The 72,089-nt window shown below is 40.1% G+C and overlaps 1 long non-coding RNA gene across 1 annotated transcript; it reads left to right on the forward strand.

The window, feature by feature from the left end:
• Window positions 1-10,104: 10,104 nt before the first annotated feature.
• Window positions 10,105-39,130, forward strand: LOC306830589. Its single transcript, XR_013779990.1, has 3 exons — window positions 10,105-10,208; window positions 28,796-28,906; window positions 38,449-39,130. It is a non-coding gene; the product is annotated as an uncharacterized lncRNA (long non-coding RNA).
• Window positions 39,131-72,089: the final 32,959 nt, after the last annotated feature.

Genomic DNA, 72,089 nt, shown 5'->3' on the forward strand with positions numbered 1-72,089 from the left:
GAAAAGTTTCTCCCGAAGAAAAGGGACAAAAAGAGATGATCCAGTTGTGCCAGACACTTCTTCCTGAAACAAATTGGAGGTGAAAAGACAATTTAAGATAAGATAAAAGCAGCCTGTTTTAAAAATGGATAAATACCCCGAAATGAATCAAATGATTCAATATATAGGGGTCATTGATGTTTGCAGAGAGCAGTCCGGGGTCTTAAAACAGGATTTGTTGAACTGTTTTTGTGGACAAACATGGTGGCCAGTTTAATCTTCGTGGACCACACTAAACCATCAACAGGGGGATCTGCAGGTTCAGCAGACTGAGGAGTCAACGGACAGCTCAGCAAAAACCCGCAGTCTTAAAAGGATCAACTGCACTGAATACTTCAACCTGTTCTGGGGACGCAGGCGTCTTATAGACGCAGATGGCCCACAGACAGATGGATCAGGAAGTATACTGATGGAGCACTTTTGGTTCAGATCACAAGACTGTCCCTCTGATGATACAGTCTGAATCACAGCAGCGTCCAGAAAATAGATAGAACAGACCAGTCCTTCAATTTCCTTTCTTTCAGTCGCCTGTGCCTCACCCCATGTGGGATTCAATGATAAGAGAGAAGTCCTGATTTATCCAATGAACCTACTGGTCATTGTAGAGACGAATAAGCAGCAGGATCTCATGTTTGCTAATGACTGAAATGAGGTCCTATAGGATTATTCCAAGGGAAAAGGTCCCTTCTCCAGAGCTGATTGGTCAAAAGCCCTTTCCATACATGCACTTCACTCTGCTCTCTGCACACTGCATGTCTTCAGTTTTACTACCAGCCTCAGAATAACAATCCTGAAAGAAAATGTGCCATTCTTTTCTGCTTCACAGCATTTTGTTGTATAATGGAAACACTGTCATTATAGCATCTGACTCTGCTGCTCTGCAAGCCATCTTGGATATGTTCTAAACATTTCACTTTGACTCCCACAGTGTCCTTTCGACATCATGTCCTGCCTCCTGAGACTCCCCCCCCCCCTGTCTGACAGGTAATATCTTCCACTGTAAGAGTCATGTGTGAAAGGGCGGCTCAGGAAAATGTCTGGGGCAGGCTGTCCTGCATGTGTGACAATGACTAATGACCTTCTCTCACTTCTGTAGCACCTTGTTAAACAACACAATTAAGACCTCCGATAATTCACGTGGATGAAGGTCTAACTTCCTTGTTGTCCATTTACACTAAAAGCACAGACTTTGTTGTCGGCGGAGGCGGCAGAGATGGAGCGAATTCAAACTTCTTTAATGTGTTTATTTGTTACCTCAGAAAACCTGCTGACACCATTCCTCAACACATTTCTAACCTTACTTCTGTCTGTTTCTGTCCTGATCAACGGATATCGAACATGCACATGTCCTCAAGGGTTTTTCAACTCCAAAGTTGGGGTGAATAGTCAAATACTTTTTGAGTGTTATTTATGTCTCTCTCTACAATGAAGCAGAAATGTTCTGTGATGATTTTCAAGCTAAACTATTATTCACAAACTGAGAAGACTGCAGCCCTTCAAGATGTTTCCTTGTGATCAGACTGTCAAAATAAGTATTTCTGTCAGCTCTTCTTTTTGAACCTGGCGAAGATAAACGCTGTTTGAGAAAAAAAAAACGGACCGGTTGAAAAACACTAATCAGACAGAAGGACAGTCCAAACTTTGCACTTCCAACTGTGCTGGAATGATGTGACAAAACTACTATCAGGAGACTGCAGCAATTTTATCATTATGTATTTTGATGTGGCTGAGACATGTGTGATTAAGGATGATAGCCGGTGATAAGCAGTAATAGGATGTCAGTGTATTATCTGGTGTCAAAAAAAAGGTGAAGCAGCAGGAGAAGGAGGAGCAGTACGGTGTGAGAGAGAGAGGACCATTTCATTGGCAAGAAAAGTGCAGCTGACAGTTCCATCTTTCCCTGAGGCAGATAATGTTATTAAGTTAAATAGATTTACAGCCACAAACCAGACAAAACAGAGAGCAGAAATCTTTTCCAAGAAACAAACTGATGCTTTACTGTACTGTAGAACAGCCGTTTCTCTTGCTCATTTACGGAGATAGAAAACACAAAGAGCATTTCCTCATAAAATGGAAACAACGAGCTAAATCATAAAGTGTGTTTCTCTTTGCTTCATCTTTACCTGAGCGTTTGTCTTACTGAGGAGTCCTTCAGTTGTTTACATGGATTAGAAATGAGTCCTAGGTTTCACTGCCTACATTTGTGAGATGGTTTCCAAGACAAAGCTCTTCCTTTTTACCAGTTTGTGAAGGGTCTGCAAACAATGAATGTGTTTACTGCAAGATGATTCACAAGCAGGAGTGCAATTATTGTCTCAGTGAAGCTGAACTGTTTATGTTATCTGGAGGGATGAATGTGATCTCCGTGTTTATTTCAGAAATAATCCCACACATAATTCAGCTACATGCTAATGGCACGACGTCACGTCATCTGAGACATTTAGTTTACAAAGATTTAAATATTTTACAGTGCTGTAATTCTAGTTATCACTACAAACAGTCTCACATCTTGGCTTCAAGTATGTTTCTTGATAAAAACATGATGTTTTGCTGTAAAGGACAGAGTCTGATTTATATGAAAGCTGTGTGACCTTTGAGCGTAGTTTCACCCGATAGTTCTGCTTTCCCCCCGCATAGTCTTAAAATGCTTCAGAGGGGTGACTCAGCAGTGACTGTAGGAGTTATGTGTCCTTGTGGATATCAAATAAAAATAATGTTGTTTCATTTAAGATAGAAGTGCTTTAAACTTGATAAAAACATCTAACTCAGTGAACATTTGTCCATATGTGTCGAGATGGCAGCAGTGCTGTATACAGGGAGGCTTACTGCCTATGTTTGATCCGATTTCATTCTGAATGTCTGAATGACTATTAAAGATGTACAAAATTGTTGAAAAAGAGAACACCAAAAGAGGTGGTGTGCAGCAAAAACCAACAGGATAATTGTGCCTCTTAAAAGGCAAATCCTCCAACATCTTGTGGAGGACAGAAAGGAGTTCCTGAGTGAGACAGTAAATCCTGAAGTGATCCTTTTGGTGTGTCCTTGGTTTTCCCCGAGGATCTTCTTCCAGTCAGGCTCCTCTGCAGGTTTTAGCGCAGCTTCTGTTTTTGTGGCTTCTTCTCAACCTAGGTGTGATCAAAGACACACTCAGAAGGGGCCTCAATTTCCACAGTTTCATTAAATACAGACTATCACATTCCTCTATCACACCCCCAGAGCTAAAGAGCTTTGGATTCAGTTCCCTCCTTCTAATGACAGTCTGGTATAAAAACTCCAAACACAAACTGAGAGTACTTAAAATGTGGCAGGGGAAGATGAACAAATAATCTTAAAACTCTGATGTTTTTCTTTTGTTTTGTACGAGACCAAGCAGAGCTATCACAGGTTAACTCCTCTGGATACTTTAAATCATTGCACATCCTAAAGCCCCCCCTGACATTTCAACATATGGCACATGGTGACATGAAACATATGGACTGAATGTACTCAGTTTGTTACACACTCACGCTCAAACCTTGCTGATCGACACAAGCTGTTATCCTGAAATTGCAGACGATGCTGCTCTGCAATTATCTGCATCTGTCCTCTGCAGAAAGAGCGGCGACACGCTGTTCAGCTGGGTACGAGGGACACTGGATTGTTGTTGTCATATTGAAAGCTGTGTTTGTGTTTTCCCTAGAGGTTTCACAAAATGTGGACCCATGTGGTGAGAGAGCCTGTGGAGGACCACAACATCAGAAGCACATGTGCAGGCGAGGAGGGCCCAACGTAACCTCAGTGTCTTTCACACATTCACTACTGAAAATGACATTGTCTGGGAGGGGTGCATGTTTGAATGCAAACATCTTTGCTGACTCTTTCCTGTGAAATGTGCCGGAGCACATGTTGGACAACGCTATTTTGTTTTGGTATCCGACTTCCTGTCCTGCTACTACTACTCTTTGTTCAATTAAAGCGCAGTGCTCCATCATCCAGCCACGATAGAAGCCTTGCATATGTGCTGCAGATCGAGGTCTCTGGACAGCCGGAGCTTGGACAGAGCTGAGACGCAGTGGAGCCAGTGGAAGCACACACACTGACAAAACTGACAAACTATCAGCACTGCTGCGTAACGGGGCAGGGACAGGAGCTGTAGGTATTACGCTGTGAGGCTCAACAGCTGAACAAGCACTAATCAGTCTGTTACTGACCAAGCGTTTACTTTACGTTGCAGACGAAAAACACCCAGAGGCATGCATCTGAAATCATACAATGATGGACAATGATTACCGATGGGTTCAGAGATCTGTATTGTGGAAATGTCATCATAAAGTTGTGGTGATATTAACCTGGAAACAGTCATCTTTAAAGGTGGCTCCTGCTCTTTGAGTGTGCTCTGCAAAGGCTCCCGTTACTGACTTGAATCATACTGAGTATTTTGAATTTTGAGTCAGTTGTGTCTCGTGTAGATAATCTCATGTAAAGTGTGTGTGAAAGGCAAGTTCCTGGAAATATGAGGACTTGAAATGATCCAGAAAGTGTCTGGAGTTCATGTGTTGAACTATCCCATTGAAAACCTTTCCAGCCTACAAGAAATAAACTTTCATAAGAGAGAGCCCAAACAAGAGAAATCCAAAAAGTTCGAAAGAGCCAAACTTAAAATGCATTTGTCTCAAACAGATTTTTTTTCTTCACAGTTTGTATACTGTCACCTTTCTAGTTCTTGTTTGTACCAATCTGAGGTTGTGCACCAAAGCTGAAATGTTGAATTAGGGCACCTATTACTCGTGACTGTAGCCCCAGACATCTAAGAGAAAAGATGAAAGAACCCTTCTGTCTTTGTATCTGAGCACTGCATGCTGTGTCTTAACACACACACACAGCGCTGACACACTATTGTGCAGATGTGGTCGATCACTCCGTGTTGGTTGTCACCTAATATGTGCAGCTTTTATTTGTCTGTTGTTCTCAGTATGCCCATCTGGTCTAACGTTACAATGATAATGACATTAAACCATAGGGCATAGGACCATAAATCTGACTGTCAGTGCAACCCATTCAAAGAGAATAAAACACACCACTTGAGGAGCAGACCAAGCCTTCTGGCTCTGAACATGACAGCGAGGCAGGGGGGTGTGAGGTTCAGGAGATGAAGAGACTTAGTCGAGGTCCAAATAAGGGAACATCTCAAATCCTCTGGCTTGTTAAAATAAGGTTAAATCACTGTTATGTGTTTTTTTTTGTACTTGAGGGCAGGCTGCGCTAACGCAGGTTAATTCCCTCTCTGTTTGATCAAAGTCAGTGAGATACAGGGAAGCATCCTGAATGGCTCAACGCCAAGGCTGTTTAAATGCAGGAATCCTAAAAGAGACACTTGATAACAACCACTGCTGCTTCTCTGAGAGGTTAGATGTCCGGTTTAATCTCATATCTTTTAATTACTTAACTTTATGTAATCTCTTGTACAGTTGGTACACATGATGTCTTCCTTGTTTGTTTGTTCATTTACTCTCTGTCAAATGTTTTCACTCATGCACACAATTCATGAACATTTCCCAACATTTTTAAGGTAAGCTGCCGGTGCGAATGCAAACACAGCATTTTCTTTCTTTCTTCTGACCTTACCTCGACTTTTTTTTCCTGCCAGCCCCCTTGGAAAAAATTTCCTCGAGGAGTCTTACAAAGCAGATGTGAGAATGCAGCTGGAAGATATTTGGGTAAATTCACTGTCAGTGAGCAGTCAGCATCAATATTAATGCAGATAATGAAGCTGCTTCATTCTCTTTTTTTTTTTGCTCACCAGTATGTTGTTCTGCACTTCTTAGTTGATATTGTGAATCCTTTAAATAACACAAGGCATTGATGTAAAGCCAAACACTATATTTATAACCCCCCAATGATCTACAGTCCAACAGGGAAAATGTCATGCTGTGAGGGAAATGTGTTGAAAATCAACTCTTGAAGATTTCAGATGCAGGCTGTCCTGATATTTACAGAAGCATGGAAACAGTTTCTGTATACTTACTTTACATTCAAATATGGCTTTACTTGTTATCCTGCATTTTGTCATCAGCTTCATGGTAATCTTTGTGAAACCCTCCTCAAACCCTGCAGGCTTCATACAGACGGTCTGTTAAAAGTTTGCAGTTTCCTCTTTAACAGAACAAATGAATCTGTTGTCAGCTTGCTTCTCAGATGTCCATCTGTAGGTTCAGTAGCTGCAGAGCGTCAGATTTGTCCAAATATGGCTGAATATGTCATATCTGGCCGAGCTTCTGAGCACTGATGAAAGCAGCAGCTTCTCACAGAAGAATCGTATTTAGTCAAAAGAAGTGCTTCTGGAGCGTACAGTGTCCAGATGGACAACAGAGGAGGGAATAATGAGTGGCTTTAGTTTTCAAGGGGAATTTTTTTAACATTTCTTTCTACCATAAAACTTTTTCACTGTTGAGATCCATTGTTACTGTCTGAATTTAATCCAACAGTGTAGCCGCTGCCTCTCCTCCGTTAGAAAGCTCTCTCTCATCCAGAAATATTCTTCCCACCTAATATGGTTTTTTTCCCTTCTTTTTTTTTGCAGATTAAATGCATCAGATTGTGTCATCTGTGTGAAAAGTATCATATGTTTGTGAGATGTCACGTAGACAGAAAGTGTCATGTCATGCAAAAGCTTGCACGATGTAATGATCACATGTCTGCAAATAGAAACCTGGAGAAGCCGGTTCTGTGTGTCTGCTTGGATAACTGGAGTCTTCCAACAGAAAGTAGAAGAGATGATGAAACATGATGGTCCTGCAACTAACTCATCTGTTTCGTTATCAATGCCAACAATTCAACTTTTATGTAGAATATTTGCTTATATGTATTTATGGATAAACTAGAAAAGGAAAAATCTGTTTTATTTAATTATTTTTCTATTGGCGTAACAATGAAGCGTGTCATCTGATGCCTACATTACAGTATTTTAGCCTTAGCCAATTTTCAATGCCCATCCCTCGATACAAGTTAATCAACATTAAATACACAGAGGGACAGTTCAAAACCAACTCAAAAATATTACAGGACAATAAAAGATCATGTCAATCATACAGTATGAACCAGGAGGCACTAAACCGTGCAGGACTACACGACTGAGCCATCTTTAGAACAAGGAGAAACTCGATGAAACAAGGACGCTCGGGAAGAAGAAACAGCAAGGGGAGCTTGGCAAATAAAAAAAGATTATTGTGCGTGAGCACAAAGAGAGGTGTGTGTTTAGGTAGTTGAAGAAAACTGTGAGTGAAAGATAAGAGAGCTGGTGTTCTGTCACATAGTGCTACCCAACAGGACGTGCTACCATGCGGCTCTGTGCTGCACAGGCCGCATAATTTGATAGTGGCTTTTTGTCAATCCAGAAATGCTAGCTCAAAAATCTTCAATAAAGTTTTTATTAAAGAATATTAAATTGTACTTGCCGTGTCCTTACGGTGCAAATGAAGCATGTAGCAGTGGATGAAATTCATTCTGCACTGCGAGCATCGTTTAAAATGGGATAATTGCTAATCCAGATGCCCTGAAATCTCGATAGATCATTGAAACTTGCTCCCCTTACTCTGACAATGCACATGGAGGGAGTAGTAAATTATTTTCATTGCCTCTGCTATCGTTATGCACTGTAGCAATTTTTAACAAGGCAGCACAACTTGACAGATCAGCAGGATCCTGACAGCCACTGTGACAAATCTGTCACTGTTTTAAAGTTAAATATTTCCTCCAATACATTACGTATCATGTGTCAATGCAAGATAACTGTCAGCAAGCTTTCAACAATACAAGCACACACACACACACACTACAAAACCCATTAATACATTACATGAAGAGGGAGCTGAAAACAAGCTGAGCGTGTGAGCACAGCGAGGAGTCAGCTGGTCGATCGTGTTCGACAAGATGGAAAGTAAAATAAAGCCACAGAGTGTCTGAATGAGCTTGTTCGACGTCCCTGCAGGCATTATGTAGGAATTACACACACACTAGTGTGTTATGTCTGCTGGACATCGTCTTCACTGAAGTCATTTGTGCTGTTTTCCAACAATTAGGTTTTCAAATCAGGCGACTCTGGAGGCAGTGAAACCTGATTGCATTAAAAATGGATGAAGTCTTGCTTGTTCTCTTGAAGACGTTTTAAAAAAAGAAAAGAAAAAAGAATACAGCCTGTGTTCCTTTTTACTACAAGAACACACAGTGTAGGAATCGATATTTGCTGAATCCGAAAAAATAGAAACAGACAGTTTGAGAAGGCTGTAAGAGTTGTTTGGTTTGAGTCGGAGATGCATCCCTCGCCCTTTTTAATCGATCTTCGTGGTCTGGGCCAGGTGCATACGAGAGAGGGAGAGAGAGAGAGATGAGCAGGATTGAAACCCTGAGGTGAGATCAGAGTAAACAATCCCCACTGAACCATCACCGCTCTGTTTTTCTGTGCATAATCCTACACAACAGTGTGCACAACAAAAAGACTCGAATCAAAAAACTACATTTTTCAACTCAGAACAAACAGATGATTTAAGTCTTCATTAAAATTTTAGTCCCAGAGTCAGCCTCCCCCTCCCCCACATCACTAATGTTCACCAGAGGGGGGTCTGTCATCAGCAGCAGAGACTCCGTAGATTAAAAATAGCTTTGGGTGAAGAGGAGCAATCAGTGGACTACATGTTGCGTGGAAAACAAGCAGGGGGGCTGATTACCTCCGGTGGTTTCGCCCTGGAAAACTGATGCCAAATCAATTCTTCAAGGTGCACCTCTGACAATCAATCGGAATAAATTCATGGTGCAAATCTAAAGCAGAAAGTGTTCTGGCTCCAAACGGGTTATCTATAACTCTGTGAGTGTTAAAGCTGCGTCTGAAGAAACAGGGGAATCTTGTGTTTTCATTCAGGGCTTGTGTGCTTGTTTGAAACAGATATATGGGGAACATGTAGCCTTAAAAGTATTAAGACATACGATCCAAATGCTGTGTTTTTCTATTAAAAATGCTGGTTTTATCTTTTTGGATGATAGGAAGTGTTTCGGCTGCACACTGAGTTTTATTGGCAGAAACACTGCAGGGACCGGCAGGGTTTTAGATTTCTATTCATGCATGTTTTAGATTTCGTTTTTTAAATAAAAAAAGATCAAGTCGTCTGACAGAGTGCAAAGATGTTGGTGGTGGTGATGCTTTAAAAAGGTACTTAACTCCATGATTGACAGCTCTGTTAAAGGATGCAGCTCCTGCAGCACTGTGTGGGTCAGATTATCAGAGTTGAGGAGAAACAGCAAGAAACGTGACGAACACCAGTACAAGAATTATTGAACTTTTTATAATCACAAGTGTCTGCTAGAAATCAATACAAGAATCCGTTCTACTGATCGAAGGGATCTTTGTCACTTTGTCAGCGAGTTAAATGTGTGTTTTAGTTGGTGGAAGCGGTGTGACTTCAATAACAACAGCTCTTCAAGTCCATCAAAACTGTGCACGCTCTGGTTCAAAATGCTCATTGTCACTGGGATCCTTTGGCTTCATCACTTTGCAACGGGAGGAGGTTGAGGCATGTTGTCCATGCCTCAACCTCCATGAGCTTTTTTTTTTTTTTTTTAATTATGAAAAATATTTTTGCACGATTTATAAATTCCATTTTCCCATTTCTTTATGAATGGGAAACGATTTTGACAGGCATAGGCTATCACATGTATTTCTTGATTTTGATTTAATTATTTTTAGGCCTAATCAACACAAGTTCACGGAAGTTACGTTGTCAACGTAAGGCTGGCCGGCTCGTGGTTACAGACGCCGAGTAAAGTGTAAAGGTTCCCCGCTCGCTCCATGCTCGGTCTACGAGTGGCACAGTTCAAGATGTAGCATCGTGTTGGACTAAGCTCCAGTAACAAACAAGAGCCACGTTTTCAGAGACAGAAAAACTGATTGAGTTACGTCTGTGCCTTCACGTCTCTGTGGCCTCATCTGAGCGCACTTTCTCAGCCTTACGTCTTTTGGAGACACGCAGCACCATGATGAAACAGAAAAGACTCACAAACCATTAATTGATGTATGCCAACACAGACGTCATGAACTCTCTGGACATTCGTCCCCTCATTAGAGACATTATTTCCACGACCCCAGAGCGCGCCTGGATATTTGGACACCTGTAACCAGGGCACCCTGTCTGCAGCTCAAAGTAAGATCATGGTGCCGCCGCGCACTTTCATATATGCAGTTTAATGTCACACTGTAGTATTTTTGCAAGGTGGTGGGGATTGAGAGTGTTACTTTGATCGTGTGTTCTGTGCGTAATGGATTTGGAGAATTGTTTAATAACGTATAAATGGTTTGGATTGTTTCCTTGTGGCGTGATTTTGTGCGTAATGACTGTGGAGAGCTATTCAATAATGTGCTTAGATTGTCTGAGATTATTTCTTTGCGCTGTGCGTAAAAGGATTTTGGAGCCTGTGTGTGGCCCTGGCTGTGTTCACTGAAGAGTATAAAACAATGACGAGGTGAATCTTCATCTTTTTAAAAAAACATTTAAATGTATATATTATAAATGTATTCTAAATAGGCCTATAGGCTCAGAGGTTTTTTGTCCAAAAAAGAACAGAAGATTTTTACAGCACCCCCTGTTCAAAATAACTTCCATCGGCCCTGTCTGCAGGTAATTTAGTAATTTATAAATAAAGGATTATAGGGAGGCACTGATTTATTTTATGTAGATTAAACACGGGTAAAAGCAAAGACCATGGATTAAACAAATCCACTGTTCATAAACAACAAACTTCAGCTGAGTCTGCTTCCCCAGCTTTCTGACAGGGCCGAACCTCATTTCCTTTTGAGCTGCAGAAAATCACATTTTGTTGTTTGGCAAAACACCAAACAAGCTGGAAACGGAACACTGACTGGTATAAAAACTATTTACGTTAACAGTTGCCCTCTTACTCATCTCCTTTTGCAGGTCCTACTCAGCCATTTTGTTGCTGTGAGCGGGATTAGGATTTAGTTTGGGTCAACTGTTTGGTGCAGAACACGCTCAGGGGGGAGCTTTCACGCCTGTATTAATAAAAACAGTAACGTCAGAGAGTCCTGACGAAGCAGGGGAGGTGTGAAAAGCCCTGACATGTCTCTCCCTTCTCACTCTTCGCAGAACGCCCAATCGGGTCGTTTGAGATTTTTCTTTTGTTGCACTCATCATAAACTGCAGCTCATTAAGGCAACAATCACAAACCTAAAATCCAATTTTGCCAAGAGTCCTGTTTTGTTGGAATGATGCATTATGACAGCCCCTCTGTGCACCGCACCACTGATCACAAAAAACATTTTCTCGTTGACTGCGTCTGAAAAGTGCTCGCTATAAAAGGACTGCGATTACTGATTGACAGAAACAACAATTTTCACTCCAAACCCTGATGGAAAACAGAGATTTCTAAAGTCCAAAGTTTGAGGCCTGTGTGCCCGCTTTACACTCCTGTGTATTTTTCAATTTTCTCTATAACGGCTAAATATCAGGGGTGTCAGAGAGTGGAAGCGTGAGGGTAACCTGGGGGCACTGTGGTCCTATCTGGCAGCACACCGAGCGCAGCAGGACTCTGTCAGTCCAGAGAAACTGAAGGCTGATTGATGGTGAGAGCTTCTCTCCCGTTCAGTGAGGGAGAAGCAGACCACAGAGCGGGGAGGAAAAAAAGAAAAGGACAGCTATTGAGCATGAAATGAGCATGGAAGTCTCATTAAAAATCTCCATGTGGCTCACCGATGTTTAACTTTATGACGGACATTAGATCCCTGCGGTGAGCGCCGGGTGGTTGCTGTTTCCAGAAGACGCACCTCCAGCTAAATCAATTGGACAGGTATGAGATTAGCAGAAGCGGTAGCTCTTCTGCGCGCAGAAAAGTTTCCCCATCAGCTGTCTGCGGAGATGAGATGAGCAGCATGTGGCTCTGTGTGATACAGGTGGAGGCTGTTGGAGGTCCAGAAGCAGGTGACCTCAGCCTCCCCCCCCTCTGCTGGGACTTGTTTATGTTCGGCTCCTCTTTTTATCACACCTCACCACAGGCCTAATTAACAGACTTTTCAGCTGAGTCCAGGACCCGTCCAACAAAGTGTGCAGGGCAAAAAAAACTTTACCATCAGTAAATGTAGTCCCTTTAGACCTCAGCCAATTAATCCTAATATAATTAGAAAGGGTGAGGTTCAGGGGAAAGATATTTATATCAAAATAAAAGGCTTTCCTCTCGGTCATCACTGCCTCACTGTTGTCTCCTGGAGGCTCAGTTTGATATGAAACTCACAGATTATTGTTTGGCACTGCTTCAAGGATGTGTCCTCCACTAATTGATAATGACCCATCATGGTTGAACTTTTTGTTTTTTTTTCTGGTGGAGGTAAATTAAAGGGGGCCAGGACAAGGCTGGAGGACAAATGCAGGAATAACAAACAGGCTGTGGATTATTAACTGTATGAATTTAATTCAGCTGCGCAGACACTGCGCAGACACACAGAGTTCTCTTTTCATCATAGTCTGTTTGTGAAAATGTTGAAGTGGCCAGTGTGACGCAACAGAAAGTATTCGGGATAATTGTTTTTGAGCCGAGGAGCTTAAAGCTTTACAGCTTGAACAGGCCATCTTGTTGCCTCTATTGTCAAAACATTACCATATTTTGACAATCGAGTGGAGCTAGATGAATAAAAGCAGGTAGAAACCTGCAGAAAAATGAAGCCAGTGTAAGAGCAAAAAGCTGAAGTGTGTCCACTTGGGGCTGGGGCCAAAAAGCCAAACCGTTCATGAGCCAGCTATTATTAAAATGCCCATTTTTTTACATCCTGGAACAAATGACTTTCTGTGTCTGAATGTTTAATTTCTTTTGTGGTTAAAACTGTACGAGGGTTTTTGTCCACGCAACAGTTTTGATGTTGGTAAGCCTTCAGTGAGAAAGAGAAAACTGTCAACAATGACCCTCTTCAAACGTTGTTTTACACAGGTCGCTCACTCCGGACACCATGCACCAGAGATGTGCATCAGTGGAAGCTTTGTTTTGCTTAAAAGGAAAATCTTTGATTAGAAAAATAGCTGGTTCCTTCAAAGAATGAAATACTGGCAGCTGAGGGACTAAATGAGGTGTTGTAGCTGATTAGAGCATCGTTGGCATGAGTGGTGTCTTCACTGACTTCTTGTGTGTGTTCAGAGTGTAAATGTGTGAAACTGGGATTTATTTAAACTATTGAACATCTAACATTGTATCCTCTGTCATCAGTGTGTACGTTTGCCATCTTTCATCTTCAAAATCAAAACATAGAAATAGAAAGAATGTCAGATTTAGTTTGAATATTTAAATGATGAATCTTAAGAAATAAAAACAAAGGAGGAGTTCAAGGTCAGTTCAGGTTTGGATTCAGGTTTCATTCATACAGTTGATGCCCAGCTTTACAGATAGTATCTCAGGGAATATTAATAATCCTGATTCTTTCTATTGACAGATTAATGAATGAATGATGGGTGTGACAAACCTCTGTATTGATTGCTGTTTCAGTGTTTAATTCAGTGTTTTCTTCAGCTGACAGCCTCTGAATCAAAATGTCGCTGCATCCCTCCCCAGAGCTACAACAGTCCCCTCCCATCCACTCTCCAGTTGGAAATTGTTTCACCCGTCTGGCCTTTTGTGCAATCAGCGACCTTTCATGTGAAGCACATGATGTCAGAGATCATGTCTGGTCGAGCGTAACAACACGTTTGTTGGAAGACGAAAAGTTTACTCCAACATACAGCTGAGAGAGAGAGAGAGAGAGAGAGAGAGAGAGAGAGAGAGAGAGAGAGAGAGAGAGAGAGAGAGAGAGAGAGAGAGAGAGAGAGAGAGAGAGATGAAGAGAGAGAGAGAGAGAGAGAGAGAGAGAGAGAGAGAGAGAGAGAGAGAGAGAGAGAGAGAGAGAAGAGAGAGAGAGAGAGAGAGAACACTTTGGACAGTTATTTCCATCAATGCTGTTAATCCTCAGAGTCTGTCTCTCTCTAAAGATTTCTCTGACATCAGCTACTTTATTAGCTGCATCTGAAGCCCTGAGCAAGAATTCAACACACAATACTTGTTTCTGTGTGATCAGTCTGCAGGTTGAAGTAGTCAGCTCAGTCTCTTCTCACAAAGATTCACCCTGATGATTTTAGCAACTCTTATAGTGATTTATTAGATTCACATTCCTACTGATTATTGATCTCCAGCTCCACTTAAGCAACAAATCCTCAGGAATTCGCACTAATACTAAAGTGGAAATGTAAATGAAAACAAAATCAATGCCACGTGTATTAAGCTGTGGCAGTGTCAACAGTGTTTCAGGCGTGGACCCTGGAGAGGCTGTCAACAGCAGGTTAATCGACCATTAAGCTAAATTGGCTAATTTTTTCAGAATTGGTAACGAACCCCACCTCATGTGTTTAAAGACTGGCTATCACAGTATTTTCTAGCTCAGAGGTCTCCAACCTTTCTCCATCTGAGAGCTACTTTGAAAAAACCCGAAAATGGCCAAGAGCTACTTGCATCACATCAGCTGAATTAAGCGACTGTGTGAAATTGCAATTAGCCGATGCTTCATTCACATCAAGGTCCAAGAAAAGAACATGAAAATGTGACACTTCTTTCTGGCCACACAGTTAGTTATGTTTCTGAAAATTCCCATCACAGTCCAACAAAACAGCAAAGGGGCATGAATGCGATGATCTCATTGAGATACTGTCCTGTCAAGTCAATCAGCGCAACAGAAAAAAAGAAAGGTTTTGAAAAATAAAAGAAAGAAATGAGTGACTGTAAACATTGAAACGAACACGCAGAGTTCAGTGTGAGCTGTTGAAATAAAAATAGGTGAAATATAGTATTTAATGTATTTGACATTTAACTTTTCACACTCTGCAGAACAATGCAATGACATGACGTCTGCGCCGAATCTGGATCAATACCCAGCGATATAAAGCTCAATAGAAGAACATTATTGTAATCATGGTATTGATTCCATCTGTGTTTCCAGCCTCACTAAGCACAGATACCGTCTTCACAAACACAGCGTGGAAACATATACATGAATAATATCGAATAAAAGCTTCCTCGTTCAGTCCTGCAGGTGGTTTGATGCCTGTGGGTGTTCACATGTTTATACCTGAGGTCAGTTTGCTGTCAGCCTGTTTCTTGTGTTGAACCTCACCCTGTCTCCTCGTCCCCCCGTTAATAATAACCTGCACAGCTCTGAGGTGCTGTTTTGCACTTCAGCTGCAATCTCCTGCTCGCTTCACCCCGTCGTTTCACCTCCTGCCACCACGAGAGCTGTCACCTACATTTCACTCCCGCCAACACTCGCTCCCCCTGTCTCTCCAAAGCCTCCTGTCCCACAAGTCATTTATCACCCTGTTTGTACATCCCCTCCTCCCTTCTCTTCACACCGTCCTGTAGCAAAAGCATGATTTCTAATTAAACCTTCTAACTGTGAGGTTAAGAGCCAATTTCATGCACCTTACTCTTGATAAATAGGTAATAACCCCTTCACTCCTGCCATCCCTTCCCTATCTGTTGTGCCCAGGCTGCTGTGGTGTTTCCAGAATTTAGCCTGCTCGTTCTCCATAATTTCTCCCCTGGTTCTCTGTAGCAACATCTATCATTCAGCTCTCTTCAGAAATGTCATTAATGGTGAATCAGTGAGGGAGCAATCAAGTGAGAAGACATGAGTAAAGTCCATTTATTGCAGAAATAGGGCTCATAAGCACAAAAGGGAGTATATTACTTCAAACATTTTTTTTTTGTTCTGCACTCCGGGCTAAAGTTTTAAACAGAACACTGCTCAGAAGAGTTCAGACTTTCTCTGCTCCGGCATTAATTATTTTCTTCTTATAGGAGTCATTGATTCTTCTAAGATGGAATGTAAAACACAGTCCTAAAGAAAAAATGGCAACTCATTTTCGGAGAGTGGGAGAATAGGAGGCGGCATTGATCAGGCTCTTTGACGAATGGTCATGCCTGAAGGCTCCGTCGGACGGAGGATTAATTACTATCTTTGCTCTGAAAAAGGAAACATTGATCTGCGTGAGAGGAGAAAAAGAGGATTAATGACGGCAGCTTTATGTTGATTAAGATGAAGTGAGACGGAGCAAAAATGTCAGATGTTCACGTCTGACATCTCGGAGGGAGATGATAAGCACTTTCACTTTGAAGACGGCACACCAGTTACAAGATGAACAAGTTGAGGACTTTTAAATCCGTTCTGTAGGTTTAAACTTCTGTGAGACAAAGGGATACTTCAGTGTTAACGGTGGTGACTCCGAAGAAGCGCAGTTTCTCAACATATTTGCATGTTGACATTTACATACATTAAAATATGAGATTAAAATGGTCCTCTCAATCGATAAAGTTATTAATCACGCAGGACAGCGTGATTAATCACAATTAGCCATAACTTTATCATATTCGTATCTACTTAAAAAAACACACAAATTAAATCAGGGGCGCCGGTGGATTGTTGACGACCAGGAGACCTGCGGACTCGAGCTTGTAAAGTGCTTTCCAAGTCTTCTGACTACTCAGAGCTCTTTTCACATCGAGTCATCCACACACTGATGGCAGAGGTTGATATGTAATGTGACCATCAGAAATAACTTTTCCAATTCATGCACATTCATACACCACCAACGACGCAGCGGCAGCAAAGACAACCGACCCTACCATTCAGCTGCCATTTTCTCTCTCTCTCTCTCTCTGATTCCCCAGTTTATATTTTTCACCAGTTTGAATGTATTAATAAACGTATTAGTGTCTTATCAGATGAAAAAAGGTTTCCTGCTTCTCGTAGGATGCAAATGAATAGTCCTCTGATTGCGGCTCTGCTGTGTGTGGAGCCAGAAATAACTTAATGTCTATCAAAAGTAAGGCTGAGAGAGGACATTTACTTGATGCACGTACAAGATAAATACACTCTTTAATCTGACTAAGAGTCTGAAGGGTTTACACCTGGCAGCTTGGAAATGTACACTATCTAGATCAATATGAGAGTGAAGCCCAAACGTAATTAAAATAAACTGAATTATTTTTCAAACTCATCAAAGAGAATTATTTCTATTCTATTCTTTTTTCACTTGATTTTTGTCTTTTAAATTCAGAATCAAAGTATCTGAATCTTTTTTTTTTTTCACTGCCAAAGTCTCATCAGGTTTGCCTTTCATTGGCCAGCTGCGTGTCCTGCAGAGATCAATAAGATTCAATCTGTCTCCAGCTTATTAAGATTTAATCTCACAGTCCACTTAGTGCACTGGGAGGTAATTAAGGAAAGTGTACACACATGACCCCGAGAGAAGACTAATTATGTGCAAACTAAGACTCACATTTAGTTAAAAGAAAAGAATGAAGTTGGTGTCATTTTGGAATATTTCGGAATTGAAACAGAACGTTGTCTGTTTGGGTTGGGTTGTGATGTCGCTGTCAGGTCAGGACTTACAGCTCATTGGTTAAAACCAAAATCAAATCAATACACAAAACTTACGATTTGAAAGCCGGCTGCTGAGGGTTAAATGGAGATTGAAGATCCTTTGTCTCATTATTAACCACAGCATGCAGACCATGCAAATACATGCGCTGATGACAGACCAGGTACTGTAAGATATGCAGCTTCTCTTCTGGGTCATTGGTTCCCAAAGATAAACTGTTTAACACATGGACACAGTCTCAGTGAATCACACAGTGGTTGTTTGCCATAATGAACTTGTTGTTTTTAACTGTGGTCAACCTGGGAACAGACAAAGAGCTGAACCTGAGACGGGCCATTAATCACCACAACACGTCTGCATTTCCATTTCCAGTCTATACATCTTTACTTTATCAATTCTATTCTATAAGGTCATGTAGTTCTCTTTTGTTGATTAGATAGACATATTTATTTACCATGGACATGATAATTACATTCGACGAACCAGGTATATTATCTGAGTGTTTGAGCACACGACCTTCAACACTACAGTAATTATAATGTCAATAATAACAGAAAATATAGAAATATTGCTTCAGCGTTGGCTTCATAATTCAACACTTGTTTATGCCGTTGACAGCGGCTTGTGGATGATGCATCTCAACAAGTTGAAATAATGTTCAGGGGGTTTTTATAAAACTTCTCTATAACTATTTATACAGCCACATTCCAGTATATTGCTCTTACTTCATAACAAAGTTGGAGCAGTTTGTGCAGTGACGCTATATTAAAGAAACTACATGTTTCTTTTTGGGATTTTGGGTAGAAATGTCAGGATTCTTCCTTTTTGTTTCATGGTTTTCTCTTGTTTCTTTTTCCTCAATGAATAAGTTGACTCGTCCCAACAGAGACCATCATGGCTCTAAAAGGTGAATGGATGTCAGTCTAAAAGTGCGTCTGGTTTTCCTCCCATCGTAAGTCATCATCTGAGCGCCCGGCTGGAAAAAAGGGAAATCCTTCCACAGCGTTCCATCATCAGGAAAGTGATGAGTCACAAGCAGCAGATAATGACCGAGCCCATTGGGGAAGGTCATTTCAAAATCTGTCATCGGAGAAAGAGAGGCTGGAATTCACACATTTATATTTATACTAAGATTCATGCTGCCGAATATGCATTTCCATTTTCTTATGTGTGCCTGCTGGTTTTTCACTTTGAAGGAAATGTAATTATTGATATGTTCTGTCGCTCTGTGTGCATAAATAGGACGACAAAATAAATAACAGGAATACATATTGGACTAAAATGTAATCGCAAAAGAAAAGCAGTTAATAACAATAAAGAAAAAAAAACGTGCATGTGCAAAAACAGCAGCAACAACAAAGCAGCTGGAAGAGTAGGGCACATGATTGAATATAGGACAGGTAATATGCATCAGCTAAACATTAGCTAAACATCAATCTCTTTGTGATTAAATAATTTAGCTCTCTACTCTCAGCATCACTCGCAGAGAAGCTCTTTTCTTTTATTGTTCTTGGAAATGTTTTTGTAATGTTTTTGATTTTTTTTGCTTAAAATGAGTCATGAGGTAAGACAGACCTGCAGCGTACGAAAGAGCGTTACGATACGAGTACACAGAACATTACAATGTGTCCCCCCCACTTCTCTCTTTACAGAGAAAGGTGATGAAAAAGCTTTTACAAAATATTACTTCAATCTGCCATCAAGATATTTCATTCAGTGTCCTGTGTGTGTGTCCTCAGGGTGCACAATGAAAGGAGAATCAAGAGACTAAATCTTCTTCTTTCCGCCCTGCACCTCAAATAAAGCTTCGAGGTTACGTGCTGTGTAACTAGCCAGTTGTAGTCAGAAACATCCTGTATCACTTTTGGCCTTGTGGCTTTATGACAATGTTTCATACTGCCAAGATAGGCAAGTAGAGCTCTTTCAAAACAGCGAGGAAGTCAGGATTCTTTATTCAGTTACTTAGATATGATATTTTAAAAGACAATGTTCATAACTATTATGGCCTCTGCAAAGTTGATTTTGCCTCTTTACATCTGGTCCAATGGTTGCAATAAACCTGTAAATAACACAAGATACAAAAGAATGAGCCTATTTACATTGCTGCGTAGCCCTCATCCAAGGAAAACAGATGTCTTAGCTTTTTCAAGTGTTTTTTTTTCTTTCTTATTGATACTGTTGCAAGGAGACAAAAAATGAGGCAACATGTGGTCTTGCCATGATGTTACCCAGCAGTCCTATTGACTTGAAGTGTTTGGATTTTACCAGGTGCGAGGCAAATCTCTTGGTTGAAATTATAACAGCCTATTTGCCATGTGGCCGACAGTGGCAGTTTGTACTTTCAATTGAATTTTATCTCAGCAGCCAGCTATTTGCAGATCATTACACAGGGAGTGCGAGCGCTAGATTGCCAGGAGAGCGGCGAACGGCCTTGTGCTAGTTTGTTTGCTCGTTCATTTATTTATGCTAGTCAAATCTGAACAACACTGCTGTTCATTTGGGATGCTAACAAACTGGTTCAAGGTTGTTGCAGTGGGACAGATCGAGAGAGGGAGAGAGAGAGAGTCGGGGCTAACGGTGCATTCAGTGGCAGCTTGCTTTATTTCTGTGCTGGCAAGCTTTATCACACACACCCACACTGTGTTGCCATCACATAAAATGTTAATTTGAGGAGTGTAACGCTATGGGACGAGGGCTGAATTGCTGCCAAAGAATGCAGGGCCAGGACTTAGGGGTTGCAAAGGCCAGCACCAATGAACTGGAGAGACAGACAGCTAGTTTAAGTGCCCATGGCCAGCTGGCCTCAACAAAACATGCTCTGAACACTGATGATGTTTTCACAGGTGCTCTGAAAGACAGCCATCAATTCTCATTTCTTCACTGAATTGAAATCTTCCCTGGATTCTGTCCACACGTGCCTGAATCTGCCTCCTGGCTGCCCACACTCTCCCAATAATCCCATCGCATCCTACCCGCTACTCACTGCAGACAGGATTTCACTCTCAGCTACACAGTTTTTGTTTGTTTGTTTATTATGGATCCTCATTAGCTGCCGCATAGCGAAAAGCTATGAGGACCTCATGCAAAACAGACAGTAAGAATATCTGACGTGTAAGTGTTGTTGAAATCTCAGGGAAACCGTTTCCCTTTCAGTCAGCACACCTCCACATGTGAGAGGCTGTCTCACTGCAGCGCTGGCGGCCCCGGGGGAACATCTGGCGCCACCCACGATCTGGATTCTTCTAAATGTGTTAGAGGAAACTGATTTAAAATTTATCAGGAGAGAAAACACAAAAACAGCCTTGTACTGTCATATAAAGGTCACATTGGTTGGTTGGTTTGAGGAAAATAAGTTAATTATTCGGTAACTCTCAAAATGCAATGCTTAGAATATATCCAGCTTTTAACACTGCATATATGTATGTATTGTCACGTGAAATCATTTCCCGCTTTAAATCACAATTGATTTAATTGTTATTTGTTACTTCGGCTGATAGGAGTCTGGTGGCTCAACATGATGATGATTACAGACGATGTTTATACAGAGAGTAAAATTAAAGTCCAGCTTGATGTTCCAGTCGGTCAATAAAGACTGCACACCCAGGACAATATAAACATCAAACTGCACTGTGGTTGTCACTGAAGTGTTGCCACATTAACATAAAAATGGCTAATGTAGATCAGCTGCATCCCTGCATGTCCCCCATCTGTGTGAAGATGATGGTCTCTTCGAGTCTGTTCCTCTCCCTCTTTTTTGCCATTCGTACAGCAGACATTTTGCCCGATGGTTTGGCACACACTTTTGGATGCAACAGGCTGCTGACACTGAATAAACCCCCGCTCTCTGAGTATTTAACTGCATGACAACAGATTTATGAATATATGAAGGAGAATTAGGCTATATAGACTGATAAACCTATTTATACGACACCATGATGATTGTGCTTTTGCACTCATGATGACATTTCAGTACGAATAAGAACAGATTCTTGTCCCCCTCTGGATTTATTTTAAAGTAGTTCTACTTTGTGTTTTGTGCTAATTTGCAGGCTTACTAGCTACTGTAGGGTAAAAAAGTCAACAGTGATGCTGATGTCATGGTTTAGCACACACCTCTGTCAGAGCTGCTAGCATGCCCGCAGACTCGAGTGTCTATTTTCATTTTGTTGTTTTCCTTTTGTTACCTCATCTGTCTTCCTCTTTTGATGCTTTGTCAGCATTAGAGTTTGTGACCTTATTATAAATGGAATGATACATCTCCAAAGGAGCTCAACAATAACTCCCCTCAAGATGCATTAAATATAAAAATAGATTTTGGGCTAGACGGAAAGGAAAACAGCATTGACAAAAGATAAACAGCACCACAGTTAAAACAACCAATATATGATTTATAACTGACTAATACATGACTAATTGACCTATTTCTCACAGATATGTAAAAGTAGAAAGCTGATTTGAGTTGCAGACAGATGGTGCACCTCCTCATTGGCTGAAGGAGAGGAAAGAGAGAGAGAGAGAAAAAAGAAAAACAAAACAGAGCTGGGATGTGGGTATGTGACAAAACAGCTCTTAACAACCTCCAAGCAGGAAAAGACAAATGGTGGGTCTGATCAAGTCAAGTCAAGTTTATTTCTAAATCAATTTCCAGGAAAAAAACAACAAAAAAACATCTGTGACAAAGAGCTTCACAGACAATAAACACAGATAAAAACAAGGACACAGTGTCAAGGATGTGACGCACACAGTGAGTGATGCTAGTTCTCTGTAGATGCACCAGATGCCCCTCTAATGGGCACTAGGGGGCAGAATGGCTGTGTGTGTGTGTCTGTGTGTGTGTGTGTGTGTGTGTGTCTGTGTGTGTGAGTAAGTAAGTGTGAATCAGTGAATAAATGAATAATTATGTGAGAGAATTACTTGTGGATCCAAAAGAGGCTCTGCAATAAAACACAAATGATCATAAAGGACGAACAAACGGGAACAAGAGCATCAGCAAGTCCGACAGATGGGGCCAGAGCTTGTGTTTGGTCGGAGAGAAGGGTTATGTTGCTTTGTCCAAGTGTACGTGTGTCTGTTAGGGGATGAAATCACATTGCAGCCCACTGGAGAAATAAGTAAATGACAGACTGCAGGCAAGCAGATAAAAGGAAAGGAAAGGCTAGCGGCTAATGCTGTGGAGGGAGGAGGTTTTGTGGTGGAGGGCAGTCAGACGGGCTCCTGAAGTGCTTCTTGGCACGCCTCAGTGGAAAGAGCCGCCGACTCAAAGAGCTCCATTGAATTGACATTTTGTCATCGAGAGGGAGAAGGACATTGTCCATAATAGCAGACTGCAAACATCGTTTTCTCCACCACTACCCAGACTGAGTGAGTCTGGGTAACACCCCCGCTCCCCCCACCGACACACACACACACACACCCCTGCCGGCAAGACTGACTTTTCTCAATTCTCACCGACTTCTTCACAAGTGTGGTGTCCCCTGAAATGATACAGCAGCCGCCAACAAACACCCTCAATCCTGTCGGGAAGGCTTAAAGCTCGACTCTGACAGGCACAGGATTAGTGCTGCAGCACACAGTCTAATAACTGATCAATGGAAAGTTAATCGACTTAAAAAGGAAATGAATTGATGCTTCCTCTTAGTAATCTGTCAAGCTACAAATTCAACACATTCTGCGGCCTCAGCAGCAGCTCCGTGCTTTATCACAGCTGTGATGTTGTCAGAGGGAAATGTTAATGGAACTATGCACGTAGTCATCTTCACAGATGTTTTAACCAAATAAGCCAGTGTGCTTCATGGAGACTGGGAAAAGTTTTTATTTTTATTTTCTGTATTTGATGACAAGTGTTGCACCAGACCAATATGAATTTGTATTTACCAGCCACAGAACTGATCTTTCATGCATATGACATGAAACTGTCAACAACAACAAAAAACACAGAGGCAATCAGCACGAGTAGAAGTGGCTAAAGGTCAGCCAATCAGCGCCTCAGGTGTCATTCTCAAGAAGTGTATCAAAATAAAGTAGGAATAATAACATTAGATAAACGAGCCTTTCCTTTTCTTCCTGCACCTCCCTCTTTCAGCTCTCCGAGATGAACACAGTCTCAGCAGGTTCAACACGAGTCTGGTTCTACTCGGGGTTTCTGCCTCTTAAAAGGACATTGTCGTCGATATTTGGTAGATGTTTCCAAGTGTTCATGGTGGATTAATGTTGGGTCTGTGTAAATTACATGACACAGAGTTTACTCTGCACCTGCTCTTTTCTTCTTAAAGATAACATCTGTGAATGGAATTGTTCCTCAAATAAAGATTTGGTTGGTTGATTTACTCTTTATTTATCACAGTTTCAATATTTTTCTAAACAAGTAAGAGGATTAGCTCTGTAGCTAATACAATTATCCATGAACTTTAGTTTGGCTGTAGTTTGACGATAGGACTTCATCGTTATACACTTTTCAGATCAGACATTAAACAAATGAATTACTTTGACAGCTCTGCAGAATGAGTTTTTTTTTAAATCAGCCGCAGTGCCATTTAATATGAATACAACAACTTTGGCACTTTTGGCACTACCCACTGAGGTTTGATTCAACCAAATTTAATGCTTAAAGTACAGCTCAGATTCTGTGGAGCCTGAGTCACCGTCAGAAGAAAAGTCTGCTCAGTCATCGTATGCTTTAAGTGTCAGTAATCCAGTTTTCTCTCACAGTGGCTCCAAAGTGCTCAGAGGATTGGACTTCCTCCACACGGTGCCTGGAATCAGGGGGCTGCTTGTCCCATCACGAATCTACCACCAAAGGTGAAAAAGACTGTGTTCTAGCTGGTTTGAGATTGCAAATGTATTCTTATGCCTGCAGGACACTTGTATCTGCATGGGTAAGCAGCTTCTATCTCACAAGGAGGGAAATGTCTCTGCTCCATCCGCTGAGTTATTACCACACAAACACACCAAGACAATCCCTTACACAAATACATTGAGTCCTAATCAATAGTTTATTATGAGCCACAACTTGAGACAAATACACTGCAGTCATAGCGATTAGAGCTTGTTTATTAGGAGGGAGGCTTCTATGCATGTTTTTTGCAGTATGAAGGTTTTAAGAGGTTTTAAGAGATGATGTTTTTTCATAGATGAATGTGCTGGCTGTACCTATTATTGTATTGATGATTCAGCCCATACAGCATCACAGGAAGAGAGAAGAGGGAGCGAAGAATAAGGACAAGTTCTCAGGGCGCACAGTTAAACCTTCAAATTGCTTATTTTATCTGATTAGCAGTGAAACACCCAGAATATATCCAATGTGTGATTAAATAACTCTGAGAAAGTCATGTCAGTTTATTTAGTGTATCATTAATATGCAACCTGAAAGAAACATTAACTGTGAACTACTGTTTTTTTCTGTTGAAAATCTAACAAAAACATGGAGATAGTCTTTCCCACATGTCCTTATTGTCATAGTTGTGCTGAAAGGAGCTTCGTTAGATTGTGTGTCAGACAAAAAAACATTATGTATATTGTGAGCTTTTTATACACAGGTTTTATAAATAAAACATGCATACAATTTGAATAATTTTCCTGAAATGTACCTGTCATACGTTCCGCCTCGCTGTAATCTCTCTGGTGTTTTTTCATCCTGTAAAAATGCCTGCAGCCATGTTCCTGTTTGCCACACAGTGTCACTGTTGCAGCACCATGCTGTTCTCTCTCTGTGCTCACCCCAGTGTTTGTCTGAGGAGGGGGAGGTTGGGAGATCGACAGACGGAGGGAGTGAGGGAGGCAGCTGCTGGGCAGATCATCGGTCTCTTACTGTAGTTGTCTTGCTCCTCTCTCGCCCCCTCTCCCTCTCTCTATCATGGCTCTGCATGCCCCAGAAACAAGGTAGTTCCATCTAATTGCTCTAATGGCGTCCCATCCTCATTAGACTCTTGACCTTGGTTGTGCGTGATAAGAGCGGGTCAGCGCGGATTAGAAGTGGCCCCCTAGGTCCGCTCTACTCCTCCAGTTACCAGTCAATACCTCCATCTCAATCCATTCTAACAAACCGTGAGTGCATCCCCCGTTCAAAACTGGGCAGAATTCAGGCACATTTTTCCCTCTGTTTTTTAGGCTGATCCCAGTGGGTGTGTTGAGTCTTGTCTTGCATGCAATGCTAGCTCACAGCAGTGACAGCAAGTGTTCAATAATGCATCATTTAGGTTTTATTTTTATCTTTTCAGGACCTGTCAGGGGTGTGCTTGAAACAAAAAAAAATGATGGATGAATCTATCCTATATACTTACCTTATACTTATATGAAATCAGAACAGCTCTATGGAGGTCTTTACGTTTGTTTAAGTTTTCATTGTGCATTAAAAAAACAATTCTACAACATGGAAACGCACAGACCAGCTATATATTCTCTGACAGAATCAGACAACAGTCTTCATCGTTTGCCCAGAGAATTATACTACTTTTAACAACTTGAAAATGTTGTGAGGTATCTTGATCATGAATTTAAAAAAAAAAAGGAAAATAAAGGGTATCACTTTTCTTTTTTTTCCAAGTTATTTATATTTGAACATCGAGCTCTGGAGCAGATTTTTGAGTTATAATTTGGAACAGTAGAGACATTGCAGCTTCTTTTTTTGTGATAGAAACCTAACAATCAAGACGTGATCTTTAATCTCCTGCGATAATTAGACGTTTCTGACAGTGAGCTCAAAGGTGGCTTTGTTAATTTTTCGCTAAAGGACTTGTCACGTAATCAAAGGAAGTAAAGGAAGGCACCAAACCTTGAAATTCTCACTGTAATGGTCCCTCGGCGTGGGATGTAATATTCACACCTTTTCCAACTCCTACCTCATCCCGGCACTAAACAGGCTGTGTATGTGTGTGTTCTCGTCTCAGGATGAGGAGGAGGGAGACAAACATTTTTGAGTTGTACCTCTTAAGATAGAAAGTAACGACTGCACTGGAGAATTTCTGCAGGCAAAACTGCAATCATTTGGTTCTATAAGAGCGTTATTAGACTACCATCCACCTATGCAATTACACTCAGCTCCTTTAAGCTCTCCAGGAGAAACCACTCCCTCATTCTGCTTCTTCCTCTTTGTACCCAGAGGCTGTGCGCGTGTGTACATGAGCCTGGATGTGTGCTCACTATATATTGCAGATCCCGGTGTCTGTGTTTATGTGGTTAAGTATGAATGTGAGAAACACAAAGGCGGCGACACAAAGACAGAGAGAGACAGTGAACCATTGAGGCCGAGGCGGATAGCATCAAAAGCAACAACAACACTTTGATCCCTTCAAATTCAGTCCCTCAGAAATCGAGCACCCTGCTATATCCCACCAGCACTTCCTGTTTGCACAAGACCTCTGCTGCTGAGAGCTTTGAGGCTTGTGGTAAACAAGTGTTAATATGCTACCTCTGCGAGAAACTGCAGTTTAATGAGGGATTTACTTCCCCTGACCAGCGCTGATCAGGGACCTGACGATTAAGTATTCTTCTGGCCTTTGGCTATCATTATGTGATTGAGCTGACCCCTTTATTCTTGCAGCTATGTTTTCAAACTCAGCATTAATTAGTAAGCTGCAAGCTGCATTCGTTCTGTGAAAGCAAAGACTTGTTGGAAAAAAAACCATTAAATACGCCGTCATTAAATAATGCGCTGATGAATTAGAGAAAAGATCATCTGTAACCTTGTGTTTTTTACTATAGGGCCGGGTGTTGGCAAGGACCTCACGATACGATGTGTAACACGCAACATGGAACCTGATGCAAGACATATCATGATACATGTCACGATATCATACATATAAGAATACAGATGTTATGATCAAATACGCAGAGGGATACTTTGCAATTCTCTGCATAATTGACTAAAAAACCTAAAGCAGAGCTGAGAAGGAGCGTGCTGTGTTAGTGAGTCAAAACTATGAATTTATTAGACCAGGATTTTATACTTCAAGATGAAACAATAGCAAGACCTTTTTCGCTACCATGGCAACAATAATATAAGCCCTGGGTAGCTAAACTTGTGATTTTTCTTGTTTTAATCGCCAACCTGCACACAATGCTGGTACAGACAAAAGTCCCTGAAAATATACCCATTCAAATACTGTCTACAGTAAAACAAGACATAATAAAAAAGGGGGATCTTTGCAAAAAAAATCGATAAAATATTCCACCTCTATGATCACTGATCATCCAAAGCCTGACCTGTTTGTGTATTTTCATGTTTCTGTACTGGACATTTCTGTTTGTCAGCCATTGTCATTGTCAAACAGTCTGCAGGTCGGGACTGAATGAAAACGTGGACAGTGACATCACTGTCCCTCTCACGTGTCGGTCTGTGAGAGACACTAACGAACCTGGTGCATCTCAATGAGAGACCAGAAGGTCTTTACCTCAGTGTTTGCTGACCTGCGAATGTCTTTAGGTTTGACAGTGCAAATGAAGAGCGCTGCACACAGTGGCCTTCTTGTACGTTTTTACAGAGCTGGAGACGTGTTTGTGAGTTTTGTGGAGTGTATCCACTGTGAAAGTAATTCATCAATCTGTCCATATTTGGGCTGGGAAGATCAATTTATCAGCATGAGAAGAAAAGAAAACTGTATCGTTTTTCGCCCACTCCTACTGAGGTCCATGCTTCTACTTGAGAGTGTCATAGCACTGCAGCATAGTTTATTCATCTGGCTCTCCTCTACTTCCATCTATTCATTCACTTCTTAATCTGAAATGTATGCAGACATTTTGTAGAAATGATATTCAGCTGAAAATGTCAACAGCACAAAGAGACAGGTCTGTTCTGTGCAGAAAGAGCTCATGATAATATTTTAATAAAACCTTTTTGAAATATTTATGATCAACGCTATTTTCAAATATGCTCAATGGAATACATGTGCTTAAATTGTGTTGTTCTCCTTTCCCATATAATATTTAATTTGCATCAGTGCTTTTATTGTTTATTTCTTCATTTTGTCAGACATCTGGAATAAAAGCAAAATGCTTGAACAAACAAGGAAAACACCGCCCAGTCTTATTATATCAAATCAACAGGGAACTAAACTGTCTGACTAAATTACGTCTCAGCCAAAATGGCATAAGAAAAGTCCCTAAACAAATACAAAGAATAAAAAAAAAAGAAAAAAAGATGACTGCCATCACACGGTATCAGAGGAGGAGTGAATCAGTTTGCACAACGGTTTATGGCAACAAACCATGAAGCAAGATGATGTCCTTGTTCAAAGAAAATCAATTTCTGAGGATGATGGAACTGAAGGATACTTTCAGTTTGGAGATTCTCCATCCCTCATTCTCTTCGTTTCATTCCCTCTCTGCCACAGTGAGACTCAGGGGCTGTGCTATCGTTTGGCCTTTGAGCTCTTCAAACCCTCCTTATTTGAAGATGTTCAACGACACAAGGAGGAGAATTAAAGAAGGAAAACAATTATTAGGTAAGAGTCATTTCATCATGTTTATAGAGGTGACTGCACAATCATTCAACAGACATTCAGTCCCACATCATGGTCTAGAATACAAAAAAAAACCCTCCATCCTCATCTGTTTCAGGATGGTGAACCTTTTGTTTCCTGGCAGAGAGGCGGAATATTATTAGTGTGGTAAACAAGTAAACAAGCCTTCAAAACAAGAGAGGAAAGAATAAACCCTCACAGGTTGATTGTATATACGTATTTGTTTGTGCATGTTTCCATGGGTGGCTGTGTGTGCATGTTTCCGCTGTGTGTGTGTGTGTGTGTGTGTGTATGTGTGTGTGTGTGTGTGTGTGTGTGTGTGTGTGTGTGGAGGGGAAGATGGACAAACCCAGGGGTCCGTTTATCTAAGCTGACAGAAACAATTTACAGCACTGCCAAATGGGGAGTAAGAGCCCCTCACACACACAAAGTGAAGTGGAGGGGAACGAGACGGTGAAAGGCAGAAACTGTGTGGCGTTAAGAAAGAGCCCAATAACAGCCTGCAGCCACTAATAACAGCAGACGGGGGACGAGATTTGGCCCTGGCAATCTTTAGCCATGACTGACCCACCCACCCATCCATCCATCCATCACTGCAGCATTTTATTCATTAACTCTACCTACAATGTCTTGTGCTTGTTTATAAGGATATCTAATGGAAATGTTTAGTGGTTTCAATTACGTTGAGGTGCAAAGACAAACCACCGTACAGGTAATCAGTTTCTGTTCTTTTCTGTTAAATAACTTCAGATTATGATATGTTCTCCAAGGTCAATTTATTTAGGGTTAGGTTGGTAGGGCTATTGTTATATGTGATCTAACAGAGAGATATTATATTCAAAAGTAATGTTCAATAAACGTCTACCAATTAAAATTAACATGTGCAACCACCTTAAGTTGATTCCAAATTTAACAGAGTTATTTTAGCAACTTAATGGCGTCATGTGAAATAAGTGTGGATGAATAAACTTTGATCAAACTCAGAGGTGCCAAAAACCTCTGCAAAGAACGTCAGTGGACTTTTTGGTCTTTCAGGCTCCATGCTCAACTCTGAAGCAAACAGAGGAGACCTTAAAGGTCAGTGTCATACTGACACTTCTCTCACTGTAAGATAAATAGTAATGATTTGTTGGCTTCCATTATTTGCCTTCAACTCGTTCCATCCAAATCAGTCTTTGGAAAGGAACAAATAATTTCCCTCTGATTAACAATCATGTAACATTCGGGGAACTGTTATCAGTAGAAAGATAATAACTTTCTAGAACATTGGATCCCACCCACGGATCCATGGTGTGGGTCCTGAGATCTCAATAGGGGTAGTAGCTGCTCTGAGATTATTAAAAAGAGATCCGTACATAGTAACTAAAATCATGATAGAAAGATTCTTAGATTCAAAGACTGTCTCAAATGCAATGGGATCTTTCCCTGTTTGTTCTATTTCCATAAATTCAAAGCAGTGTTGCTTGTAATATCAGTGTTTAATATGCACTTATGCAACCATTGATTAAAAAAACTCAAAGAGCAACTGACTTGTCTCTGAGTTTAGGAATATTTCTCAAGTTGTGTTACCAAAAGAGTCACTGTAGTTTATTCTATCTTACTCATCTGTCAGAAATTTTTTTTCCACCCGTGTCTTGTGGAGTCCCACAGGGTTCAGTCCTCGGACCTAATGTCTCTTTTCCTTTTAAAATGCTCACATAAGCGTCACTTAGATGACAGACACATTTACCTTTCACCCTGATAACCACTGTAGACATCAACGCTTGCATGGTGACAAATTTGCTTCAAGTTGAAAGAAACTAAAACTCATATGACTTTGACTGAAAAGAAAATTAAAAGCTTCACTTTTTGAATGAATATCTAACACAAAGTTGTCATGCCTTCGGTGAATGATGTAAGTGTTAATGAGCTAAAGCTTTATCAAACAGCCTCATTTTTGTAAGAGCTATACTTGAACAATTATTTATACTTTAACTCTACAACTGCTTTTATGTGGCTCCCATCAAACCAAACATTTTATCAAAAGGGGTATACTAAATAAACACCACGTTGATCTTACCAGATAATAACAGGAACATGTTTCAACAGTAGTCTTTGCCCCATCAAACAGCTTTGGATGAAACTACATCTTATCAGCAAATAAATGAGCTGTGCAGGATTCTGCATCCAAGCAATGGGTGCACTTACAGTTAAGGCCAGGACCAGCTTCACAGAATAATGAGCAAAATGAAGCATCACAGCAGATGCTGGCAAAATATGCATGATTAACAGTACGTCTGGTGGAAGCAACAGCCAAGTGTACAATGTCAACTCTTCTCATATCCTCTTCCCATGTCACTAACAAACACCCACATACAAATACAGCAATGCAAGTGAGCGCTGCAGCAGCCAATATAAGAGCCTGAATGAAATCTGACAACACAGCAGAGCAGAAGAAAGCTCATTAAAGGCTTTTTTTTTATCAAGGTTTTTTCTTTTAGTGTTTTACACAGTATCCTGTGCAGAAAGCACCGACAACAATTCTTGTTGTGGTTAACCATGGCATGTTCACATATGTTGAAAATGGGCACTGTCACTGATGAATAAGGTTAACTTAAGGTTGACTATCCATACAAGTCAAGGTTAAAACTGAACAACTATAAATAATAATAATAATAAAATGTGTCAGAAATACACGTATATGGACACTCAGTATGTACATGGACCGGTAAATTGAGATGTAGGATATTAATCAATCTTGGTAATTTTAAGGAATCACAATTTTAAGGGAAAGCTCAGGACCCCTCAGCCTAGGTTAGTAAGATGTAACTTCAAATCCCAATTTAAGCAAATGTGCTTAATATGTTTGGTCGACCATCACAGCCTGAGAATTAAACACAATGAACTGCTTACCTCTCGGAAGTAGCATTTTGTTTCTGGCTTGCCCAGTTGTTCACGATCTTCTGTGGTGACAGTTTTAAATTCAGATGGCCGTATTCAAATGTGTAAACTATACTCCACAGAGCTCCACATTCTGCGAGGTACTCCATCTGGAGATGTGACCTGTGAGGATAATGCAGCTCCGTGAGGGGATAGATATTTCACAACTTCGGTTCGCAACAACCCGCTAGGTCAGTGTGTGCTGCTCACTCTGTAATATAAGCATATCATGTTTCGTGAATACAGCTCCTGTGTAAATTTGCATATGATAAGGGAAAGTCATCAGTTGGAAGTGGCACCGTCCCTGTCGGCATGTAAACTGGTAAAAAGACTGTTCTTTCTGACAACAGACCTTACGTACATGCAAATTGCAGCTACAGACTTGTTGTGCATGAGTAGGCTCTTCACACATATGCATCACGCTACCACTTAATAGTTATGTATGAGTAGGTGTCTAACAACAATGGCAGACTCCCGAGTTGTATTTGTGCTGCTCGCCAGCTTTTTTACCTTACTAGTTGGTCACTTAACAATCCCACCTCATTGTCCGTCTACACAAACAGTAATTTCTGTATGTTTAGACCAGAACGCTCTGTTGAAGGAACACTATGTTTGAGGCATGTGTTGTTTCATTACAAAGGCACACAGTCTGGTCTGGCATCTACAGTATATACAACTTCACAATGGTTTTTGTGGACCCCTGTGCACGGCAGTTATCAAAACATTGTAATCTAAACACATACATTTTTTTCAATGCGCAAAAAAGACTCTGTTTTCAGAGGATCTTTGTTGTGTAAACGTGGCCATAGAACATTTTCAAAGTCTATGATAGAAATGACTCAACAAGAAAATAATATATTCCAGTGGGACTGTTCCTTCAAGTGACAACAGAGAAAGTTATCTTGTGTTTCCAGCTCTCTCTCTTACAGTTTTTCTGTGTGTAACAAAACGGCCCTTTCACAGTGTGAGCAGGGTCAAAGCAGCCTCTGGAAAACAAAATGCTGTCAGAGGAGGGTGAAATGGTCCTTAAGTGGCTTTGTCTTTGCCTACCAGTCTCCAAAGCATCAAATTAAAGTGTGCGATTACTCGTCGCTCGCTTTGGACAGTAAGGAAGAAGCACTCTCTGCCTGTCATGGCCAGTCCACCTTCTGTTGCATAAGAATTCACCTGAGGGGAAACCTGATGGTGGGAGGTAAAGAGCGGCATTTTAGCACACTCCAATTCATCCGAAGCAAACAGAGATGTACATTTTCACATGCATGTAAAGACTTTGATGTTAATGTGATTATGAAAATGGTGAGGTAGACTCACTGAACGCCACATGAACACGTTAATCTAATTATGCTATTTCAATTAAGACCATATTCTGAGCCTTGCAAGCAACATTAAGCCGTCGAGCTGCTGAACACTTTGTACGAATGTTGATCCTCTTTTCTGAGTCACACTGATCACACGTCGTTCCTCACAAGTTTTGACAGTTGCCAAACACGGGTGGTTAATTTTTACAGCTCTGATCTGTATTTATACCCTTCTCCTTCTGCCTTCAGCCTCAGCACTGAATAGTATCAGGTGAAGGAAATACTGTTTCTAAAGAGGGAAAAGATTCAAATGGTGAGCCAAATGGCTTCAATCACATGACAAATCTATTGAGTTAAAACCACAGAGTGGATGATTGAGGAAACATTAAGTTCTTCTGCAATGCATTTAAACGGCATACTAAAATTTTGCTCATAATTCACACAAAGTTTTTATGTAAACAAAGAGTGGAAGACAAAAACGCTCTTGATGACTTTGAGTAAATCAATAAGACTCATGCAAATAAACGAGAACGCCTCTGGAGGAGTCATTGCATCGTCTCCATTTCTACCACAGAGTTGGACTAGAACAAATATCACAGCATTAAACATATTTTTTTTTCCCTCTCTGGAAGCGGTTTCACCATGAATATATTTCACCATTCACATCATGAATATAGAGGGAATAATATGAAACTGCATCTACCAAAACACCCCGGGCAGAACATTGTTTGCTGGAAAGGCTTCAAGGACTGCAATCAGAGACGCATCCAAACATGTGCTGCATATTACATACTTGTTAGATATAAAGGCTTTTCAGAGCGCAAGAGGATCATTTGGAGAAAATATTTCAAATTATATATCATTATATGATATACTGAATTATATAATGAGGAACATTATTTGTACGCACATCTGAAAGCCTGTTATGAGGGAAACATACTCAACCAGCTTTCATGGAAATTGTTCATTTACTTGGCAAATGTGCGCACTTACATTTTTTTATTTACATGTTTATCAGTTATGGAGCAACATTATTAATCATTTAAAATCAAATTTGTCCACCTGGTGGATATAAATCATCTTCACAGTGTTCACAAGTGAACAATGTCTGACTGTAGTGTCTCAGCGTTTTATGAGCTTTCGGTCTGTTTTATAGTTGCAGCTTAAAGCAAAAGGCCATGAGAGCACGGAAAATGAAGAAAAACACAGTGATATGAGCTGACACTCACGATGAAGCTCTTGGAGCTGAAGGGGCCCCTGACATAAAGGTGATGAAGCTTTACGTTTAGAGGAAAAACACTAAGATAGGACACGGTGTGCACTGGAGTTACGAGGAGAGTGTACACGAGCAAAAACCAACAGTGAACAATGCCAAGTGACGGAAACAATAGTTGGTAAAGTAGCTTCTTCTACGGCACTGTGTTGGCCTGTGGGTCCACTATTGAGAAAAAAAGTATCGACTTTAGCTTCATTTTGACTGCTGCTGGCTTCAGCCTCTCGTATTTGAGCTCGGCAGAATTGCATTAAGACACATACTTAAAAATAGAAGAAAAAATGTAACATTTTGTATTTCATCAGCAAATAAAGTCTGAATTATTTTAAGACGAGATATGAGTTACTTAGTAAGGTCTGTTTTAAATTCAGGGATGCTGATTTGCACTGCATTCAAAAAAGCAGCTGTATACTGATAACCTCAACAAAATCCATAAGACACTGTATCATATATTCCTGTATCAATATTTCATCGATTTATTGCAACGGAAATATTCAAATCGCTGATCTCAGATGGAGGTTCTGTCGTTCAACAAACTGATATGAAATGAAAGAGAGGAAAATCAATAATCATGCTAATGTCACAATATACACTCTCATCTGCATTTGTGGCCGCAGCTGGCGAGCTTTAACACTCACTATTCATGTTATATGCTGAGAGATGTGAGATGAAACATGCAAATGAGTCCACCTCTCCCTTTAGCGAGATCCTCTGACCTTCATCCCGCAAAGCCGCTCACACTTTATTTTCATCTGGAAATGGTTTATTATAGAGCGCGTTTGAAAAGGAAATGTGAATGACAGTGTCTTAAAAATGAAACAGAAGGTTAAAAAAAGAGAAAAACATCATCATCCTAGGGAGTAGGAAGGATGAAATGTAGAATCACTGTTAATTCTCCCATTTAATTACAGCCCACTAAAACATCTTGACAGGAAGCTGGGGTGAGAAAATCCAGAGCTATTATTGTTTGCTTTGCTGTTACACAAGTGCCTCAAAGTTCCTGAATGAGCCTTTAGGTCCCACGCGCTACGCTGAGATTATCTTCATGCTAATCGTGTGGGTGCCATGTGGCCTGACAGGGGATGTATAGGAATGCAAGAATTTAATAAAAAGGGCTTCTCTCTGCTCTTCATTTCCATTTTTATAAAAAAAGTCGTCAGCTTTACCCCATGTAATCAGGGTATTTACTCTCTACAAAAGAAAGGGGAGATTAGAGCATCACAGGACAGGATTATAAAAACCTGAGGCCACAAAGACAGCCAATCACTTTTAGAAAATCCCTCAACATCGTCAAGCTTTCATCTGCTGTTCCCTGTTTACGCTGCGCAGTTCTTCATCCCCCTGCCTCCGTTTGCTCCATTTTTTTCTGCCCCCTTTGCACAAACACGTTCTCTATCTGTAAATACAAAAAAGGGACATTTGAAAGAGCCTGTGATTAATAAATACATAAAAACAATATCTTATCTAGTGGGAGAAGACGGTTGCACAAAACAAAACAAGGTTTTCCAGTTATCCAGCTCAGTATTGATGCCTTCTGACTTCCAATGACTAACCTGCTACAAACTGGCCGGAGAAGTCACTCGTGTACAAAAAATGTCAAGGACACTAAGAAACAAAAAGTTGCAGAAGCAGTGACAGCAAAATGAAAAATTGCCTACAAAAAAAAAATACCCAGGAGAAATTGGCACAGAGAAAACAAGTCCACTCCGTGCATAACCCTTTCACGGGCTCAGACAATATCAAGGCAATTTCAGTTTAAATTCATACTGCCCATTTGTCCCTTTTTCATGAAGCAGATAGAATCGCAGAGCACGGAGCCTTTGGAAAAGGTCACTCTGATGATACACAGAGGACGGCTGTGCAGCGGGGCTACCTCAGTTTTAAACCAGCTCTTTCTGAATCTCAGTGAAAGAGAAATAGCCAATCCTTTCTGTTAAACTTACTCACTTTGATACGAACAAATGATCGCCATGTAGCTTTTTCATTTCTGTCAAAAACAACAGAAGGGAAAAAATTCAAATATGCTCTTGATTTACTAGAGGAGCAAAGATTACGCTTTATCACTGACAACAACAAATGACAGACTTCCTGTCAATTGACACACAAAGCAGTCTGAAAATCAACAGCAGATACTGAAAGAGCTGATTGACACCAGAAAGGCGAAAGTAACAAGAGAATGTGCAGGTGAAAGACAGAGAGACAAACACAAGAACATTTACAAACACATCTTTTTGTGGTAATAATCAAGCCAATAAAAGTTATTGTAGTGAAAATGTTTGAAAGTCTGAAGTTGACATCATAATTTATTGCAAGTTTTGTGTTTTTTTTCCTGAAATTACTTGAAGAAAGCTCTATTAGTAGATTTTGGTGCAAATGTGTGGTGACTATGAAGCTCATTGTTTTATGAACAAACTGTGTGCAGTGCTGGGGTTAAGAGAAGGTTAAAGCTGTGGTTGTGCTGCAGCTGTTTTTGCTACAAAACTACACTTTAGCCTATGAGTATAACTTCACAGAGACTACCAATACATCATTAAGAAAACAAAGTGTTTGTGTGTTTGGCGTGGGCTGTGGAGGATTCTACCTGGAAGTTTAGGAATGTGGTATAGATTTTTGGGAGGGAAGACAATACAACGCATTGTTCAAAAGCTCATTCAATGTTTTTTTTTTCAATTGCTGACATTTGACAAACACTTCAGCTGCGGGGGTTGTGCTCTTTACTTGACCACTGTCTGTAGAGTAAAAGACTAAAAACACAGGGGTTCTGTGAAGCAGAGGAACTTGGCATTCGGTTGCTTAGCAATGACATAATGGAAAAGTAAAGGTTGCATTAAATGCCAAGTTCAACATCACCTCCAGTCTTGTCATGTACGATACATCCATCCAGCACTGGAGTGATAATTTCAATTTCAGGTGAAATTGCTGACGTGTAATCTTATAGGAATCCCGCCATAAACAAAGAAGTTTTAATGAAAGTATATCTTGACTGACTACGCCCCCGCTGGCCTGAGGGGGAGCAAGTGCTGGAGTAAATCAGATATTTGAGAGGACAGCCTGGTCACCAATCATACAGGCTGAAGATCATCTGATGCTGGTCACCACTTGGTTGATCGATGCCCCTCTGAAAATCATACATTGAATGTTTACAATATGACTCCTGGTAGTCTTTACATGGCTGGACATCTTTGAAATGCTGGAGAGAAGAGCACAGCAAGAAATGTTTAAACATTTGTCTCATGTTGGGGGGGGGGGGGTCCCAGCCTGTGGCCCAGGTTCAATCGGACCTGTGGCTCCTTTCCTGCATGTCATTACTTACTCTCTCTGTCCACTTTCCTTTCTCCACAATAAAGTCATAAAAAAAGTCTTAAAAAGAAATCCTAAAAAACAAATATTTGATACATGTTTACAAGTAAAGTCATTAAAGGATTTCAAGGTCCTATTTTAATCAATATCAGTTAATGGATCTTTATCAAAGCTATTCACTTGTCACAGTGCATGACTATAAAGTAAACGATTAACATTAAAGAGCAAATAGAAATGATACTATACGTGCATAAATAAATGTAGAAACATGTGCAGGTTTTTAAAACTCTTAATGTTAATGATGCTCATTGACAAACAATTCCACCAGCAGCCGTTCTGTATCTGACTCTAATAACAGATCAACAAGCTTTCCGCATGCACTAATCCACTTTGTGCACTCCAGACTTTTTAGCTTGAAGAGCACCGATTGGCTCTGTGTCAGACACAAAGCTTTGCCCATTCTTTGACTGACACCTTTGGGTGAGAAATCCTGTTATCGTGTGATTGCTGCAGCACAAAGGATGGGTGAGGATGAGGAGGACTAGACAAAGAGGGAGACGCTTCTGGGTGTGCCTCAGTCTGTGAGTCTCAGCAGGACATGTAGACAGCACACAAAACCAATCGCTTTGTAAATTAGATCAGTAGGAAGCTAATCACAGATCTGCTGCAGTGTCATTGTTTTAGACAGCCTTCGAGCACAGGCTTTAACAAACTTTACTGTCATCTACTTCCAGTTAACAACAGGAAAAATCCACTATTGGTTCTCCAAGGAGGGGCCGCTGGTTTGTTGCTCTGGTTTCTGGTTGTACGCTGACCGTGATGGATCGACAGCAGCACCACTATAGAAGCCCATCTTTTTATGTCCCCCCTGATAAAATCAGGTGAGAGCTGTGGATCTGCACTGGCCGCCTATCAGTCTGTCACTCACTCAAACACAAAATCTAGGACACCGCCGGTGAGAGTTTATTTTTCACTGATTGTCCAAAAAAAAGCGCGTCATCGCATTCTGTTGCCTGTGCTGGATAATTCCTCTCTTCTTCCCCTCGTGTGCAAGAAACACATTCTCCACTTCTTGCCCCATTACCCCTCTGCATCATTTAGGGCAAAAACATGTGTACTTGTTCGTTGTTGGTGTTTATTGCAGCACATGTTCACAGCCCATCTGCTTGTACGGCTTCTTCTCCTGCAGGTTTGTCTTTCCTGTAAGTCACTGCACTGCAGCCACTACATTACATACAGTACAAATGCTGCATCTGATGGATGTAATCCATCATTTGTACCTCCATCCAGGAGTTAATGTTATCAAGTCTGTTCTTTTGTCTCTTTGTGACGAACTTAAAAAAAAGAAACTTAACTAATTAGTTTATCCAGTAATATTGTTATGGTTGCCTAAATGTTGTTTCCAGAAAGGAAAGATTGTGTAGTTAATATAAGATGACACTCTAGGTAAAAAAAAAAAGATGTCTTTGCTGTGAATTTTTTGTTGTATTGTTTTCAGTATTTCAGCCATGACTTAGGCAGTACGATGTGCCTTACGAAATGTGTTTGTTGCTAATCGTTAGTCAGACTTTCTTTTTGTTATAAAGGTTAAAATGAATGTTCATTCTGTTGTTTCCTGATAAAGTATGTTACCATTCTCTACTCGCCTGTTTTATTTCAAAATAATATGTATGTGATTTTTTTCTCGTACAGTGAGAAAACAGACAAATCTACTGATGAATCATTTATCCGTACAGCCGTCACATCTCTGTCTCTCCTTTCTGTCAGGTTTTACATTAAGTGAGAATAAAGGGTTGGAAATGTGAGTCCAGAGGTGCATAAGAACCCCCACCTACAGTGATAGTGTTTGCAGGCTCGACGTGTTTCTGTAGCTTTTGTACTACAGTAAGAAAAGAGAAGAGTATCGTCCTCTGAGAGTGAACGCCGCCGTCTCCTGCACAGCACGTCTGTCAAGAAAAAAACAAACAGGGCTGCAGTTCATGTCATTCACTGGTGTTGTTTTTTTTTCAGGTAAAGTTTGAACCTCTGCAGTGTTAGTGGAGTTACAGTCAGACCAAAAAACAACGACGTAATGTTCAAAGTTGATCACTTAAATGTAAATATGACTTTACAGTAGCAATGCCCTCTGTGTGCTATTGGACATCATATGATCTTTCTATTTAAAGTTTTATACTGGACTTCCTCCTCTGATGTGTAAACAACATTAATATAACAGCACACGTGACAGCGTGATGCCACATTTTGATGACAAGCATCTACAGTACATCTCCCTTACCGCTCGCCTTATTAAACTCTTATACTGTTGTGAACAATGATTCTTGTATGTGTGTCTTAAAGAAAATAGAGCTGTTGTCCTCTCGAGACTCTGAAGGAGCCACCAGTGCAGACATTTATTTCAGTCAAGTGAAGGCGCTGAAGCAACACACAGCAGATGAGGGTCATGGGAAGTCAATAGTGAATGCATGCCTCATTTCTCCCTTTCAGTAACACAGCATGTACACACACAGGAACAGCAGCAGAACTCTTCATGTCAAAGTGCTAACTGATGATAAATTTATACATGTCTGACACTTGTCTCCATTTCTGACAATGTTATTCAAGGCCATGACTGAAGGCGTCAGCGCGCTTGTGTAATCCTGTCCCCAAAATGTCACAGTGTGCACACTTACAAAGCTGTCTTTGGAAAGTAAAGCGACCACAGTGAAAAGAGGCCAGGGTCTTAACACTGCTCCATCTGTAGCAGGAAGATGGAGGTAATGAGTGAAAACAAACGGGGAACTCAACGTGACTTCTTCCGCTGCGCTCTGATTAGAATAAAGCCGAGTGATTTTCACTGAGGTGTTGTGATTTAATCCACATCCTTAAAGACTAAAAGCAGAGGCTCAGTCAAAACAGTTCCTCTTATTCTTACAGGATTAATAAAACGTGTCAATACAGAACCAATCCTGGGAAGAAATACTATTATTTTATCAAATCTTTGTTTTAAGTCAGTTATTGTTCACAAACTGCTCAATGCAAACCCTGTTTTGGGTAATCTGAAGACTTCTCAAACACTCTTCCTGTCACATTAAATCAGTTTAAAGACTACAAGCATGCATCACTTTTATTCTCTGCATGTATCTAATTACACGTAGTGATTTAATACTTCTATCAGAAAAACTAGACAAACTCTTTGATTAAAAAATAAATCTGTACAAGCTTTAGACACATTTGTGTCTGCATTTAAAACTTTGTCACTTTTTCAAATACTGATATCAATTTTGGGGAGAGAGAAAAAATCTGATACCGATATATCGGTTGTTATCTTTTTTCAATCTATGTTCAATCTGTGGATAAACGCATTCATTGTATTGATCCCTAAATTCAGTTATCAAAGTCTTGTGTCTCCAGAATAACGTAGACTGGATGGTCAATCAGTGGCTAAGTAACTGCATGTACGTGCGTCACCTCTGGAGAGTGATATAAAGAGTTGTAATCCTTATAGCGCCCTCTGCTGGCGACAGCCAGAAAGAGCGCTGCTAATTTAATACAACAATAATGAAATGCAATTGCTTGGTTAATAAATTGACCTAAATCCCACTCCAACAAAGAAATGGAAGCACACATCTCACAATAGCATAATTTCTTTTAGAGGTATGTGCTTTTTGCGCCTGAAGAAATACGTGCTCCTTTTGCACGTGACTTACTTTTCATACATAATGGACACATTTGAAAAGGGCTGAGGGCCATTATAATGTATTACCTGTGTGTAAATATCATCTACAGAGAATTCCTGAGGTTTGGTACTATTCAATTAGAGAAGGTCAGAGCACTGTCATGGTCTACATTTAGTTCACTTATATTGTGTTCTCAGTTTCCTTCAGTATTTACTGTGATTAAAAAAAGAGAATTATTACTAAATATTAAGTCACCCCAGAGATAAAACACAGCCATGTTAGATTAGTTCTTGCAGGAACAATAAAAACAGTTCCAGGTTTCTCTTCACTCCTGTAGGAGGATTTTTAGAAAGCCTCTCTGAGTGTTCAGTTGAAACTGAAGAATTTGTAAGGAAGACTTTTAATTCAAGACACCATCTGAAGAACAGGTGGTTCGACGCAGCAGTGGGAGTCTATTCGTTTAGCTGGAGGAGACGCTCAGAAAGACTGGGGTCTCCGAGAGTCTCCTGAGTATTGAAAGGTTTGTTTCTCTGCATCGTGCTGCTGTGTTTCGTTGCAGCATTAAACTGTGTTTGCTGGTACATTGATCTCTCTGCAAATTGGCACATTTACATGTTACTTTCTTTTTTATTTCTATAGCATGTTATCTGATTGTTGCTATGGCAGTAACCACGATAGTGACTAGCTGGAGTCGGAGGCATTCTTTCTGGCAGAGTAGAGATGCAAAAGTTTTTCTCGTTATCACTCACATTTTAATGTATTTGCATTTCCACCATGGCTGTGTTTGCGTGAAAGTTAACAGCAAGGTTTCTGATGCTAATAATGCACAACGCTCTGATGCCAATATTTATGTCCCACATTGCAGCTGTTAATTAGAGCGGCAGTGAGGTGGAACAACAACCTGAGAAGAAAGAAAAACACCTACGTACTGTACGTGTAAACCGTATCAGCTACTGTCGATCAGTTCAAAGCCAACTTTTAGGGTACAGGAAACAGTCAAAAATAATGACAACACATTTTTTTTAAACGCTGATTTAATTTAAGCTTGAAGGTCCTCTGAATAAGAACTGGGATTAAATATTCCTAAATATGTTTACACACACAGTAAGGCATTTAACTTGGTGTTTTGGTGTGAAAACAAACAAACAGAATAAAGATGTACACAATTTTAAAGACTCAGAAACAAATGTATCAATGCGTTACAGGATAAAACACATATATACTACATTCACCAAAGGGGAAGTGAAAGAGCTGTACAGTAGTGCCTCACTCGCTAATATCTCAGCTGATGAATACAAATCTAAATGTTATCTGAGAACTATAAGAGTCAGTTCAAGTGGAACCTGTTTTAAATTGAGCAATGAAAGAATCTCAAAGGCAACCCATAAAGTGCACAAACTGTTCACATGATGGTACTCAATCTTTCTGCATGTGCGTGTCTTTAACAAGATAACATGTATGTACGTGACACCGTTGTCTTGACACAAACTGTCACAGGTTCGGATTACTGTAAAACTCATAGAGCATTTTGAGATCTGTGATTCATTAAAACATCCCTGCAGGAAATCTCACTTTGATGACGTGTTTGAAGACTGTTGAATGTAAAAGGCACCAGACATGTACAGTGGGTAACTGAAGATCCCTGGGTTAATTGCCCCATGATTGTGAAATATGTCCTTTTTAGGAATACTATTCGATAATTCACCATGATGATGTAACACATCTTAGTATTTGAAAGGATGTTGCTGGAACTCCTCACCTAAACGCATGAGTTAGATTACATTAGGAAATGAATCACATTTTCTCTTCATTAGTTTGAAGGATTTGGCATTTGGATGACATTTTGCTTCTGTTAATGTTTCATGTCTTCAAGTAAACAACAGTGTTGACTTTTTAACTCTGGTTTCAGAACATTATGAGGTGTTTTCATTGTCATTTAGAGACATTCAATATGGTTTCTCGAGTATAAAACAGATTCTGCTCTTTAAACAACAAGAATGGGTTTGATGATGAAGTCATTCCTGGGGCTCTGTGGGTTTCAGAAACGAAGAATTTATATTAACCTAGGGGAGTAAGTCATAGGAATGACCTTAGGACTTTAGTTGTTTTTGGTCTTGATTTGGGGCTTTTTTGCCTGTAGCCTATTTTAGAGCTAGGACATAGTGGATAGAGTCAGAAATTGGGCAGCGAGAGAGAGAGAGAGAGCGGGTAATGACATGCAGGAAAGGAGCCACAGGTCGGGTTCCAAACATGGGCCGCCAGCTTAGATGACTATAGCCTCTGTACATGGGGAGCACACTATCCACTGTGCTGCCGGCGCCCCCAGCAGTGTCATAATTCTGTGAGTAAAATAATTGATGGTTATAGTGAGGGTTTGGGTTGGATAATTCAATATTTATCCGTCAACAATGAGTCTAATAACACCACTAAAAGGCCACTGTGGCTGATTACCACTGCAGAGCTTTGAACCTGCTGGTTTTGCAGGGAAGGGGTGGATCATTGTAGAAAAAGGTTTAGAGTAAATGATTTTCTGATGTTTCAGTATTCACTGTTAGCTGAATGTGTCATACTAGTTCAGTCCCAGCATTAGGATAATATTTGTCTCTTTTCTTGTACAAACTCCTGTCTGTGTGAAGTAATTAAACTTTGAATAAAACATCTGAAGAGTTACTGAGCATAGTATCAGTTGACTGCTGTCTTAAATGTGACTGTCGTGACGGAGGTTTCTGACATCTACTGTCCCCATGAAATCTGTATAATAGTAATTGTGTACGGATTTGCATGTCATCTATGTCACTTCCCCAGTAATAATCTCCTGTATGCACGCTGTGATATGATGTGAGAGTGTGACAGCTACAGCAAAGCCCAGTTTCACACAATCCCAAACCCCTGTGACAATTTGACTGACAGCATGTGACAACTACACATACGTTTCACGCGTGCTGGATGGAGTGAATGGCACAGATTGTGACAGAAAAGCTGTTGTGACATTTAGAGTAAAGTCAAACTAATCAAGAATGCTTGCAAATGAAAATACACATAACTCAAGACCAAATCAAATAAATCTTTCCGGCTGCTCAGAAACAATAATGTCTCTGCTACTGAAGTCTCTGAAAGGATAGACAAATGTTGCATGATGGGAAGTAAACCAGATAAACACTGCTCTAAAAACAGGTTTAGCAAACAGGAAGGCTAAATTGACATACTGTGAAGGCACATAAGAGAAGATACACAATGAACATATGCAGGCTGACAAACAAGAGATTCTCATTACAACATAAAAGACGCACATGAACGAGATGCCTTCATTAAAAGACTAAAAAAAGCATGCATGTTCGCCAACACGCCGGTGTAACACAGAGCGCTCACCACATTAAAGTCCACACATACTGTACCTTGTGACAGTGCACTCACAGAGTGTTTCAGGTGAGAAACTACAATGCAGAGATTGTTGCTCCTAATGAGACAGCTGTCATGGACTGCTGCTAAACAAATACAAAATATAACAAGAAACGGCATCTAAAAGTGGCGCACTGTAAAGCACAGAGAGAGCAACGTTAAAATGATATTCCAGTTCTCTGCTGCAGACGACGTATCTGCTCTGTAAATCACTTCCTGTTTCTGTTCACCACTCACTGCCTGAATCCTTGTGGCTGCAGCGCTGGTGCTGTATAGATGTTAAGCATCAGCTGCATGTTGGTCTGATGGTTATAGTTGATCCATGATCATATGGATTGGTGCAATATTTAACATCATGTTGTGACATACAGCTAAGGCTTGAGTCTTGTGTTTCACTCTACTGTATAAGGTGATAATTACAGGATTGGATAACAGCAATAAACCTTTGAGCGACATATTGGTCTGGACGGTTAATCAGCTTACATATGTTTATGGAACCACTTAGTTTGCTTCAGGCCCGACTGTGACTGATTAGGACCTTTTAGACCCCCGTAAACTTCATAGTTCTGGTCACTTTTCTCACATTTTGATGAAAGTCAATAATTCAGTCGTCCAGTCACCTGCTCCAACCTCTCTCAATGGTGCTTAGAAAAGTGGTTATTATTTCATTCACAGTAATTACAGGTGGCTGTCAGGTCAGAGCAGTTTCAAGCACTTTTCATGACCCACAATTCTGTCCCCAATTTCCACACCAGTCAGACAGCCTATAATGTAACAGCCGAAGCCCATTTCAACCAAACACAAGGAACATAAGTGAGCATGCATTAATCACTTTGCTAGAGCAGCTCTCTGTATCTCTGTGATCCCATTTACAGCAGGCAGGCACCCGAGAAGACATGAACTGTCACTCTGCGTTTGGGTGCTCACAGAACGAAACAACAAGAAGCTCAAAGTTAAAACTAAACAGCTGAGCAATTCCTAACCTAATCAACAAAGCAAATTTATCTTAGTCCGATCTAAGTCCATTATCAGCATGAAGCTAACAACAGCTGCTCTGTTGTAATGGAAATCTTAATTACACACATTAATTATGCCGGGATGAATGCAAGAGAAATGATATATAAGCCATTATCTTCAAAATCAATTGAACCATGCAAGACATTATAGACTCGTGCACTACATGCAGAAGTATGCAGACTGTAATCTGAATGTGATTTACATAGACCCCCACAGAGCAGACAAAAGGCCCTCTGAAAACTCCAGATTTGTTTCTATCAGTTTTCACCTTGCTCCATGATGGGATTTTTATCTGCAGGCCTGAGGGAGGAATCTGTTTGAATAGAAGCTGGACAGACCCAGAGATAGCATGCTATTACCAACACCCAGCACTGCAGCAACCATCAATCTCTGCAAGTTTCTCTGTTTACACACAGGACAGCACAACAGTCATGACTCATTGCCGCTTAGGATGCACTTAGAATGAGATGATGTTTTCCCGCCTCCTTTGCCCGTCGTCTGGACACTCCTAATCAAGCTCTGTGTACTGTCACTGACAGGAGTATCTCCGAGACATGCTGAGGAACAGTCGATTTACAGCTAGTTATTACACCCGACATTGTTCTCTCTGATTGCAATCACACATCTTGGCTTTTGTCTCTCACAGACTCCAAGGCTCAGAGATCTTTGATTTGCTGTTTCTTTACAAACTGTCAAATGCACCAAGACCTGTCTGATTTCCCACTCTGGTAGCACTGCCATCCCAATTCATTTTCTATAACAGCACAAGATTGCTGGGTCTCTACAATGTAACCATGATGAGATAGATTGGTGTGTGTGTGCACGTTCAGGGAGTAATCTTTTCTCCTCTTTTCTCTTTTTAGGTCCCAAGTCACGCAGGATTCGATCAGTTCACTCCTGAAAATACCCCCAGACAAAATCCAAACTTCACATGTGAAGGAAAGGTCTCTGTTGTGTTTCTGAACCACAATGATCCTCGCAGGAAAGAAAACAAGTTGGACTTTTTTTATTCAAGAGAACAGAGAGAACTGGAGTTAAAAAAAAACAGATGTTTCCCTTCCTCTCAGTCACTCACACAAACACATTGGGAGACTCATACAGACGCCTCAACGCTGCATCCCACTGAGCGATAGATTGCCATTACTTCACAAGGAAGGAAAGAACATGTTGCCAGGATTTTAATTAATTTCGTTTACTTGTGTGTTGAGTGTCACGCTGACTTTGTTGGCAATCCACCATTCAATAATCATGTCAAAAAATCTGACAATTCAAGCAGAAAGGAAAGCTCGGTGGGAGACGAGAGATTGGTTAATAGTAACAGAGCTCAGAGCTCTTGCTAATATGAAAGTCTGATTAAGCAAGATGTTTGATACAATGTGTTTGTTTTAAATTGTAACCATGATAGACATTTTTAAAGTCCTGAAAGAAAAGTTTCTGACATCACATCTTAGGACCAACTCTCAGAATGTTTTTCCAAACATGTCAAATTGTCACATCGAGCATCATCTTCATTTCTGATATCTGCAGAAACACTGATTTGATTTGGGCCAGCAACACAAGGGATGCAACACTCAGACAGGTTTTCAAAGAGAAAAGCAGTTAGTTAGAAGTTGTTTTTTCTGAGGGATTTATTGAGGATTGTCTCCGAGACAATCAAAAAAAAAAAAAAATGCCAAACTGACTACATCCACGAGTTTGTGAACTGATGTCGATCTGTGGGTGAACAACAAAAAGTTTTCTTCTTATAATGATGTCCTCTTCAATTCAACAACACATTGATTCAAGAAGTGAACACAGACTTCTTGATGAGTCTGTTTAACAATTAAATTCACATCAAAACCTGGCAATGTTCAAAACAAGAAAATTAAGAAACATTCCTCAAAAGGCACCAACACCACAGACAAGGCTGAGATTTCCCCAAGTGCAGTTTTAAATTAAACACAGACACCAAATGTTTTTCTTATTATTTTTTGTACCAGACTTTGAACATGTTCATTACTACCTTCAGATGGGCATTTTACACATGGGCAAATCTTCACGTTCACTCAAGGAACTGTAGACTCTTCAAACATCTGAGCCGGCTTCATGTTGAATCCCAATAGGCTGCTGCTCGAGTGCAAACACAGAAGAAGTGTACAAACCCAAACCACATATAAACATGTATCAGACTTTGACCAGTGATTACTGGTGAAGGTTTGATTATGTTCTATTAACCAGATGTTTATATGGATATTGAGCATATAAACATTAACTGGTTACTCTTGCACACATTGTCCAAAGTTGTCAAAGATGTTTCAGTAAAGATGACACTTACTATATAGAGTGGATGTACCACTGATCTTTACCTCATGTAAACCTTCATAAAGCCGTGTAAACATGTGATGAGTGTGTTATGGTGCTGCCATGTTGCGGCCAAGTGTTTTAAATAGTATTTCTAAAAGTCTGTATTGTGAACAGTGTTTATTAATTTCTCATTTGACTACATGGATTCATCATAGATCTTTTGAGTCTTTTGCTTATGAACTTTGTTGTCTTGTGGACAGTCCTGATTGTAGGTGCTGACCAAAATGTATGTATTTGTCTTTGTGCTTTTTTAGGATTTGCTTTTATTTTTATTTAAAGTTTATTTGATGTGGACATAGCAATTACACAGGACAAACCAGATGCATTGATTTGAGTGTTTTAGCACATGTGTTAATTTGCAACACTAATGTGTATTGCCTGATTGGACCTCTGTTGCAAACCAATTTTCCCCTGAGGTACAATCAAGAGTTTCCAATCCAAACCAAATGCTAGTTTGTGGCCCAAAGTCAAATTGTAACTTTTTTTTTTTTTTTAACAGTTTGTGTCATAAATTTAATTTCACACTGAAACACTCAATGGGCTGTAAGAACTAAGACATGGTACTGGTAGCATGAATGCTGCTAATGATAGAAAGAGGATTCTTCCTAGAGTCATTTAATCTATACTGGTAGTTAAATAATTAAATAAATTGACACTTTATGACCCATTTCTGTATAAAACAGGACACACACACACACACACACACACACACACACACACACACACACATAACTCAGAAAGACAATCTAAATAGAAGAGTGGCCTATTTTAACATTTGTGGAGCATACCTGATGTTTTTCTAAGTCTTTCACCAAAGATCAGGAACAGATTAAGTGATTAACATGAAGATAGATTTATATATATATATATTTTTTAGGGGAAGTGTTTTCTTTCAGGAAACTTTATGGTTGAGCAGTGACAAAGTGTAATGACACAGACTGACTGAGCCTGAGGGCAGAGCAAAGGGACGCTGTGGGACCCAAAAGTTTGATTACTGTCTAATCTACTGAATTTAATTAGAAATGAGGTCTCCTTAAAGTTTAATAGTCGTGTTATAGTACCACAATTTCAATCTATTGGCCGCCTACTTCTGCAGTTATCTGATTCTCCACAGTGACTTTCCAAAAGGTCATTTCCTCTGAAGTGCACAAACTACTTCACAATTCATTCAATCGATCTGCTTTTTGATTTCTCTTAACTATGGAATTGTTTTCAATGTAAAGACATCTTAACCTTTGTCTCTGTGCTGCAGGTTTTATTGCTCTAAATATATCACATGACAAATGACTTTTTGTACATTATGTAGCTTCTCCTTTCCTAATTGCTGCAGTTTGTTCACAGCAGAAAGAGCAATGAAATTCAGCGCTCCTCTGCTTCTTCCTATCACTCCAGGCTACGACTGCGGCTCATTATGCAGAGCAAAGCAAATCATTCTGATGTTTCTCCAGAACAAACCTGACACTGAGCAAGATGGCATTATTTTTAAATCTCAACTCTTCATCTCACATTTCAGCTTAAACTACCTCCGCACTAATTTCTGTCTGCTTCCTGTGCCCCCTGTTAACTGTAACAAATGAACTCTGCAAACCACATATCCTCTCCGGCCTCACCCTTCTTTCATTTATATTTTAATGTGGCTCTAAAGTTCCTGAATCTAATTTATTTCCATCATCTCATACAGCTTAGTCCGTGTCTTGCAGCAAAATAATTTGCCTATTTGTAACCATAGCGCCTTCATAACACTTTAACCAATCCAGTTTATCTTTTAAGGTTTAAAGGTTTAAATAAAATTCAAATTTACAGTAAGTGTTACACTCGCTACATCTATTCTTCCTATTATGAACTCAGTCAAGCAATTTGAGACCACAAAATTGTCTTTTAAAGAATGGAATAAACATGAGCTGCGCCATTATGGGAGACGTGTTGGCTCCAAAAGTGACACTGAAGTACTTGCTCCTTGATTTGTTGCAAAGTGACTTTACATTAACACAACACTTATGCTGTTGTTACCTGTAAACAAAGCGCTGACGAAGAGCCAAATTGCATAAAATCGCTAATTAGATTAAATAAATTGCTTTAAAGTTTGACATTTCTGCCTCTGTCTATCATCATTTCTTTGTACATTCCATTGCAGTGAAACCAAGCAAAAACACAGTCGTAATGGTAACTTTTAATGGGTCTGAAGAAGTGTTAAACATGAGTAATTTAACAAAGTCATCATGGTTCAACCAGAGAGACGCTTCATCTTACAATGTCCTGTGAAACTGTCACTCAGTGATGGACTAATTTTCCCCCCTGATTCTTTCCTTTCTCCCCTGTTACTATTTTTGAAACCTGCCCCATCTGGCTGCTCTTCTCAACAATATTGCCCAATGAGCTTTCATTCCCTCTGTTGTTAAATAGAAATGAATCTGCTCTCCATCACAGGTGGGAGGCACACTTAATTGACTCGTGTTAACATCCTCCCATGCCTCGTACACCTGCTCTCTTTCCATACACGCATTTTATTATCTCAATTCATTCTGATCCATTGTTTTGACAGTTAACCCTTCAGTGGGTGGTCACATCACATCAGCACAACTCCGGGCCTTCAGATCTGCACGCAAGCTTGAACTTTTTGGTTACTTTTTTATTTGTTTTTATTTAGATAATCCTGTGACCGAAAATAAATCACTATGTGCAATCCTGATGTGTGTGTAAAGCTCTGCACAAGGCAAATAAATTATATGACTGTGAGTCTAATTTGTCTTCCACTGTTGAAAAGCTCAGTCTGTATAAATGAGAAGAAGAGGAAAAAACCTCCAACATTTATTTCTGATTGGCTATCTGTACATCATGCGTCTCCAAAACCAACGTCAATTTCATCTCATCTGCTATCTGACAGAACTTAAATTGGATCCCAAAGAGAATAACATGATGGAAATGAAATCAACATTTCCATTTTCTACTTTCTCTGCCACCTATCATGGTTGTTGATTCAATAACTGAGGCATTTTTTTTATTTATTTAAGATTGTAGAAAAATAGTTGGAAAGCTTTCCATATGGCTCTTACAGAAACGTCATGTGCTCAGCAGTTATTTACACCTGTTATCACGAATGGCTGACAGTGTAGAGGCGGGCTGGAAAAGCTCATCACTTTCTTGATGTTGTGCTGCATACAGAATATTTACTTTCTTTTCTTTACGTTCCCTGCTGCAGGAAGGTTTTTCAACCTTTGAATCAGGCGTCCCTTTATGCAGATTTCAGGTAATTTAATGAACTGTAGTGCGGCGCTGTGACGATCATTATACAATGCAAGAGACGCTGATTTATATTGAAGTACCTGCTTATTTCCTACACAATTAACTTTGAGCTAATGCTAATTTAAGCCTTCAGTGCCCACACACTATTTTCAGGAAATGTGTAAACAGAGGAGGGCCAGGAGCATAAAAGTGTACCAACTTACTAAAGAAATATGCATGTGCACTTTACAGCCCCTGAGAATAGACTGTTCTGTACTAATGTGTCAGGCACAGTGAATTAATGAGCATATGCATGAGTCTCCAGCCCACCCCCACAATGAACTATGATAGGATGTGGACACACCTCCTGTAGTACCTGTACATCATTAAATAGGTAGCACAGCTCTGTTCTGGCCTTTATCCTTAATGCTCTGGTGAAGACTGAATATGGTTGTCATGACACCAGAATTTGACATTTCAATAAGATGATAAAACTATTCAAAGGATATCGATACATGTTTCCATGTCTGAGTAACACAATAGAAGTCTTAGGCTCCTTATACTCGCTAATATCTTTAACTGAAAAAAACTCCTGCACACTTTTTAAATTGCAGAAATGCGTTGGCAAATTTGTGCACTTCAGACAGTGAGGAGGTTTTAAAACATTTTATAGAGAGGTGACACCGCTTTACGTTGACCTTCAGCTGTTATTTAATTTAGTTTAATTTATCTTGTCAAGCAGGAGAGAGAATCTATTGACGCCTACAAATACGTGAAAGACAGCGCTGAAGCTACCCAGGGACCCATGACACTCAGACAAACGCAAAGTAATGACTGTCATGATAATACATTTACTTGGGTGAAAATGACCTTGTGATAGTGTTCTATGACCTATGTATGAAGTGTAATAATTTACAGATTCATCACAATGAAAACAATCATAACCTGCAGCACTAATGATGGTGTAGTTATGCATAAAGATATACACACATGGTCTTCTTCATTCTCAGCCACACTATTTGTGATGAGTTAATCCCACAAACACAATTATGTTATTAATGCACCGCTGAAAATAGTCCCAAATTAATTCTCTATTAAGTGTCATTTGACTAATGTTGGCTGGAATCTACACTGCCCAGCTGTTTGAAAACTGAATGTTTTCTAATTAATCTCATATTTGTCCCAGTTTTCTGCGTCTCTGTGAGTTCTATACACTGTACACAAGTCACAAAGTGTAATAAACCAGACTAACACATTGTGGGATTTCGTGTTGTTATGTAGTTTGTTGCGAATAAAAAAAAATGAATCACACCTGACTGAATCCTTAACACTTTTTTCCCCCTTTTTTATAAAACACCTGTCAAGAGCTGCATGTCTCAGCGTGCATCACGACACAGGCACAGCAAAATGCAATCTTCCAGATAGCCAAACATCATAAATACAAATCTAAAGTCATAGTGCTGTGCTGCTTTTTCCACACTGTCCATAAAGCTCAAGTCTAAATCGAGAAAGTTTGAACTTCAAAAGCAGTCTCATTAAGTTCAAAGCCTGGATAAAGGAACATTCAACACACTGAGCAGAGGACCTTAGAGAGCTGCTGCTGAAACAGGGCTGCAGTCCATCTCTAATTAGCTCTAAGTATTTCATACAAGGTGCAGGGTGTGAGTGAGACTCAGTGTTAGTAAGACTCCACCCTCCATCTCCCTGCAAATGTCCTACAGTATGTTGACATAGGTGCACTACCTTTAGTGCACCTTTTTTTTAAAGGGGTTTAGAGGTGTTTTCCCTAATGTGTTTTTTAACGCTGAAATGCCCGACTCAACATCTTGGGAGTCTGGCATCTGCCTCGTGTCAAGTTCTGTAAATCACAGGGGTAATCATTAAGATGGTCTAAGTAGCTCTGTGATTATGCTCCGAAAAACAAACCACGGGTTTGACGCTGGGATTAATAGGGTCCGGTGGTGCTTTAACATCAGGAGGAGAGAGAGAGGGAGAGAGAGTAACCGGGCCTTTGATCATGTGTGATGCTGAGAGCAGTGATTCACTGCACCCTCGAACCCCTTGGCTGAATAGGGCCGGCCAGTCCTCTGAGCTTCTCTTATTTATGTATTAATTTTCTCCAAACCCTCAAATCTGATTGTCCTGGTTCATTAGATTAAGATAAACACATGAACGACTGAAAAGAACTGATCAGTCTACTGGGACAAAGATGTACCCTCACAAAAACCTGAAATCTGTATTTTGTTTTTGTCAAACTATAAACATGTTTGACATCTTTTAAAAATAATAATATGTGATAAGAAAAAGTGTTTCAGTCCTGTGTTTCGGCAGTGACCTTTGTGCCGGCTCTCCCTTTGTGTGTTTTCAGGATTTCAAAGCTTTCTTTGTCTCTCTGGAGAAACAAGAAAGACAACCTTCAGCCACAATGTTTTGGTTCATTTGTGAAAAAATGATAACCTAAAAATCAAGTTCACTGTGTGGACCGTTAAGGTCTGGACGAGCTGCTCATAACACCTTTCTGAACTACTGTAGGCAACATGTCCACACATGCACCTCACAGTCTGGAGGAAGGACATGATGTACTAAGAACAGCATAGAAATGGAAGATAACAGAAAGAAGCAGTTTCATTACAAGCACAGAGATGGCACTGGTCTTTGGTTGTGACAGTAAATATAATCACACCTTACCACTCGCTTGAAGTGAATTTTCAAGAAAATGTCTTGTTCTCAGATCAGCACTAGGACTTCACACAGAAAATGTACAAAAGCTCAGAGAGGAACCTTTCCAGGGGAAGTCGCAGTACTTTTTGAAGTTCTCAGGAGCTTTGTGAATATGTAAATAGGGCATTTAAAAAGGAAAAGTTAATCATCATTTATTTGGACCCAAAGATGTGATTAGTAAGCAAAAGTGGTCTCTTATCAAGTTTATTATCACACTTGCGTTCAGCTGACCTCACAGATCACGTCAGAGGGTCACCACGATGACACACACAGTCACAGTTGACGTGATGATAAATGTGCAGAGATGTTTGTTTCTTTAAAATGATGGATTGTGGTTCAGTTAATGATGTGATGAGTAGATGAAGCGCATGTTCTCGAAAACTAAGTAACTAAATTTGATTCATTAAAGGCATTAAGTTAAAAAGCTACTGTAAGGAGTATTTAGATGGTAATGAAACAAGCCAAATGTATACTAATGTCTCTTCATGATCTAGAAATGCAAAAAAAAAGGGGGAAAATAAAACATGATTATATATCTATTTGAAATATCTTTTACAGCTGCCTCGGGTTAGGTGTCTGACAAGGAGATTCACAGCCATGAAAACGGTCTTGTTTACTTGAGTCCCAATCTTTGGCTGTGAAAAGGAAGCAGGATGAGGTTTTTCTGCAGAAAACACGACTGAGACGTGTGAAGGACGAGATAATCAATGAGACAAGAGGTACTTCCTTAAATATCCACACAGACCTAACGTTCCCTGTAGGAGCTGAAATGATTGGGTCTCTGAAAAGTCTGGATCCAAATATGTTGCGCAAGTTAGAAAAGGTTCTAAGCTACATTAAAAACCTACAGTATGAAGAATAGGCTTCTTTATTTATGCATCAGTGTTTGCTTAACAAAAAAGCTTGCATCAACATGTTGTGGCCTCAAAGCTTATCTCAAGTATCCCACCATTGTTTTTGTAATGCTTCCACCTTTGTGAATGATTACAGTGTTTATGCATTTTACTCTCAGCTAACATATGAAGCTGCAAATAAGGAAATCTGAGAACAGCAAGCATGCTGCAGTATGGGAATGCTTCAACAAATCTTATTTATGCTTTTCATGCCCTAAGCCTCTTGTCTCTAATCTACCCCACTCCCTGTGTGTGTGTGTGTGTGTGTGTGTGTGTGTGTGTGTGTGTGTGTGTGTGTGTGTGTGTGTGTGTGTGTGTGTGTGTGTGTGTGTGTGTGTGTGTGTGTGTGTGTGTGTGTGTGTGTGTGTGTGTGTGTGTGTGTAATATGCTTCTGTCCATGGCAAAGATCCTACATTGTTCTTGCCAATAGGAAGGGAAAAATTTTGGCAAGATTTGGCACCCTTCTCTGAAACCTGAGAACCAACAAAGCTGATTGAAAGGAGGAGAATGAAGAGACGTGTTGCTGTGAGCGTTGAGCAGCTTTTGTACGTAGCATGGCATCATCATTTCATGCTTCTGTACAATTATGTCAGACACAAAAACAGACATGAGAAGATGTCATGACCTTTACACGATTACGGTGTCTTCAGGGGAGCTTTCAGAAAGCAGACAAAAGTTACAAAAGAGTAATGACTCGTTTGTTCTCCGGTTTCTGCGTCTCCTCCGATTTGTTCAACAGGAATAGCAGAATTTTCTGTCAGTGATAAAATGATGAAACTACAATGAAATGAATTCATCAGCTAAAGTTTTAAGAGCATCCATGCCGAGTCAAAATAATCCTCCCAGCAAGGTGATTGTCTCTGCTTTTTAAAGCCACATTCTTACGTTTAACGTCTGCCGTCATGGAAATCCACACTGGGAGACATTTAATCTATAGTCTTAAGCAAAACATAAATATTTTAAATTAGCAGATTGTACCTTGGGGTTACCTTTTCTGCAGTGCTTGTCTATGATTCGGCCCTTAAAAGGTTTATTTAGCAAATGAATAGCGATAAGGAATGTTTGTCTAGCCTACAGTATGGGAGTTTTACAGTCTAATTAGCATCTCTTTGTGATCATTTTGATATGATTGCTGTTTGACCAACTTTTCATCAAGTGCTATGAACAGGTACTTTAAACAGAGGCTGTGACCCAGAGGCCCCTCGACTCCAGCGGGACCTGGGATTGTGACTGTTAGTAATCAATCCTTAATGACAAGCAAAGTTTAACAGTCTTAACTATCTTTCATTCATCATATCTTTAAAACAATCTGCGCCTCCACAAGTTGGGAAATGATAAATCAAAGTCTGAGCTGTGAAGTGCTCACCAAAGGAGATTTCTGCTCTATGTACGACTATAGAGACGTTTTCACCTTCATTCACAGTAATAAGCCTCAGTGTTCAGGCTCAGAACAAATGAGCTTCACTGCATTGTATTAGATAACCTTAAATGAAATCCATAGATCAAAATAAGTTGCTGCTTCTGCCGGGCTCTTGAGAAGAAAAATCTAATATGGTTTGTGGTGTGAACACTCCTTTGTGGGTAAATCTTTAGAGCATTATTGAGTGTTTGTTTGCAAGCTTTCTACTGTATCCTTTTTTAGAAGCAATAAAACAATCCGTGTGTGTGTTTGTGTGTGTGTGTGTGTGTGTGTGTGTGTGTGTGTGTGTGTGTGTGTGTGCGTGTGTGTGTGTAGGTGTGTGTGTGTAGGTGTGTGTAGGTGTGTGTGTGTGTGAGAAGAAGATGCAGATCACCTGCAGAACCCCCAATACCGGCCAAACCAAGGTGTTGTCTGATGATTGCACTGGACTAATGGATGAGAACATCAGGATGCCTGTGAGAGTTTAAATCATTTAAAACCACTGCATCACCTGAAGTCTGATTGGTTGTAACTTAAGCACAGCCTTATATCACTATGTTTATTCAAGCTAGGTGAAACTTATTCTCCACTTTATGTGCATACTGTATTTGTTGGAATAAGAAAATGTAACTAGGCTACATAATGATAAGTAAATATCACCTCTTTTAAAAACATTAGCATTCAATGTTTCAAGGCATTTCACTTATTTTCTTTTCTATTCCCTCAGCATCCAACTTGTCCATTAACAAGCATGAATACTTCTCTTATGCCCTTGAGCAACACCAAAGTCTGCCTACTCACTTAATGTACGCTTGCATAAGCTAAATGGAAGATGCTGAATGTAAATGTGAGAAAGGCAGGAGGAGGGGGTCCATAATATGAGACGGTTCCTGGTGTGTAGGAGGAACACATACCGCAAAGGTGTGAAGAATAATTCATATACACTCACACACACATGCACACAGATTTAATGACGATAGAGATACATTTCATGCAGCACTAAGAAATAGAAACGAGTGGTTTGCACTCCCGAGGTGTTCAGTGAGGGTGAGGATAACGGTGTCAGGCCCAAACTTCTGATGAAGACTTTTTATAACCACAAACATCTTAATACTGAACCTGAACCAATGAAAAGTGTTACAGGATCTTTGGATGCTACTGTAGCACCTTTAGCAACTTTAGTTTGATGCATCAGAAGTTATATTGCACATGAAATGTTACCATGAATAATATGACCTACGTGATCTTGCACTTTTTCAAGAATTTTGTAACTGCATGTAGCTATCTGTAAATCTCAGTCACTAATCAAATGTTTTTGTCAGAGCTGCTGAACTCTCACTTAGGTTCTCTTGTTGACAGCCTAAACACAACACGAGGATCACATGGGCACATGAGGCCAATTTACAGAGCAGCACTACACTGCAGCCCCCCCCCCAATGTTGTTGCTAATTGCTATGCTCATAATGGATTAACAATGGATTAATGCTGGGTCTTTTTAATATAGCAGTGAGAAAGGTCATTTACCCGCTCTTTTGTAAAGTGTCTCGTGATAACACTTGTTTTGAATTGGCTCTATACAAATAAAGATTAATTGACGATAATTAATCTTCACAACTGTCAGTTCTGCCAAAAAGGTTGGTGTTGGACGAAGCAACTTAAGGCTCACAAATCAGAAGTTTGTCGATTTCAAGTTTCTGTAGAAAAGATACAGTAAATGTTACAAGAGTAACAGGGAGTAGTTTCATATTAGCTTTAACACCCTTTCAGAGTTTTTTTTGTACTAAATCCGTTTCTAAAATCTGTTGGAGCCGTGCTTCCATTTTGAAGGTATTAAATAGTTTCAGTCAAATTACAGGTGGACCTATAAAACTAAAAGAATGATCTGCAGCGGCCTTAAAGATTTCTTTAAGTTGAGCCTGTGTGAAATGTTAGCTAAGTGTGTGTGTGTGTCCTGCAGGAGCCGGTATGGATCACACAGTGATATTTGGCTCAATCTATGCAGCGGCGCAGAATTTCCCTGTCTGTTTTCATCAGTGGTGTCGACGTGACAGGCAAAAGCAAATTTGGCAGGCTGACTCATGCGGAGGCTGAGAGGGGGTTGGTTGCAAGGTTAATTGGCAATGGGAATAATTGGCCACTGGGCTCAATTTGTCTGATGGGAGGAATTGGAAACCAATCTTACTGACTGCTTGGAAGTGTTCCATGTGATTCCTCAATGGAGGCGTCTTTATCTGATGCTCTCTGCTTGATCTGCATCTTCCTCTCTGATCACATGCGCTAGGACTGGTTATGCTGCCTCTTTTTATCTGCCTCAGATCTATTAACTAGGAAATTCTAACTGCAGCAGATATGGTGAGTCAGATTTAATAATAAATATATTTTTGAAAGGCTTCAAATGCCTTTCTAAAAATTACATAAAGTACTTCTGGTCATCTGGATAAATGGAAATCTTTAGCTTGAAATACATTACTAACATTTCAAGCATTAAAGATCATTCCAAGTAAATCTCTTATGAAGTACACAAATACAATTCATCTGGGTTTCTGACCTTAGTTGTAGCTGCATTATTCGGGTCGTTTTAGGAGACATTACTGTAAGCTCCTTTAGTAGTGCTTCTTTAAGTGGTGGAGTATAAAAATGCAGGAACACTCCAGCAGATAAAAGTGTGTGCTGAATGCGGTGTTCTTTCTGACGACTGTGTGGGTTTTTCTCTGCAGACCTGCTCACTCTTTTAGCTGCTTGCTAAGCACACTCGTGTCTCGAGGGCATGATTTGCCTGCCTCTCTGTTGATGGATATTTGTATCCACAAAAGGGGATCAACAGAATCAGCATGAGAAATTGATTTTCTATCTGACTACATGTAAATGAACTTTTCAATGATTTTCAACTCAAAGCCGATGATGCAAATTTAATGCCGTTCTGGCCTTGTTTTTTTTTTTATTTTTTTTTTTTACTCTAATTCTCCTCACACAGCCTAATGTGTACACATGTGCCAGACTGCATTTACCTAGATTAAGTCCAAATCAAATGCGTCTCTTACTATGGATGAGATTAAAAATCTGTGATTCAAAAAAAGTTGACATGATATCAACTAATGAGTTACCATATTTACACATCATTTTAAGATTGAATTATCATGAAAAGTTTAAATGTTCAACCTGTAGAATAACTTGAGTTGTGTTTCAGAAGCTATGCTACAGCAACTCGGATAGCGTACTACACCTACGTTGTATTCATTTATTATGCAAACTAATGATGTTCATAATAATAATGACAATGTGCATGCCACTCAGGACTGACTTGTTACGAATAGTTGAATCACTGCACCTGTATTTCTGCTGTCTCGTAAAGGGTTGGGCACTTTGTGTGCATGACACATAGAATCAATCAATTGTGAAATCCATCTTAAAACCAAAAGTTAAATGTTATGTATTCAAAACAGTACATCTTGATTTATTATCTTTGATCTCCATTAACTTTCTTTTCTTGAGGAGTATGTTAGTAGGAGACCCGTTGTTTTATTATAGAGAAAACTTTTCTCAGTAAACAGAAAACTTTCGTGAGTGAAGGAATGAAAGGAAATAAAAAGATCAACCATCTTCTTTCACACTGATTTAATCTGTTAATGTCATAGGATACAAACTTCAGAGTGGCCGTATTGTTTAATCTTATGAAATCTCACCAAAGCGAGAGATGAGAAACATTGGAGGTCGAAGAAAAGAAAATTACAACATTCGTAGGTAGCAATTTTACAGCTAATGTTTGAACAGCAAAAAATAAATTCACTCTGTTGAAAATATCTTCCTGAAAGAGGTTCCTGATGTGAGTCACTGACATCAGAGCAGAAGCTGTGCTTTCAAGCTTTCAGCCTTAAGAAGTTATACAGTATGGTTGTGATTATCAGCAGTTTTTTTTTCAGTCCTAAAATGTAAAGGGAAATACAGCTTTAACAGCCTGAGCCTGTGTGCATACACAAACGTTGTTTATTGTAGAAATACCAGACAAAGTTTAAAATCGAGTTTCATTTTGTCTCAAAGTGGAGTAGTTCAGATTTCTTTTCCTACTTCATTATCTTGCAATCTTCTCAGATAATCTTGTGACCAGTGCTGCAGGGAAAGCCCTTCGGTGTGCAAACCACAATATAAATTGGGGATTAGCCGTCTGATTTTCCTGTGGGATGTATGGACTTAACTATTTATCTTATCCCTCATCAAGCAGCTAAACTCACTTGGTGAAGGCTTCAGAGAAACTGAGATCCACGGATCACGGAAGAGGAAAAAACTGCTGAAACGAAAAGGCTGAAAGCTGCTTATCTTTCAGGTTTCCTTTTTATTTATCTCATAATCATTCCAATAATATTGTTTCTATCTTTCTTTTATCACTTTTTGTCTTCTTCTTAGATTTTTAATGTACCTTTTTTTGTATTTATTAGCCTAGATATTGATGTTTAATGTGACAAGGGCTTTCCTTTGATAAGAGCCCTTTTGTTATGAAAGACTCTTTTAATGGCTCACAGTTTTCAGTTTACTTGCTTCACCATAAATCTATTTAATAAAATGTGCTTTTGTAGGCCTTTTGATTTGTCTGTTAAGGGCGCCTGAGGTAACACTCTCCACATTAACGCTGAATTTAAGTGGGATTTACTTCCACTATTCCCTCTGATACAAAAACACTGAACTTTTTTCCCCCTTTTTTATTATTTTGCTTCAAATAGACTAAAGGGTGCAAAATTAAAACCACATGGTCCTATGAAGTCACCAATCAAGTCACTATGTTATCTTGTGTGACTGATGCAGATCCACTAGTATTTACACTATGCTACATAATCACAACATATACTATTCAATTAATCAATTAACACTTTCAATCAATTTAAAAATGTCACATTGAAATGTAAAGAAAGCTACTCGCAGCACTATGCCAAACAGCCAAACATGGTTTGATAGATTGTGAGGTGGCACACCATTTCAAGTGGGGCCCAGGTCACCTCCTGGATCTGTATCTCTCCTGTGGCCAAACAAGAATCACCTTAGCCCTCCAACTGGTGTTGACACTCACCACGACCGATGTGGAGGCGCCTATTATGCAACTACTATTCAAGCCACATGTTGTCACACAACCAGCTTAAGGCAGTAAGCATGTTTAGTGTCCTATAACTGCGTGACATTTAAAGACAACGAGCAGCGTCCTTAGTACAACAAAGTCTTTTTCAGTCTGGCATTTTTGATCACGATCTTCTCTAGTGACGTTGTTTCAAATCAGCCCATTTTAATGCAGAAACATTGTCTTTACATGCTGTGAAAACTCAGTCGGGAGATGTGACTCTCGAGGTTATGCAGCGTGCTGAGGAGACTCAAGTTTCTTAAAGAGGATCTTTCTTTGTTCTCCCACTTCAAATAAAGAAAGCCATAGGGTGAAGATCGGCTGGGTGTTAGGTCACGACCCGTGTACAGAGGCTATTGTACTCCAGGCGAGTGGCCGAGGTCTGGGTCTCTCTCTCTCCCTGGTTTCCTGCTCTATCCAATGTCCAATCCAATAAATTCATAAAGCCCAAAAAGAAATCCAAAAAAAGAGAAATGCAAATGAATCTCAAGCTACTTCAAATACTTTTTTGCTATATTATTTAAAGAGGCCCAACATGAATCCAGCAATGAACAAGCACCTTAAAACAGTGGCAATAAAAATACTTACATTAATCAGACAGAAACCTTGAGCCTCATTGGTGAACAGCCATCGGTCACATAACTGTCTCAGAATACAGGACACTTTGACAAAAGTGTTTAGAGGGGGCTACCTGCAGTTGAGCTCAGTAAATTGGCCTCATGTGCCCATGTGACCTCACAATGCATAATGTGTGTGTTTACATTTGGGCTGTATAGTGCACATCCTGAATCCTCGTGTTGTGTTTAGGTTAAAAATGTGCAAAGGGAAATATTAACATCAATGTAACTCAACTTCAGAGTCTTTAATGTTGAGCTGAAGCACATCTTTTGATGAAAAACGAATAGTAATTTGCATTTATCACTGCATAGCAAAGTTCCTCACTAAGGATAATTCTTGCCAGATATTTATAGTGCAGGGAGCTGAAGTCTTTCATATGCACTCAAACTCCTGAGGCGCCTGCACTTAAGTGCATCTGGGGATTTATTTACCCTTCTTCTATAATTTCAGCTGACATATGAAATCAAATTCCAAGAAATTAATTTAAGATGAAGTTGAAGATGAAAGTCAAGTATATATTTTTTTTCTTTGAGACTCCAGGTCCTGTTTAAGTGATTGCAGGGTGTCGTTTATTAGGCTCCTCAAATTATCTTTTACTCCTCAGCAGCAGAATTCAAGCAGCCGTTTGTCTGAATAAGCCAGTTTCATAAAGATTAAAAGTGCTGGACGAGTCTTTGAAACCTCTTTTTAAAAAAAAAGGAAAATCTCTTTGAACACACCTCTGTGTCTCTCCTTTATTGTTCATCAACATCATCATCATCTTATTTCCTCTTAAACTCTCTGTCTCTGTTTAGTTATTTTACCAATCACACTTGAATGTGTAATTTTTAGTTTTAAACTACTGAAAACACAAAACAATCAGCATTTTTAGTTGTAGCTTGAACATGAGTAACATAGTCTACTTTGCAGAAGCACTTGCAGGAGTTTATGTTCAATGTCATCCTGTTGTAGAACAATTGAGCTCATTATGATGCAGTAGTGGGATATTCACCTCACTCTGACTTTCTGCTCAGACGGCAGCGAGTCAACCTTTCATCTGAAGGCTCTGCTAAACAATGCTTCCCTAATCATTAGCATGGCTAAGCCTGCAGATGAGCTCATCGGCTATAACGCACCCGTCACAGTAATCATTACTGACAGGACATGCAGCTGCTAATGATCTTCTCTTAATCACACTTAATCAGGTAATAATGATTTTGAGGTGAGAGATGAACTGCTTGCTCTCTGCTTTCGCCATGCACAGGCCCTGTCTCACTTCACTGCTTCTGATGTCAGCAGAGGGGGCTGAAGGGGGCGGAGCCTCAATATGCTGCAGATCTCCCCAATCACAGGGTCACTGGTTGGGATCGGAGGGAGGAAGGATGTTTTTGATGAGGTCCTATTTTAAGCCCTTTTCATATGAACTCCTGAACATTTCTAGAGAACTGAGAGGAGGACTGCCACACATGTACCTCACAATGGAGACGGGGTCTCCTGAGGCAAGACATGGTGTAGAAAGACTGACGTGGAAGAGGCAGCTGAAGCAACAGATTGTCCTACTCATCTCAGAAAATAAATGTCACTGTGGCATCTGACTCACTCAAAGTGAATTCTCCCAATTATATCCTACTGTGTTCTCAGAATGAAACATCTGGTTATTTGCATTCAAAACATGCAGCTCCCCCTGAACACTTCAGGAGTTTTTCAGGAGTTTTCTCAAAGTGTGAATAAGGCTGCTGTGACCATGTTTCTGGTATATAAAGGACAGTGAGGAGAAGAGACGGCGAACAAAAAAAACATGCAGAGGGAGTGTTGGTAGGCCGGGGGATACAGATTGTTTTTATAACATGAAATAAAGTGTCTTTGAATGCACAACAACAGTCAATAAAAAGCTTAAACATTTTGTGTGAAAAAAACTATATGTCAAGGATTTATTAAGCGGAGTGTAAACCATTTTCATATGATAAAACATCTCAAATCAGTTTTACAAACTAAACTTAACTTGACAGAAGTCGATTAAAGACAAACCGAGTCAGTCAAGATAGCTGCCAGAACAAGAGGCTTTGAATAGCACCTCAGTGTATTGAGAGTTAATGGGACATTAATGGGCGTAATCAAAGGGGTCACACTGTGATCCAAAGGAGTTCTTCACCACTTTCAATAAATGAGACAATCACTTTAAGCAGGGCTGGTGATGGTGGACTTACTTATCCGGTCTCTTAATGTGAACGTTAAAGGCTCAGTTCTACAGATACACGATGGGAATACAGCACAAAACATCACTGGACTCCAGTGGTCCAATAACCCACCTTAACACTCTCTTTATCAGGATCAGTTGTATCTATCATTTTATGTTAGACCAGTTTCAATTATGATGGGAGAGTCTGTGTTCAGAAGTATTTGTGGACTAATACTGCTATCAATATTGGGGAGAAAAGAAATTCTGATACTGATGAATTGGCCAATAAGTTCAGATCCCTGGAGTTTGAACTAATGCAGGAACAAACTGAAAACACAAACATTCCAAGTCTGTCCTCCTGACTTTGACTTTGCAGTCTGCAAACTCAATGTCAGGCTGTTGTGTGATTGTTACAGTGTCCATCCATCCATCTATTTTCTAAACCCATTATGCATTACACAGGGTCACAGGGATCTAGATCCTCTTCCGGCATGCATCAGGCAGGGAAACTCCTCGGACATGTTGGCGGTCAGAGCAGAGCAGAGCTTACACCTCTCGGCAATTTAGACGGGTCTGTTATGGATAAAAGTCTCATCATGATTCATCCGCTTGCTCATGTTGACTCTTGCAATCCAAACACTGGAAATGAGTTTCCTCATGGTTGGGTGATGTTTGGTAAAGACTACAGTTCTGTCCATTTTTAAAATTGGTAGGAACTGTAGCAACACTTCTGTTGTCTGGAGTAATGTTGCCGCATGCGACAGTGGAATGATGGCAAATGTACGGTGTAAAATGTACTGGAGGATGAGCCACAGGCTACTTCATTTATTTAGTTATTTAAAACAATTTGGGATGTATTAATTTACCCTCAAATATTTGTATTTCTGTAATGATCCTGGATGGTTCAGGTCTCTATGCTTATTTTTACACATTAATCCTCTGCTAACAGAATCAAATTCCAACTCTTTCTCCGTCTCTGAGTAAAGCCATGAGCCTTTATCAGGGTGATCACACCCTGAGTGGTCACACAGCCCGGCAGTGAACCGTGGCCTTCACTAATTGTAAACTCAATGAAGCATTCTTAACAGATGCTGGTGGAACGGCTCCATTAGGCCCTACAGACGCCTGTCGTCCACATATCAAAGCCATGAAAAGTCAAACTGTCATTATCACACGGCTCAAACCACATCTATCCACCCGCCAATTTAATTCTTATTAAATGCACATTATGAGTGGAGATGGATGGTCTTGGTCGAGTGGAGCTGCTGCTGGAAAGACTTTTGGTAGGACACACACGCACACGACTCTGGAGTAGCACAACACTTTTTAATGTGTTGACTTCAAAGTATTTAAAAACAGAAAAATAAATCCTATAATGGTTCTGGTTGTGCAAATATGGAATATTTACCACTTTTACCACTGTGGAATTGGATTTGAATTTAACAGATAAAAGTTGGTCCAGCGTGTTTGCAAACACTTTGGGAGGGTTTACGGCGTAGTGAAAACAGAGCAGCGAGGGTCCTGTGTTTCCCTGCCAGCATGAACGAGAACAACCGCTCGTGACACAACAAATAGGCTTTAGGCTGTGTGATGCAGAGGTTAAACCAAATCATTCCCAGACCACAGTCCCTTATCTCTACACTGCATTTTTTATTTCTTTTTTTTTCTTTTTTTTTCAGAAAAAGGGATTAATTATTTTCTCCAAAAAAAAGAGGAGGAAGCTGCATTCAGGAGATAAATCTACTGTAGCGTTGCCTCCCAGAGGGTCTGCGTGTGGGAAAAAAGAAGGCGTAGGATGGTTTAGTAAAGCAGTAAATAAAACAGGCATTACACAATTTAACTCATATTTTATTCTTCAATTAGCTCAACTAAATATAAGCAATTACTCCTGCAAATTTCTCAACTGGAAAGTGATGAATGTTTTTGCTGTTGTTGTTTAGGTTTAAATGATTAATTGATACACTTAAAAAAGTAATTAGCTTGCAATTATCATTTTCTGTTTCAGCCATGCAAAGCAAATCAAACAGATGATCAACTGTTATCTTCATAATATCCATGAGATTCTCTGCTGTGACGGTGTATTGTCCTCCCATCCTGTTTGTGTTTACTTGTTGTGTGTGACCTGGAGTAGCCTTCAAAAGGCCTTTACATGATCCACAGCAGTTCTGCTATTTCAAACAATCAAGAGATTTTGACAAGTTGCGTGGCAGGCCTCGCATGTGTGCAACAACAAGCCAGCTGCTCCTCTGGGATATTACCGCAGACAATCTTCTTTGAATATTCATCAGGCACTGTTGCTGGTGCACGCACACACACACACACACACACAAATACAGATGATCATCATATACAACAATACTCCTCTGATCAAAGAGGGCTCATTATCTTCCCGTCGAGCTGCAGACTTCTGCTGAAATAACCAATCAGTCGAAGCTTTCAGAGCGGGCTTCTCTTTCTGCCTTTCTCAGCACACATTCTCTTTAACCACGGCACATTCGATTCCCGTCCTCTTGTTGGCTCGAGAGTCTGTTCAGAGAGAGCTCTTTGATTGCATTTACAATAAATGAGGGAGTGTGTCTGATTTATCTCTAGTGTAGCGTTTGATTCTGCAGCAATGAAGATTTCTGGCTGATAATCGGCCTCTCGAAACGAGTGGTCCAATCGCTCCTCGACATGTCCCGTTTCTTATGCGTGGGTCGGTATTAATGCATACATGATGACAGACAATTTTGGGGAAATGAGGGGAAGCTTTGACCCGGATTACCTTCTTTTTGCACAGCTAAAATAATGCAATCAAAGATGGGATTTGTAAATTGACCCCCACAGTGTTCTGATGTGCAGCAGATCTGTTGATGATGACACAGAAGTTTTTACTTTCCATCATTATAGCAGCAGACAAAAAGCTTTCTGGTTTTGTCTTTTCTGAGTAATGTTCAATTGAATTTCTTGTTGAAAGTGGTTTGCAACTAGAATTCAAACACCCACAAAACGAATGTGTCATCTCTCCTAACAAAGACATTGAAATACATTGTGGGCAGAGAATTTGATTAGTTTGTCTACAGCCGTTCCCCACTGCAAATCAAAGTTATTATAATTCAGAATAGAAATAAAAAAAACAAAAAAAGTCCCTCCCTTAAACACGGGACGCTATCAGGGCAAGCTAGAGATGGTCACCAGAGCCTGAGATGAGAGCCTCTCTGATCAGGCTGAGGCAGACCTCTGGACATGATGACCTTTAGACTCACAACTTTAAGGGCTCACATGCACAGCTGGCAGCTGGCCTCTCATTTGCACTGTGCAGAAATGCACTAAGCACAAAGCAGCAGTAAGGAGGAACTCTTGTAACGTTTTACTGAATGCAACATTTCAGCAGCAGCTTCAGACCTTCATCCATAAATCTGTAGTTTACAATTATATCTGAAATGATACACTATCACTGATCATTATGAAAACTACTTTCTGAGTCTTCAAGGAAAAATATACTGAAAAAATGTGAACAATGCTAATTCAATTGACCATATTAGAGGACGAGCTGCTCTACTGCTGAGGCACGTGCAATTTTTTAAAAAATAATCAAAAACTGAGACCGAAAGCCTTAGAGAAATATTTTGGTTGTTACACAAGCTGTAAAAGCCCAATGAAACGTCAGCCCTCACACAGTGTACATGCCTTCTTTAATTAAAACTGATGTGCCAGATGTTTGGGACATGGGCGACTGATCATGGCTATGAAATCTTCTGTTTTATTTTAAATACCAATGTCACTAATATAATTAGTGTTTTCTTTGAGTGATTAGAGGGGACTGAGACACTGGACAAGTCAACAACAACAATGTCCTGGAGGCTCAAGTTCAGAGTAGAAACCTTTAATTAAAGAGGCACCTTTATGTTCAGTGAGATAAACGGATTAAAAACAGACATGTTGTGAATGCCCTGAGTGTGTGTGTGTGTGTGTGTGTGAGCTGCATCACTTTTGTAGGTCATGCACGTTGTTTGTGAAGTGAAAGAAGCAGAACCTAATCCAACACAAACATTGATCTGGTGTTTTACATTACTGCAGGCTTTCTCGGCCACTCTTGACTGATTCTTCTCCGCTTGCAACAGCAGCCTTTTTATTATTGTTTATTTGCCTTAATTTAGTTTTATTTTCCCCATCCAGTCAGCTAATGGTTTTCAGCTTTCTCCCACAAGCACAGGCCTCCTGGGGTGTTTCAAAGTAATTTGGTTCCACCTGAGGAGACACACATGCTTGCTCAAATGCAGAATCAATATTAATCGACTTTGCAGGACTGGAGGGGAGAAGGGGAAGCATGTCTTCAAGTAGATGTTGCAGCGTGCAGATAATATTTCAGGAGGGTAGAAGTGTTGGGACGTTGCTGCCGCGGTGTCCGTCGGGGTAATGGATGACTCCGAGAGGCTCTTTGTCTTTATGTTTCTGTCTTATTCATTTTCTTGCTCCCCTCCAACAGCTTTTCTGCCGTCGTTCCATCACGCTGGGAATTTCCTCTCATAGTTTTTGTCTCTTCAGGCTCATATCAATAACCCGAAATGGCTTTAGTGAATGTGAGTCATAGCTCTTTATTCAGCATTTTCAAGGCTCGTGTTAGTAACCAGCAGACAGAGTATCGATCACAATCACAATGATGATGGCTTGATTAAAAGTTAACAGATGCTTCAACGACTTCTCCTAATCGGCCTTGTTGATCGGTTACTTTGCTCTGTTCACTGTCACAGCAGATTTCACAGCTGCTTTACCTCACATTTGACCATTATGTCCAAACTGTTCATTGATGAGGATCTGTGTCTTTGAAAATTGTATTTTGCACTGACTTTGCCCATTTTCAACGGAGAAATAATGCAGTTTCTCTGCATTAGCTGTTTATTGTTGCAGCACTTGTACATCTCCAGAACATCACTGCTCTGTCAATACCACTCCCGCCTCACCAACCAATCCAAATAAAGAAGAGATGGGACTTCTTATCAGTCAATATCAACAGATGCAGAGGATGAACTAATGTGATTGGTCTTTTTTTGAATCTAGAGCTGCTGCTAATACCTGGACAGGATTCCTTAACATCGGTCCTCAAGACCCCCTGATGAAACGTTTCTTCATAGTTGTACTCAGAGTCAATCACATCAGTGGGTAACAGATTGCAACGGTACATCCTTACAATCTGTCACTGATAGAAGATGTTTACTATGCCCAGCTTTTATCATTCCAAAAGGTACATTAAAAAGCATTGAAGTTTTGCAGTTAGAATTACAGTTTTAATGTAAATCAGATCTCAGGGTCTCCTCCTCCTCCTCCATCTTTGGCTCTATATTAAATTCTCTGTAGCTTCAAACAGCTGTTTCTATGTGCCAACTAGAACTACTACTAAAGGAAGAAAGGAACAATAACATTGAGAGACTGTTCACAGGAGTCATAATATATTGCAGTTCCACATCTTGTTGACTCTTTTACCTGTTCAGATAGTGTAAAGGTCCAAAATGTACAACAGAAAGTTAACTTTCCGTCATTGTGTTTCTTTGTCTGTGAAGAAATCAAACAGTGTCATATCATTCTGAAACTACAGATGACGTTATTTTAAAGGAATCTGATCAGTGTGATTTACCAAACTTTGGATGCTTGGGGAGGATACACTGTGTAATGTTTGAATGTGTGGGTTGAGGTCCCAGGCAAGTTTGTGTCCAGGGCTTGTGGTCATAATAATCCGTCCATGGTCCTGAACAGCTCACTATATAGGTGATTTTTAAATAGTCTATTTTAGGGTTTCTTTTTCCCGTTGTCCTTTGTTAGATGTCTTGTGTGAAGCTCTTTGCACTGCTTGGTTGCTGAAATGTGTTTCAGAAAAAACACGTACCCTGCCATCATGTTCTTTTTTCTTTAAACTCCTGGATTACTTTCCAAAGACAGACAACAGGATGAAATGATTCACAGTTGTTTCCCATTATTAACAGATCAATACTTTACATCAGGCAGTTTTTTTTTTCTTCTAAGGCAAGTGAAAGGACTTTTTGTGAACCTTGATTTTGCCAAAATGTTTAGTAGAGGAAGACGTTCATCATCTGACAGCTGACTCCATAGTTACACTTAATGATAATAACACGTGGTCATAATGTTTCTTCTTCTACTCTCTAAAAACTGTTGCTCGAAACCATTGATGGACATTCTTAACTGGACATTTGAACAACCTTTTCTTTGAGCTGTCGGTAGAGTTCTGGGAAACGTAGGACATAGAACACATATTCATTGAGTATATCAATGTAAAAACCCAGCAACTATTTGGACTATCCTTAAATAAAACATTGTCATTCTTTTTCGATATTCTTTGCATTCCCAGTCTGCAGGAAACTGAAACTTGCAAGCCCACATTTATAACCTCTCGACCTGAGATTTCTTGGATTTCTGAACTGGCAGGATTCATCTTCTTGGCATGACACAGAGCCTCTGGCAACACTGCCAGCTTTCACAGCAACAAACCACAAAGAGAGGCAAATACTCAAGAGGAGTGTAGGCTTTGAAATACTTCATGGAAAAAATGACGGATTCATAGAGGATGCTTTAGAAACTACAAAGGTTCATCACCATTTTCTTTGAATGTGTACTCACACCGGCTTCAATATATTTCTGTCATTATCCTCACGAGTATTTCATTTCTGAGGTCAGTTCCTCGTCATGGTATTCATGCGGGCAGAAAATCTGTCTTTAAATCAAACAGTAACCTGATGGGTTTTTTTTAAATTCTGAACACTTAAAAGGCAAACACCTACATCTTCTTAGCTTGCATGTTATGAACTAAAGTCTGGCAGTTCAGGCGTTCATGAGCGTTAACTGCCCGTTCTGCTAGGTCTAAATCCTATTATTCATACTCTACTTTATGACCTGTGCAAACTAATGAGATTTTCCCTTGTTTTAAACAAATAAAAACTTGGCGTACAAATCTCATCCTGACAAATTTCTATTTACAGCCTCTTAGAAAGCTGTCAGCATTGATTGATTGGTTGGACACTTTCAGAGGCCTCTCAGCACACCCAGTGTGTCGACAGGTAGAGGTTATAATCCTGTCACTCAGCAGTTCGACTTCCACTATTATTTTAGAGCTTATGCATTCCACAGCTACGACACACAGAGGGATGAACACAATTAATGAAGCTATCTTTCCAGGATTAAGCAGTGCAGCACGCACAGCTTTCAACACATTAAATGGATTCCAGCAGAAAAATACTCCAGCATCCTCAAAACTCAGCTCATGTTATCTAAATGGAAGAATGCCTGCAGGATAAACAGTTCTCTCCTGCCCTACAGGCGAGACATTTCTGCATTTGTTTTAAGTTGACTCTGTCAGCACAGAACGTCAGGCCGTTGCAGGATGCTCAGGATTGGTGGGGAAGAAAGTCGCCGATATTGCAACAATCACAGGAATGTGTGAGTTTGGTGAGATGTAGCCCTATGTTCACATTGCTTCTGTGAGATAAGACAAGGCCAATTTCATATTTTTACCTTGTTGACAGCAGCTGGCAAGTTTTATCCCTGCAGCCCTCTTTGGCTGGTGCTCATGTGTCAGACGTGAGGTGAAAGTTTGTGAATCTTGCCAAGAGGAATTCACTTCTACTTCATGTTTGACTTCTTCCCAAAACTCTCTGTGATAAACAAAACTGGAAAACACTTTTTTTCACATATCTACTTCTTCCAAAGAAACTCAAAAAGAGAAAGAAAACATGTCCAAGTCCTCGTACGTCAAATAACAAAAACATGTTGCAAATATGTCTGCATAATGTTGCAATGAACAATGCAGGAACATGAGTGTGTTTTATAATTACATTTGGCTTGTACCTGCAGGCC

The sequence above is a fragment of the Symphodus melops genome (assembly GCF_947650265.1).
Source record: "Symphodus melops genome assembly, chromosome: 10".
NCBI classification, from domain to species: domain Eukaryota; kingdom Metazoa; phylum Chordata; class Actinopteri; order Labriformes; family Labridae; genus Symphodus; species Symphodus melops.